Consider the following 72,089-nt stretch of genomic DNA (forward strand, 5'->3'; position numbering starts at 1 on the left):
TTGTTTCTGCATGACAACTTTATCTGGACCCAAGGTTTTACTGTTTGCTCTTAAGAAAGATACTGTCCTAAAGATACTTTTAGAAATAAGCACAGCAATCTTGATTCCGAAAATAGAATGTCTAATTCCACATCAATAAACAAAACTCCAAATTCCTCACACCTACAGCTGGGCAGAGAGAAATGGAGTCAGTGCAGTTCTTATTTAATTAGGAAATTCCCTAAGCTATCTTTGCTGTGTTGGAATCTAACAGTTGCTTATATATAACCCTTTCTCCCCAGGAAACTTCTGTAAGTTTCTGCCTTATCTTGGCTCTAGCAGGGTGTCTGACTTCTCTCTACTACAATTGTCTTGACTTGGGTGGAAGCATCCTTATTCCAAATGGTGGTTCATGAATCCTTCTTTAGCCCTGGTATCTAGTGATGCACCTCTGGCCTCTTTCTGTTCATATTTCCTTGCCCCTCTAGATCCCAAGAAAACCATGCACACTGTCTTTTTACAAGGCAAAAGGCCTGCATCTGGTTCAGGGGAACACCCATGCATGTTTAGTTTACTCGAGATCTGAAAAAATGCTCTGTTCCCAACATGCATCATTCTCTGTTCATAGTTACTGAGGCAGTTAGGCACCATTTCTCACTCTATATTACAGTGGTAGGGGTCAGACCTTCTGCCTCAGTCTACTTTACTTTTTGTAGATGCAAGTAAGGTTCCAGTCTCTGTGTCTCTCACCTAAAGAGAACATTTTTAAAACTTGTCAGGTGCTCTTCGTGAAACCTCTTTCAGTAGGTTTGATATTAGACTGTAGCATATTCCTCCCCCTTTCCCAAAGGGTAGATGGAGATTCACACACACCACATGGCAACAGCTCTCTCTTTTCTTTCCCTCTCATCCCATGGTATGTCATCCATCTGAGTTATCAACACATTGTAGAAGAAATTCTTTACCTTCTTGTTTCAATTTTTCTTATAAAGGAGGAGTTTTATCCCACACTCACTTTGGAATTCTATTCTATATGATACTGACACTTCAGTTAACGGAGTCCAGGAGAATCTCATTCCAACAGTGTCTGTTTTTTTCCAGGATGGGAGTTTATAAAACATGAGAGGAATTATCCCAGATAAATTGCTATAGCTGTGATCTTGTAGTTGGGATATTAAAAGTATATATAGAGGATAATTTCTAATCTAAATATTGATGAAGAGATAAATATAAGCCAAAATAAATATGGAAAGAAGAATCTTCCAGATAGAGAGTGCAGAATATAGTTGCAGAATGAGATTGTGAGAGGAAGAGTTTTACATCAGCACCAATGAGAACTCAGTGCAGGAAATAAAATCCACTCAAGTATTTTAAGCAATAAGAATTTTAATACAGGAATTAGGTGTCTCTGAGACAATAGAAAGAGCTGAAGAAACAAATTCTAGATTGATATCTTGGAATTATTTCCAGAACATTCTCAAATTGATTTATTATGGGTGATGCCCCATTTGAAGCCAATTCTGGAGTTAGGTCAGGAACAAGAAGTCATTGCCACTACAATTGTCAGGATATTGGAGAATGGGTGTTGAAGTACTTAACAGGAATATATAGATTATATAATTCTTGTTAAGAATCCAGGAATATATAGAATAAATATTGGAAGAATAAACACCCCAAGAAGACCCACCATATATATGTACTTTCATACAAGAAGAAAACAATCAAAGCCTGCAGGAAGAGGATCACCACCACACTTCTACCTTCAAGATCTCACAGAACTACATCTAACTGGAGGCATGTATCTACTATCTAGAATGTCAGTCCAGATAGGAAATACATGATGTTACAGAATATGGGTCTCTAAGCTTTCAGGTTGAGGCAACTGTACCAAAAAATAGCTATACTTAACAAATCTTTGCACAAGTAATTCTCCATGGCTATGTCCAACATATACCCTGCAGTGAGTTCAGAAATAAAAACTTCAATTTCAGTGATTTAACTATAATGTAGTTTCATATTCATTTTAAAGTTTTCTGAGATGTGCAAGAATGAAAAGTAGCGATATTAATATGTAATAGAGGTATTTGTAATGTATTTAGCTGTGTGTGCAACTATGTAGCTCAACTTGACTTCCAGGCTTATTATATATAGTTCTATATTAAAGCATAATAGCCTCAGCCAGTAAGTATTGCTATATGGGGAAGAATCAGTTAAAATAATGAAATAATCCTTGTAAATAATTTCCTTATCTGATTGTCATTTGCTTGGATGTGCTGAATTTCACTTTCTTTTATCGGAGTCATAAAGTAGTTAATTATTTATAATTTTCCTCTGAAAAATTGTGATTAAGTCATTTTATCTAACTCCATTCCTAAAGAAGCCAATATACAATTAATTGTTCAGTGATGGATAAATCCATTTTGTTTTCCTTTGAGTCCTATCAACTCAGTGGCTGAAATTAAAAAGAACCAGAATAGCACTTAGAGAATGTGAAACATAGATTTAAATATTCCCTTTATATGAAAATGATTCCAAATACTATTATTATGGTATAAATCAAATAATATGTTTTATAATCATGAGACTTGATTGTGGGTGGCTTGCTTGTGTTTCCCCAACTCAAAAATGTTATTGAGTTCACTAAGAAACAAGCCCTGGGGCAGTTATTTGAATGAGGAGAAAATAGGTTTGAGCCACAATGTGGGTTCAAGAATGGAATATCACTCCAGATAGGAAAGATATGATGTTACAGTCCGTGGAACATGGTAGGCATTCACTACATAAAAATGAGTACATAATTAGTTAAATGGTCCAAGCCAAGTATAAGATATAGAATTTTATGCAAAAAGGCAGAGAATATGGAGCAGCTATTAGTAGTATTCAGTTTGACAGTAGAATTTTATTCACAAGATACTCAAGCTCTCAAATAAGTTATTCCTGCAACAAAGGAGATGAGTTATACAATGAGAACCCCATGCTTTGAAACTATGCTATAAGGCAGACATAGAGCAATTGGGGAACTAGGATACAGGATACCAAAGTTAGAAAAGTATCAGGGCAGGATCAGCTTTAAGACCAACTTGATGAGTGCACTGGAATGTCCTTGCTTAGGTTGAGAATTGCTTTCAACAATTAAAGCTATAAATATGAGTACACATTTAATGGAGTATAAATGTTTCCATTAATTTTGGATCAGTTCTAGAGCTAGAACAATGGATTTACTTGACACAAGTTATTTTAATTAATTCTAAATAAGAATTATAGTGAAAAAAGAGTTCATAACATCTTTCTCCCTACAAGATGGACACACAGTGTCCATTCTTGAATACCTTATTTGATTCAAGAAAATCCTCAATAGGCTTCCATCTGGATTTCGATTTTATTTTTTACTCCAAGGCACAAGAGAAACACTAAATGTAGATATATTTCTGAATTCTTCTTCTTTAAGTTCAGGTCTTTCAATAAGTTGCTTTAACCTTTATCTAGAAGTAATATAAATGAGAATTTAGTCTGTACAATGGTTTGGACTAGTGACAGTTTTCTTACATCATCTCCCTTTGCTTTAGAAAGTAATGGTCTTTACACATTTTCCTGCACAGAAGGAAACATTAGAATGAACCATATATACTGTGTTCATATTTCATAATTTCCCTCCTATTTTAGTGGCTGATAGCTTTGAACAGGATATGTGTGATTAACCTCAGTAAAAAAAGTCAATGTACAAGCTTCATGGTTTACTTTAGGGAGTGGCATCTGCTTTGCAACAGCTTTCTGAACACCACAAGTGTGAGTAGTATGTCTACCACTCTCATTCATTGCTGTCTAAAATCTTTCATATGAATTTTCATTTGACCCTCTCAGGAATAGCTAGGGATCCTTCTAAGTGCTTTCATTGCACTACATACCTTTATCACAGTAACTCTTAGACTACAAAAAAATGAGTGACATAGTTCTTTTCCCTCACCTTCTTAAATCATATTAGTTAAAATAAATCCATTGATATCAATACATGCCAAGTTCTGAGAGTAGATTATATACATCATTTCATATAATTTCAAAAAGACTGTAATGTACATACTATTATCATATTTTTAATGATGAGGATATAAAGATTTTAAACAACTTATCCAAGTCACAGGACTCTTTGTAGAAGATGTAACAAATGTAGGAAGTCAGCTGTACCCATGAAATTCCTAGCTACTTTGTCACTTTTCTTTGACAGTAGACAACAAATGTAAGTTGAATGTTAAATAAGTGTTTCATAAATATTAGCAAAATGAAAGAATGAATACCAATTAAGATAAGTCTAGTGTCATTAGTGAGAATAGGTTCACTACCTACCACTACTAATACTTAATAAATCTAGCTTCATTGTATATTTGTCTAAAATATTCAAACCTAAACAAGTTAGGAAATATATTAGAGAGTGTTTTAAGTGAACTATATTCCCAGTGTCAAGACATTTGCCTAACTTGATCTTTTTCATCAGGCAGACATTAGTTCACATCATCACTCCTTTGTAAAGCCTTTTCCTAACCACTCTTACTGCTTTCTAATATTTTCTAATCTATTTATTTTTTACTTATTTATTACTATTTATTTATGATTACCTTCATCAGAATGAAATACCCATGATATTAAAGACCAATTCCACTGGATAAACAACATGTATAACATATTTAATATCTATTAATGAATTAATTAATAGACAGGGGTTTCCTTAATTATATGTTGCTAAAAATATTTGAAATAGAGACTCAGGTATTATTAGTGTTATATTATTATCTACAGTCATCATTTTATAAAAATGCAAATATATTTTATTATATAATTATATTATTATTGATATTTAAGATAATAATGACAGTAATGACAATTTATTGAATGTCTGCTCTATATAGGCTTTAAGATAGACCTGGTTAAAGATGGATATTATGTCTATATAATAATCCTGTAAGTATTAGTTTGCACACTTTAGAATAAGGAAACCAATTTTCAGAGAGTATAATTGACAAGTACAAAGGAACACAACCAATAAGAAGGATATCAGTGATTTATATTCTATCCACCTTGCTACCATCCTACAATATTTTCACTTGCTAAACTAACCCATGGGGAATCTTTTCATTTTCTTTATATATTTTAAGTCTATTTAAGTCTTAATCAGTTTCTTAGTCATGCAATTCTGTTGCCTAATCCCATTGCTTAACTCTATTCTGACTGAAGTTCTATATTTGAATATAGAGGACTGTTTTTCTTGTTCATTTGAGTCAAACATAAGAGCTATAGACAGGAATTCATGTAAGGGTTTCATATTGACTTTTATTCTCTTTTTTTTTTTTTGCGGTACACGGGCCTCTCGCTGTGTGGCCTCTCCCGTTGCGGAGCACAGGCTCCGGACGCGCAGGCTCAGTGGCCTATGGCTCACGGGCCTAGCCACTCCGCGGCATGTGGGATCTTACCGGACCGGGGCACGAACCCGTGTGCCCTGCATCAGCAGGTGGACTCTCAACCACTGCGCCACCAGGGAAGCCCCTCATGTTGACTTTTGTAATGATATCAGTAGTATATATATATATTTTTTACCAGCATATGACCAGGCCATGGGTGGGAATCCATATAATAGGTATTTGGATAAAACCTATTGATACCAGAGAAATAAAATACACAGTGGAGATTTTAGTCATAAAAGAATTAGGACACCAAGTAGAAGTGAAATTGAACAACAGAACAGAATTTGGACAACAGAACAGAATGTGAAGAAGAACAAATCTGGTACTAGATTGGATTGCCTAGTTACCGAAGGACAAAATTGGCCTCAAATTCTGCATTAGAATCAGCTGCATAGGCCCCATTCAGTGTACCCACACTAGGAGTATCAGAGACGTTTGGGAACAGGAGTCATTCAAGATCTCACAAAAATCATACATAGATAACAATTTTGGACATAATTTTTAAAAGTTCTTTATATGTTTCAAGGATGAAAAATTTTTGTTACCATTCATTGATAATCTTGCCTCCAAATGGAAATAATTCCAGCTTATCATAATTAGACATCTTCTCCATTCAATTGAATGGAGTGTGTTAACTCCAAGAGTGATAATTACCTAGCTGGTAAAAACATTATTATAGACTATTCATGTATACGTGGCTGTTTTTATGGAATATCAACATTTTTAATGCACTGGAATTGGAATGTTGTCTTTCTATCTTTGCATGAAAATAACAAATGATATTTACCTGCCTTTACAGATACTATAAAACTATATCTGTGCCAGGATTCCATAAATATATTCACATTAGAAAAATAACACCTGTTGACCCATGACTCAATTTATTTTAAAAAAGATAAATGGGACATTTTAAATTTGTTTTATATCATTATGGTATTTTGCATTGAATCTTGACTCAGTTAACCATGTACAGGAAAATTAGATCCTAATTTTCAGTGTATTGAATTCTAATGGGTATGGGGGAAACCATAACATGGTCTGTAACCTTTTAAATGGGAGCACTGCCCCCTCCGCAGTTCCTTCCCCAGGTAAACACACACCTCTACTTGGCTTGTGTTTCTGTTGGAAGATTGTCTTTATTGAGCATGATCATCTTGAGTTCAACTTATCTAAATCATAACAAAGTGTGAACTCGTTTAATCTTCTTGCCAGAGTTACAAACAGGTTTGTATATATCAGATGCAATTTGTTAACATGTTTGTTGAAAATTTTAAGAGACTTGAGCTGTCTTTCTACACTTTCTGGGAATATATATCATTTTCCAAGTGGAATGGAAGAAATGATACAAAAAGCCAAGAAGTAGAGAAGAGGATGAATACCACTGAGCTTCTGTGGTAGCTCATTTTACAGTAACTCAAAGATAACATTCATAACAAAATAGGGACATTTATATCTTGTACTTCAAGGTGTGTCCACATAGCTATTGGAACCTTATGGAAAATAACCCTCTCAATTGACTCTGTACTCAATCAACATATGTAGAAATTTACATAATCTCTCTGTGCCTTAGTGTCCTCATTAGTAAAATGGAGACATTAATAATATTACTCATTGGACTACTCTGTGGATTAAATGAATTAATATGGTTAAGCTCTTAGAAAAATGCCTGGTGCATAGTAAGTACTATTCAGATTTAAAAATGATTATCTTTATCATGCCAAACTGAGTATTTATTCATCATATCAAAGGTGCTATTTTACTAAGGATCAAATAACAGTTATGAAAGCTGCATTTCATTACAATATGATACATAGTACAGATGGCCATTAGTGATTCAGTAAAATTTATGAATCCTGTGTAAATCTCTTAGAATAGTGTCTTTAACAGTGATATAAGTAAAAGAGGTGTATTATTCTTTGGGAAAGTAGTTTGCAATTATTAAATAGTACAAAGAAAAATTATTAGTTTTCATGAATTTAGTAGTTACCCTTTAACTGTTAATGGTCATTGAATATATAAATGTATTAACTTTAATTAATATTCTGTTGACAGAATTTAAAGTCATGTTTAAAAATATTGTGACCACTCTTAGATAAACATCCTTTTCATGTGTTCTTGTGCAAAGTCTTCTCTATCTTAATGCCTACTCTTTCCGAGAGACATTTTCCAGGGGTTATAGCAATATCAAGATTCAAAAAATAGTGATCTCCCACACCAAAAATTAATAATGTAATTGGCGAGAAAAGATTGGGTAAAGGAGTTACAAGGCAAGCTGTTGGATATAAAGGATATAAGGATGGTGACAATAAGTTATTTAGAGTTCTTGAAGTTTTATAGATTACTTCTGCATAGGCTCTCAAAGAGAAGCTAGAACTTATGCTCAGCTTAGAAGGGTATACACGAAGCATGCCCTTCAGATCTGAAGGTGTTACAATGTTCCACTCTTACTAGCTGATTCAGTTATATATTGATGAATAACAAACAGACCCAAAACTTTGTAATTTAACACAACAACAACCATTCACTTGCCCATGGACCATCAACTGTGTCATGGATTTTCGGACAATTTATTATTGCTCCATGTAGCATTGGCTGGGGTAGTACCTGCAGCAAAATGCAGCTGGGTTTTTAGCTAGGGTAGCAGGAAAGGCTGCAACCCAGATAAGCCTTTCTCTCCAGAAGGTAGCCAGGCTTCTTACATAGTAGCTCAGGGCTCCAAAACAGTGAAAGCAAAAGCTGCCAGACTTCTTCAGAGCTAGTTTAAAAAATGACACAGTATCACTTTGACAACATGCTCTTGGTCAAAACAAGTCATAAGCCAGTCCAAAATCAAAGGAAGATAAAATATACTTCATCTCAATGGGAGGTGTGGTAGGTACACATAGAACTGCAGGAACTGAGGATGACCATCTTTTCAATCTGAAAGCTACCATATTAATCCAAGAATATTGCATTTTTTCTTTATTTTCATAGACTGCTCATTCCTTTGTAATATTTTTTTATCACACTCATCTAGAATTACCCAGTTTAAGTGCTACCTGCTAAGATACTGATTGATACAACAATCAGTACTTAAGAGTGTTCCCAGGAAACAAATTTTCATGATGGGATTCTGGGATTGGATTGCTCATATATTTGAGGGATGCACTTGTAGCTTTCTTGCCAGGGATCACAGATAACCAGTGACATGCAATTGCAATCTATTTTTGGAGGTCATGGACAAGTTAATTGTAAAAACTTCCCAATTTCTATTAGTCAGGCTTGGAAAAGCATGCATAGAAGTGGATTCTAAGGTATTGAGTCAAGAAGGAAAACATAATGCTGTATTGGATTGAAATTATTGACATGGTTTCACAAACCCCAAATTCAAGATGTAATGTATTAGCTTTGGTGTAGCATAAGTACTAAATGAAGCCTACACTCTTTAATGGCTTATAGTCAATGAGCGAGAAATGCCAGAACTATCTAGGCATGCTGTTAGAAAAGAATTCAAGGCATGGGGGAAAGCAAATGTTATTTTTAACCTGTTAAGACATTCCCTTCTTTTACCAACAGAAATAACAAGAGGCTACTACCTAGAAGATATTAAGAAATGCTTTGACGAGAGAGCTATAAACATCTTTGAAATGTTCACTGGTGGCTGTCTTCTGTGTAACAGGGTTGACTGTGGGAATGATGTAATAAAACTGAATTTCCTGATCTCACTAAAATTAAGGAGATAATAAAGTAGTAAAAGCAGGTGACAGCTCTTAACTACCAGAGATAAGGTGAGAGAAATGATCACATTAAATTATAAAGAGGAATTGGTGGTCAGTGTCTGTGCCTACATGTATGGTGTTGCCTATTTCATTACAAGACTGCTAGAAATGAAATAGACCATCAGTTACTAATATGCTGTTTGGCATATAATAGCAAAAATATACTTACATCAAGTGGGCAGCAACCTAACTCAACTCACTGCAGTGAAGATTCATAGCCTCTTACTCAGTTCCTAGGTATAAACCAATTCACAGATTTGGAGTGCCTTGACCCAGGAGAACCTGGGTCTTTTTGAGATAAGACATTGCAACATGGCCTCAGGTAAACATTGTGAATTTTCTCCAACTCTCCCAGGATGACCTGCTGATATTTGCTGGGTGATTGTACAATGGAGAAAGCAATACTCTATCCTTCTGTGGTTTATAAGATTTTGGTTCTTTACCCAAAGTAATTTCCAGAGACTCAGATCTCATCATTTCTAGGTTTCTGTGGGCTATGTCCTTCTCCAAAAGCTCCTTTCCTTTTGTCCTCTTCGACTAGCCCTGGTGTACCAAAATATGCCTTGTTGATTTTTTAAATTCTGCTGACATTAAAAAAAAAATCCCTAAATTAAACTCTCCTCAAACTACTCACTGAGTGTGATATCTAGTTCCTTAATGAACCCTGACTAAATCAATTTATTAGTATACTAAAACTTATTGTCACCAGCAAGGGCTACATAAGCAAAATAAGTGAGAAGATACTCTTACCGAACAGGAATGTGACAGTGAATTGGGTTAAATTTTATACTCGTTATAATTATTATTCTATATAAACATCTTTGGTGTCTGTAGCAATTGAATATATCTTTTGACCTAGGTATTGCTTCCAAGAATTACCCCTCATCCAGTATTTCTTTTGATAGCTAAGATTTTCTTTATATTTTCCTTTCAAATTTTGGAACATGTATTATAGAAGTCTATTGTCCTCAATGTGCAAAACTGGCTTCTTGCATGAAGTCTGTTTACTTGTAATGGTTTCTGGATGTTTTGCTGATTTGGTTTCTAATAGTCAGAATACAACAGAAGAATGTTCCTTTTAACAGCTCTGCTTTCTCAATAGTGTTTCCCCCCCAGGCCAAGATGAAGGCTTGATTGAAAGAATGAGCTGTGTTTTCATTTTGCATAAGAGCTGCTGCTAGAAACTTGATTTGTTCTGATATAATTATTTGGGGTAAAAATAGCTACATGTCAAAATATATTGGAAGAAATATGCCACTTACATTGATATAGTTGTCTTATCTATTTTCATAACCACTAGCTTGGAGAGCTGTATTCTAGTTTGTGTGTGTGTGTATTGTGTACGCCAAACATTTTAGCAGGTTAAGACTACTTTTGATGAATCAGGTAATATATTTCTAAAATTGAGAACATCTTCTCAAAAATATTACAAATTTTAAATATAAAAATATGATACCAGTCTTTCAATTCTGGGTTATTCAATTTTTAACCTTATTCCTGTTGCTATGGCAGGTTCTAGGAATATGAAGGTGGTTACAACACAGTCTCTATCCTTGTGAATTAACAAGATACAGCTACCTCCAGCTTCCACAATTCACAACCTCTGATCATATGTCTTCCTTTTATTTACCATCAGAAAGCTTTCCTACACCTCTAACTGTCTTTGAGTCTCTGCCAAATGCAAATGGTTGTGGCTGACTACCTTGCTGAACAGAGTCAGCTCTGAATAAATAGTGCTTGTTCTAAAAAAAAAAAAAACAAGATATGGGCTCAAAGTTTTCTCTTTCACCAAATTGTACCTTTCCATTTGCCCAACACATATACATACACATGTCCAAACAGAAAAATTAGACTCCGAAGTTCAACATAATTTTTGAAAACTGATTAGAATTTTAAGCTGTGTTTTCTTTGGCAAATTCCTAACTGTTCTGAGTTTCAAATTGCTCATCTGTATCATCAAGATGACAAAACTCATTCATTAGTTTACTCTAAGACTTCAGGAAGAAAGGCAATGAGGATAAAGCACCTAGAACCATGCCAGACATAATAGGAATGAAAAAAAAAGTTTCCTTCTCAAAGTCAATTGAATATAATTTAATTTTAATATACTATATGTTAACCTGATTAGTTTCTAACAACTGTTTTAATATGTTTATCTGATTGTCAAGAGAGATTAAATATTTTAATATTTTAAGTTATTTATTGGTATTTAGATTTTCCCTTTTGTTTATATCCTTGTCTCTTTTTTTTTTTTTTTTTTTGGTCTTTTCATTGATTTTCAGGAATTCCTTATAAGTTTTGGACACAATTTATTATTTTTTTAATTTTTTTAAGATATTTTCCTTTTTTAAGAGCAGTTTTGTTTTAGATTCATAGCAAAATTAAGAGGAAAATGAAGAGATTTCTGTGTATTTCTCCTTCCCACACATGCATAGCCTTCCCCATTATTAACATTCCCCACCAGAGTGGTACATTTGTTACAATTGATGAGCCTACATTGACATATCATAATCACCCCAAATCCATATTTCACATTATGGTCACTTTTGGTGTTGTACATTCTATGGGTTTGGACAAATGTATATGGACATGTACTGATCATTATAGCATCATACTAAGTATTTTCACTGCAAAAAACCCTCTGTACTCCACTTACCCATCCCCAGCAGCCATGAATAAGAGTTCCTGTTGTTCCCATATTCTCACCAGCATTTAGTATTGTCAGGGCTCTGGATTTGAGCCATTCTAATAGATACATGGTAGTATCTCATTGTTTTTATTTGCTTTTTATATTGCTTAAATACATATATATCTTCAGAGATGATAAAAATATTTATAAGATAGTGCAGATCTTTCAGGAATCCAGAGACATATGTTTATAATTATTCTGTACAAAATTGCTATTTGAACTGAGGTTCATTTTCCTCATCTATAAAATGCAGAGTTTGGACCAGATGATTTCCAAAACTCTAAATCATGTGAAGAGAAAACACTGTTTTCTGAAATATTATAGAAATTCAAATTTTTAATTTCAACAGAAATCACCACTTCCTTTACCAGAGTTATGCCTAAGTACATCTGTTTCTACACCATGTATTGGGCCTCTCCCTTTTTCACATTTATAGCATGGGCATGAAAATTAAAGGAGGAATTTAGGATGGACACACTTGTTTCTTTTTTTTTTTTTTTCCATTTTCTCAAATCTATGGTTAGGTATTATTATAACCCATTTTATAAATGAAAAACATTTTTTACACTATCATGCAGTAACAAATGATTTCTGAATTCAGAATTATTGTTACAGTTGCAGTAGAAATCTTTAAAAACAATTAGCTCATTACTGATAAATATTTGTTTGAAGTTAAGGCTATTTAGAGAAAAATTCAAAACAAATCATGACTTTTAATTCTAGTACAATGATTAGTTGGCTGAAAATTTCTATAACATGTATTCTCCTTTAAAGCTGGGGTTTAATCCATTAATTCCCAGAACAGCAGAGGGTATGAAGGGCTTGGGCTCTTCAAAAAACAGATCAAGGATACACATGAATGGTATGTGGGGGAAAAAAATCACATCAAAGTTTAATTTACACCTGGACCTATCCTGGTTACCAGGATTACAAAAAACTTGTTTTAATGTGGTGATGGAGAAGCCACGTGAAAATGAAACTTCTGTTGAACAACTTTTATATTAGACTACTTGTTTGTACTCACCCCCACTACCCAGGTTACATGAATACTTTCCAAAGGATAAATATAGACACATGAATAGCTTTAATGGAATAAATGTGAAGATCCTTAACTTCCCCCAGATATTCTTTCCTAAATTTGATCTGCCCAAGTATACTCATGCACTTGGCTCAAACTTCTTCACCTCCTCTTCTACAGTTACCCTTCTACCACCATTCCTAATCTTCCTATGGGCCGTTGTTTCTCAGTGAGGGCTCTAAATGTTGGTATCAATCTTATGAGAGTGAATGAGCCTAATGACTGGGTAACAAATATTTAACAACTCAAATGTCTGCAATTCTTTGCTTTTGTCAAAATTACAGGAGAACCTAACCAATTTACCAGCTGACAGATCATAATTCTTAATTATAAATCACTATGTAATTTTTGTATTTAACTCAAAAGGAATTCAAAGTCTTTGCCATTTAGCAAGAACCAAATATTTTATTTTATTTCATTTTTTTTATTTCATTTTTTTCCAGGATTCCTCTCTCACAATGGTGATTGATCCAATATTTGAAATTTTATTCTGGAGCCAGATAGCTTGGGTTTGAATTCTAGCCTTACCAATTACTAGATGTCTGACTTTGTGTAAAACTTTGTGTAAAATATTTTACCTCTCTATGCCTTACTTTTCGCTCCTGTGAAATGGCGATAATAATAGTACTCATCTTGTGGATTTTGCTGTGAAAAATAAAGTATACACATCTAAAAATGCAAATTACTCTTTGGGACATACTAAGACCTAAATAAGAGTTAGCTACTTTTATTACCATTGTAATTATTACTATAATTATTTGTATATGTCAGGTTTATAAAGCTCTTTGCTTTGCAGAATTGCTTGAGAAAGATTTTGCTGGTCTTTGCATTAATTTCATTCCCTTGGGGAATTAGATCACCTACATAATAACCTTCTTAAGACACAGTCCTCTAAAAATTTCAGTTATGTGACTTAGAAACACAGGGATTTTTAAGGAGGAAAACAAATTATACATAATAACTACTAAGTCAACTATAAAAAGCCAACAAATATTCAAATAATTTTAATATAATTTTCTTCACTATCTTATTCTTTATTTACTTGAAGTCTTGTCTAGGTGAAAAAGAAGTGTTTTGTCAATAAATTATTTTTTGGACTGAATTTAGTGATGCAAAGGATGATTCTTTAGGAAAGAAACTGTTTTAACAGTTTAACCAATTAAATATACATTGAAGAGTATGATGTATCCAAAGGCTTAGAGATGGAATAATAAAAGGAGTATAATTAAGGAAGAATCTGAAATTAATAAATAATTAGCTGTTCACCAGGTCAGTCATGGCTGTTGGCAGTTGATGAACTATACTATAGAACAGAACAAAGGCTATTTTTGCATTGGTGGTCCACTCAGCCATTATAATCCAACAGAGTCCATATTTATGTGGTCATGAAGTCCCTGAAGGCATTGGGATTGATTACCAGGAGTAACCTGAGCTCACTAAGCAGTACTTAGAAGGTCTTTATGAGTTGTTTCCCTCCTCTTGTCTTTCATGCTGTATGAATGAAGCATCTAATAAATCATCTTTGAATATCTACAATTACATCACACAACAGGTTTAAAACAAATTTAACTTTCAATAAAAATGAATGTGTATACTTTGGTCTTCATTCTGAACCCCATACATCTAAAGGGTTATGCCTGAAAATGTCATCCTTCTAATGTCATTTCTTGTGTCTTAAGACTAAACAGAATGTTCTGTATGTGTCAAACTGTTTGCTGTGTTCAAGAAGCATATCACGCACACATACACAAACACCCCTTATTCCCTGACTATACTTTTCTCATGAACCACAATTTTAATTAAAAATAAAATTGTTTCCTTCAAGTTGGTCAGTTGCTTAGAAAATGTTAATTTTCTGGTGAATATTCACTGAGCACATAATTTCATTTAACTATATGGTAAGGATATCTTACTGTGAATACTTGGATCCCCTTCCTTTAAAATGTCATTTTATTTCATTGAGGAGCATTAGAACCCATAAAACTTTCAGCTTCCCCAGGACTACAAAACAGTATTTGTTTGGATTAGTATCAATTTCACTGCAATATTTGGTAGGCATCAACTGATGAGATTTTTCAATTGTTAGAATTATGAAAACAAAATCTAATGATATGCTGAACAATTACTCCATGATTACTAAGGATTTGTAATGGACCATACTGGATCAATCTGGGCTTGGGTATTAGCAGTAAAATAATTCACCTGCAGAACTCACATACATTAAAAACTGGAGAAGAAACCTGAGTGAAGTCCAGAACCCTTTCACAGGAAATAATATTCAAAGAAGAAAATAAGATCCAATGCTAGAGTTGGTATTTTGTTTGTGAAGCCTGAAACAGAAATATTTAAATGAAACTTTTAACACAGTCAGGAGCTTGCCATTTTTTTCTATTTCTTCTCTTGGTCCAGTCTTCTTTCAATATAGAACAAGGCCCTAGGCTAATATGAGCCTACTTTGCAAAACCACACAAACTTGGAACCAAAACAAAAAGGTTTTCTTCCTATGTCATGAAGCACCTGGAGTGTTTGCTAAAATGATATTCTTAGGAATTACGAGCAGATAATATAACTCATTTGATCTCAGGTGGAACACAGAAATCATCAGTTTTAAATTATTACATCACAGGATTCTGAAAGAGATGGTCCATGGGTCATTTTTGATAAAATATTCTTCCAGACTAATAGTATGATTGTTAAGACACTCATACTACTTAAGGATGTTTACCTTTAGTACTTAATAAAGAGCCTGGTTTAAAATAGTTTCTCAATAAATATTTGTTGATCAAATGAATAAATTCATTCACATCTAATCTTTAAAAATGCTATTGTTTGTTCCCAAGTTAGAGGAGTTAAACTCTAATAATTGTATAAAAACATTTAAGTCAGTTTTGAAGAAAATTATAAACACAAATATCATTTTGTGATTCTTTTTTTTTTTTTTTTTTTGTGGTACGCGGGCCTCCCACCATTGTGGCCTCTCCCATTGTGGAGCACAGGCTCTGGACGTGCAGGCTCAGTGGCCATGGCTCACGGGCCCAGCCGCTCCACAGCATGTGGGATCTTCCCGGACCGGGGCATGAACCCATGTCACCTGCATCGGCAGGTGGACTCTCAACCACTGCACCACCAGGGAAGCCTTGTGATTCTTAATGTGGTATTAAACTTGGGTTTGCTTATAACTTCAGACAGCTTGGCAATATGTACACAGGCTTCAAGTGATGGGCGGCAGGTAAGAAAGATTCCACTATAACAATCTCAAGAATAGAGGCAAAATCAATAAAGTAAAATTAGGAGGCCTATATTTATATAAACTGGGGTGTTTTGTCAACATTTTTGCAGCCAGAGATTTTTAAATGTCAAGTAGCCATTCAAATGTTTGATGAGAAAATCTAGACTACAAATTTTAATATTTGTTATCCTCCAAGTGTGCAGTTTTCCAGCTTATTTTCTCCTACCAATGGCCTGAAAGATTTTAGCAATGAATTCATAACTAGAAAAAATAATTTTGTCTTTGAGAGATTGAATTGTCATAGTAAGAAAGTAAGATATAAAAGGTACTGGGGGCTTCCTTGGTGGCGCAGTGGTTGAGAGTCCGCCTGCCGATGCAGGGGACACGGGTTCGTGCCCCGGTCTAAGAAGATCCCACATGCCGTGGAGCGGCTGGGCCCGTGAGCTATGGCCGCTGGGCCTGCGCTGCGCGTCCCGAGCCTGTGCTCCGCAACGGGGGAGAGGCCACAACAGTGAGAGGCCCGCGTACCGAAACAAAACAAAACAAAACAAAAAGGTACTGGGATAAAAAGACGTTCTGCTCTCCAGGTTCATCCATCTGGAATGCACTTCACATTCCAGTGACTGAATAAAATTGGATTTCTTTAGCCACATCTACACAACTAAAGCTTGAGAAGGATGCCTGCCTGTATCATATGACCTACTCAGTAAAGAGATCATTATGGCCTTAAAGGAAAGCTGTATATCCCATCTTCAACACAAGGGGCTTTAACCATAAGGTAAAAACATTGAGGTTACAACATCATTATAGTAATTACATGAACAGTACTAACTTGTTGGAAAAGAGGAATTATGGAGCCAAATTAATACAATCAGTATTTATTAATTCAAAAATACACCAATAGTGTGTTTTTTGCTTTTTGTCCAGGCAATGGGGGTAAAACACTAAAAACATTTGTCCAAAGCTTTCAGATTATGAATGAAATGTAAGATATTTTACCTGAATAAAACTTAAATTTGTACTACAAAATCAACAATTACAGGAACAAACAACTTCATTTATTTCACTAAGTCTCTAAGATCTCTATAGTTCTTGCACTTACTTTTGTAGCCTACTTCCATCCACTCTGTAACAGAGGTCAGTGCTAAAAAAATCAATATTGTCAATTATCACAATTTGGAAAAATAAATTATCATCATGGCTGTCACATTATTTGTATTTTTTTCCAGGCCTTAGCCAGATAAATAATTGCAAATATGTATATAAAAGCTTCCTGAAACCCAATCACTTAATATGGCTACATATAGATTTAAACTTAGAAATATAGTCCAAATAGAAATAAGCATTCTAATTCTCTAGCATCAGTTAGCATGTTATGTCCTAGACCTATTTATTCTTCTTTGTGTGCCAACTAAAGTATAACAACTCTTAGGACAACGACTAGTTTTTATTTATCCCCTTAGGGACTGTGATTTATTACAACATAGTGTACACTTTATATTTGGGATGGATGAGTTCATTTTCTTATTCTCTTTTAAAATCATATGTTTTAATACTTCAGCTGTGTTTGTGTCACTTTCCAATTAGTAACTTTAAGGAAATTATTATATATCAATTATGGAAAATACCTGGACAAATATGAACTAGCTATATTGTTTGTGTTCAAAAAATCTTTCACAATAAATCAATTCCTATTTCAAGAAATCCCCAACTTTCTAAATGTTGCATTATTCCTAATTAAAATTAATAAGAAGAATCAGCAGCAGGAATATTCCAAACATTGTGCACCTGCTTCCAAACTATGGTGCAAATCACAAAGCAGAAATATTTTATACCATCCCTGTCCTAAAAATGAGAGTTTTACATTACTATATTTTATCTTTTTAGTTGTAATTCTAGCAGAAACTATGGCCTCTGCTGAGTATGGCCTTTGAATTCACCCAGGTTCAGCTGGATTCAATCCTAGTAACCCGGAAGAAACTAGCACTTAAAATAAATAAAAGAAACTAAATTTTCACCTAAACTCACCTGTGTGCACAGAAGCCACTTTTCCCCCTGTTAAACAAAACTTTCTCTGAGTTGACAGGTATATCACCCAGAGCCTCAGAAACTTCAAAGACTGAGCTCACAACTTATAGGACCTTTGAAAAATCTTTATGTTTAAGTATCAGAACATCTGATTTCATCAATGTCTGGTCATATCATTTAATGCGAATATCTTGGAGTATCTGTTCCACTGCTGAAAACAACAAAACTATAAATTATAAAAACTTAAAGCTGAACTATGGAATATATATATGATTTGTCATTCATTTTTAAAATAAACGTAAAAAGAAATTTGGGATAAGAGAAAAACAAACTAAAAGAAAATATAAAAAGTAATATTTAAATGCGTGATTTCACATTATTTCATACAAAATTAAGTTTATATCTAATTTATTAATACACAGATGGTAGGATATTGAAAAGTTGAAGAGCCTATGCAAAAAACTATCTCTAATAGCTGCTCATTAGAATTATCTGGGAAACTTCTACAGCCATTCTATTGATTTTAATAGACATTCTATTCTGAAGCTTCTGATAGACACTCTATTGATGTATGGGCTTTCCTTTCAGAGACTCTGATTTGATTGGTCTTAGTGGTCTGGGTATCTGTGGATTTAAAAACATTCCAGGTCAAACAGTAGAAAGTTTTAGTTATGCAAGAAGAATAAGTTCTGGGGATCTAATATGCAGCAAGGTGACCGTTAACAATACTGTACTATATGCATAAAATCTGCTGAGAGTAGGTCTTAAGTGTTCTCACAGCAACAACAAGAAAAAAAAGGAAATAAAATGGTAACTATGTGAGGCGATAGGTATGTTAATTAGCTTGACTGTGGTGATCATTTCACAATGTATGCAAATATCAAAGCATCAGGTTGTATACATCAAATATATAAAATTCCTGTTTGTCAATTGAACCTCAATAAAGCTTGAAAAAAGGGAGTGAAAATCTCCCTGGTGATTTGAATTTATAGTCAGTGTTGAGAACTATGGTTTAGAAATAAGATCAACTAAAGCAAAACAAATTATTCTAATAACCATTCTTTACAAATGATGTCACATTTCTATTTAATAGAATTATCATGCTGTGTTTTTTGACTGGAAACTTCCATAACATGTATACTGGTTGCTTCATTTAATTTTAATTTTATTACTATTATACTGATTATAAAATTATTTCAGTTTACAAAGAAGAAAAAAAAGAAATTTGATGAATTACTAATATATTTGGGTATACATGGAGCAAAATATTTTTTCCAATTTTTGTACTTATTTAAATTGATCTTCTAAACTTTGTGTGTACTATATTAACATTTTCTTTATCAAAAATAAAAATAATAAAGAAGAACTGAAATTTGCAAATATAATCAATAAACAATAGTCAATCAAAACTGTATTACTAAGCATAACTGTAATGAGAAATGCCAATTTCCCCCTTGAACTGAGTAATTTAACTGTGAAAATAAACTATGTTTACTGGATAACCACAAAGTTCCTACTTCACTCTGTACTATGAAATGCTACCAAAAGGGAGTGTAGTTTTAGATAACAGTCCTTAAAGCTAAGAGGCAAAATGTACTTTTATAACGTGTATTTTTTTGCCAATTACATTTTCAGTTCATTTTCATTCCTAATAGTCGTGGTATTCTGAATATGAAGACTGAACGCCTGTTACTTGAATATATTTAGCTCAGTATCTCATTATGGAGCATTTTACATTGAAATATCTTGATAATTAAAATTTTATGGAAAATTTCTTAAATTTATTAACTACATTATCACTTTATGTACATTTTAATTTACAACCTGAATTAGTAGCTTGCACTACTGTCATTAAGAAAAATAGAAAAAAATAGTAGAAATTATAGACAGTATGAGTCGATGTAAGCATTTTTGTTAGCCCTGAAGCAGTTCTGATAGTTTTATTGTCTTAATCAACTTAGTCAACTCTGTTTATTGCTCTTTGGAGGTGGCAGTTTTGAACACATGCTGAGATGTTGGTTCACTGCTGCCAAATTAAAAATGATAATTCTCATGCATGAAATAACTGTATGGACTAATGATCAAATATCTTTATAATGTGAGCCAATGTTGCAGTAGGTGGCCAAACAATTATACACCATAACAGAATATATACCTAGAGTAAAGAAAATAAGTAAACAAATAAAGACACTCATGGTATAATCAAAGCAAAGACATTAGGAAGAGAGAAAAAAATATGTACATATATATTTTTCTATATGTATCAATAATTATACACACTGAAGATTTAATATTGTATTATAAATAATAAAAATAAAACTGTTGCAGGAAGGGGGACCCCTTCCAGGACCCGAGAGTGGGCTCTTGTCTAACACTTGGAAATGAACTGTCCGAGGAGACACATGTGCTGACAAAGCAAGAAACTTTATTGGGAAAGGGAGCCCGGGAGGAGAGCAGGAGGGTAAGGGAATCCAGGAAGACTGCTCTGCCATGTGGCTCACAGTCTCGGGATTTATGGTGGTGATAGGATTAGTTTCTGGGTTGTCTCTGGCCAATCATTCTGACTCAGGGTCCTTTCTGGTGGCGGCGCAACTGCTCAGCCAAGATGGAGTCTAGCGAGGAGGCTTTTGGGATGTTGGTAGGGCATGTGGACTGGCGTCTCCTCTCTCCTTTTGACCTTTCCTGTATTCTTCTGGTTGCCGGTGGCTTGTTAGTTCCATGTTCCTTACCAGGATCTCCTGTCATAAAATAACTCATGCAAATTGTTACTGCCTTTGCCTCACCAGGGAGAGTGGTTTAGGTCAGTGTTTCCCCTAACAACTCCCCCCTGAGAGACTTCATAATCAAGATACTTCTTGGTTTGGCTTCCCTGGTGGTGTAGTGGTTAAGAATCCACCTGCTAATGCAGAGGACATGGGTTCGAGCCCTGGTCCGGGAAGATCCCACATGCCACGGAGCAACTAAGCCCATGTGCCACCACTACTGAGCCTGTGCTCTAGAGCTGGAGAGGCACAACTACTGAAGCCTGAATGCCTAGAGCATGCACACTGCAACAAGAGAAGCCACCGCAATAAGAAGCCTGTGCCCTGCAACGAAGAGTAACCCCTGCTTGCTGCAACTAGAGAAAGCCCACATGCAGCAATGAAGACCCAACATAGCCAAAAATAAAATAAATAAATTTACATATTTTAAAAAACTTAAAAAAAAAAAGATACTTCTTGGGAATTGGGGCGGAGGTCTCTTTCTTCCATAACTACTTCCTGCTGAGAGTGGGTGTAGTCCTGCCTCATAGAGAAGTCTCTCTCCACTTGATCAAAATTTGGGGTGAGGGCTACAAGATGTGTGAATTTCAGCAATACAAGGACTTGTCTGAAATCACACCCATAGTGTCACCTAGTTATTTCCTTGGATGATTGAACCATATCTACTCCATTTTGACTTTTAATTGTAATTTTCTCCTTAATAGCCAAAGCAGATGTCACCATTAATGATGTTAGTATTTCTCTAGGTATGAGAACATGCAAGAGTTTGGGCTCATAAAATCTTCTCCTGAAAATATCTCACTCTCTGAAGGCCTGTTCTACTGGGTTTTCTCAGAGCACAGGGTGTCTCATTCCTGATCTCCACCCTGAATCCCTTTCAGGAGGTGTTGAAGGTCAGTGGCAGCAGTGGCCATTGACTTAATACTTGCAGAGGCAGATGACAATTTTCAGTTGGCAGAGCCCCTTCAGGGTCATGAATTTGACTATAGTTTTGGGGTGCGTTTCATGACCATTTCATCCCATGGTGCTAGGAATGCTTATTTCCAGGTCTGGCAAAGATTTCACTGACAGGCCACTCAATGTGCTGCTATTATTGGACTAGGCCTTACGAGTAGGCAAAATGTCTCAGGATCACCTGTCTAATCTAGTTTCTTATGGTCCAGGAAAATATTCCCTCTAGTTGCTTCTTCCCATATCTAGACTTACACTAGTACCATCATTAATCTTACATGGAACATATCATCATTTTATCCGAGGCTCAGTCACACATTTGGTAATGCAAGAAACAACAATTTTGTAAAACAGGCAATATAAAAGAACAATATAGCTAGCAGATTAATAAGATCATAAGCAAGAATATAAGTCAAGAACTTCCATTAGGTGCAGCCTAGTATATCCCACGTTGTCTGACTTAGTCTGTTCTGTACCAATCCTTATCTTTAAGAGAAATTATATATTGGCATTTTCCATAAGACACCCAACCCAGTTTCCTAGTATTACTAGACTGACTATCCTTAGTATTATTTAATTGTTCCCAGTATAGAGATGCCTTTAAACTTAAATTACCATAGCCTGGTATTAACTACATAAATCCATCCCATGATTGTGAGAGGTCTTGTTCCTTGGTTAAAACTTTGCTTGTTGCTCTGATTGAGCTTGAGTAATTGAAGAAAACTCATATTTATGGGCAGGGTCAGAGCAGGCATTATTAATTGGCCAGGTGAGGGGATTCTACCTAGTAATATCAATAGCTACCTGAACATGACTATAATTTTTCTTCTAAAGTAAATTTCCTCAGGGCCAAACAATAAGAGCCTTGGAGTGGAGAAATTCACCAAGGTAACCCTGAAGTACTAGACACAGGTAACTGGCCACAAAACCAACAATTGGATTGATTTTAAAACTAGCATAGGATTGTGCTCATGACAGGAAAACATTTGATTTATATGCAAGGGTCCAAGAAGTCAAGAAAACATTATAAATGATCATACAAGTCAGATAGAGGATCTTGGGCAAGCTGTCTACTTCTGATGTTGTCTTCTTCTCATCCTAGTGTGAGTGTAGTTTCTCCTCTGAGCGTTGTTTTAAGGTGAGTTTGAGGTCAGCCGTCCTTTCTACAGGCCAGTCCAGTGCAGGGGCCTTTGTGAGTGGAAATTAATCCAAGAGTCAATTTCCTTCAGTTTCACTGTGCATGAGCTAGTTAAAAGTACCTGACAAGGGTCCTTTGGTCCAAGTTGGAGATAGTTTTTTAAATTATGTCTCTTCTAGTATGCATAATCCCGCGGTTGTAGGTCGTGGGGCATCTGATCTTCATCCAAAGATAGATTACTAAAATAATCTTCAGAAACAAACTTAGAATGTCTTTCAATTAACCTTTACATTAATATAACATAACAAGAAAGAACTATCTGGGAGGTGAGTCTTAATAAATACAGATCTCTGTTAACAAAACTGGGTTTTAACATTCTTTGAAACATAATATTTTTCTCTCTAAAATTACCCTCTTTTCTACCAAAGTAACAAAATTAAGACTAATTTGTTTGCAAAATAAGTCTGGTCTCAATAATTGGCCTGATGATTTATATAACTGTAATTGATCATATAGACGTTTTACTCACTGAAACTCTTTGGACTTTTAAAAGACCTCTCAGGGCTAAGAAAGTCACACCAAGGGCTTCTCACAGATTTTTGCATAACAGATGCAGATGAATTCCTCCCTTTCGATGTCTCCAAAATACCTTGGGATTTCTGTACCTGCTAGTGTGGTAGCCTTCCTAATTTATCTGACAAAGCTCCTGGGAACCTAAGAGTTTCCAATCTCTGGAGGGAGCAGATAGAGAGAAAAAGATAAATGCTTCAATTCTGCTTACAAAAGTATAATTTACCAAATTTCTGTAAGGCGCAATGAGTTTGAGGGGAAGGTTTCCACATACCTGGAAAAAACAGATTTAAACTGGTAATTTTTCAGATAGAAGTCATAAAAATTATAACATATTCACCAGTTCACTCAGTCCTATGTAACTAATCATTTTTGTTAACACCTTTATGAAACCATCAGTTTTTTCATTAGAAATCTTCAGTTTCTTACGCAGTTCAGCATTATGGTCTGAAAGTCAGAAACTTGTATTTATTCTAAAGTCCTTTTTATAAATCTTCTTGAAGAAGAAGCATTTTTGCAAAGGCATTAGAGTGAAACTGTAACTGTCTATAATGAAAAAAGACTTAAGAAGGCACATTTAAATCTGATTACAATGCAATTGACAAAGAAACTTTGTTACTGCTGTTACATACAACACTTTAAGATAATAACTAGAATTATGACTGATAACATTTTACCAGGACATATCAGAATTTCAGAAACTCCATATAATTTCTAGGATATCTATATTAGTAACATTTACCATACTAGATAACCTAAGAAAATGTATTACTCATTTGACAATACTTCCCATGTAATTTAACTACCAAATGAACCTAATTAGTTTAATATTTCTCTTTGAGTTGTTTCAGGGGCTTTTTGAAACATCCCAAAGTTATTTAGAGGTCAAAAGTACTTCATTATAATTTGATTTAGGAAGTTTTGTCAATAAAATATCAAAAAGGCTTTCGAACACTCAGTCAGATAGAATGAGAGGTCACTATGAAATAATAGTTATTCATTTAACCAAAGTAACAATAACTATTTCAAAGGCAAATACAGAACAGATCACTTAAAAGGTAAAGAAACTTGAAATCTGTTATCAAACACAGTTCAACATTTTAAGAAATCTTGTCCCCCTAAGAGAAAGAAAAGCCAAATTCAAGTTTTGCAACTGCTTACTTTTAAAATTCCGTTACTCAATTAAATTTATTGTAAACTTAGTCAATCGTGACCATGCACAGAACTCTTTTCTCGGGGTCCACTTTCCACAAACATTTTTATCACTTTCTGTATCCATCACTTTATTTTTCCATCCAGAAACAGCCACCTGTAAGTAAGACCTACTTCCTTTTCCCTTAATAAAATGCAATTCCATTCCTTACCTTCTTTACTAAAAAATACACATCCTCTTTTCCTTAAGCAACCATGAACTATCCTTTATATCAACACTCTGTAGATTGGTAAACATAAATCCAAATAATTTCTTGAAAAATGTGCTTTCTTATAGAAAATATCTCAGTGTGGCACCAAACATATCTATTAATAGTTCTAAACCTTTTGTTTCTCTGTAAAAGGAAGCCAATGCTCAGTAATTAATGGCTCAGTATGTTATTTATTCCTAAAAAGTTTACCCAAAGCTCTTATCTCATTTGCATTTTCCTTCCTTAAAATTTCTTCACATTGAGTTACTTTCCTTGCTGACAAACTTGTAGCAGATATAATAAGATCTTATTTAACTTCTATTAAACCTAGGTACAATAAAAGTATTATACTTAATGTTGGTGACTCTAAAGATGTCTATATTAATTAGATTAACAAACTTAAACATTTATACCAGGTATTAATTTAATACTGAATATTTCCCAGTTCATTTAGCTTAATTCCTCTTGTATTTAGAATTGTTTGATTTTTAAGCACTTACTTTTCTTTAAGCCTGTTAAATAGAGCTCATTTACAAGTTAACCTCAGCAATATTATCCAAAGACAGAGACATAGACAGAGACATACATATATCTAGACAGACACAATGAGAGATTCAGCTTCATTTTATAAACTTAGTCATGAATCAGATATCACAATATAAAATTCACTAGTTTATAAATAACAATTTGAATAAGTAAAATTTTTAAAGGCTTCTTCCCATTTTTTCCTGAATCTCAGGAATTAGAGATGGCCTAGTTAAGTGTTCCTGAGAGCCCTGGTCTCAAGGCACAAGGAGAGAAAATCTAGTTCTCCTAGTAGGACTTGTTCCATCAGAATCAGAACTGTGAAAAGACCTTTGATCAAGCTTGCTTTTACTAACTGTATATGCAAAAACAACTAGTTTTCAAACCAGTTTTCAAGAGTTTTACCTAAACCAACTTTCTCTGGAGTCTAAACAATATGGTGACCACACAAGGTTATCCCATTTCACAAGGCAGAATGGCCATCACAAATCACAACACAGAACACAGAGTATAAAACACACACAGGTCTGGCCGTCCTAATCAGACACTCCCTTAAATACAAGATTGAAGTCTCTCAGAAAACCTCCTACAGAGACACAGGACTTCAGATCTGAGTAATAACAGAGTAAGTGGTAATATCTCAGGTCTTCAAAGATTTCAAAGGGAGGAAAGGAGGCCAGGTTGAAAGAAGAGGGGAAGGAGAGGGGACAAAACGGGTGGCCTCACAGATGTCTCTTCCACCTGCAGCTGCCCAGGACTTTTCCCTGGGCTTCCAGGAAGGGAGGAAGGGAACTCAGTCTTACCAGAAACCAGAAAGCATATACCAGACCAAAACCAGAATTTGAGTTCTCTGCCCACTGGAGGTGATCAGGCTCCTACACTCAGATCAGGCTGAGGCCCTTCAACCAGACTCCTGCATCCAGGACCAGGACAGAAGAAAAAAAGGAGGGGTTGTATACTGTCCTCCTCCTTGTGAGTGTGAGCTGGCTTTATTGACTGGCTTTTAATTAATAGAATTTGGCTGAAAGGATGGGATGTCAATTATGAGATCATATAATAAAAATACTGTGGCTTCCCTTTTAGGGGCTCTCTCTTGCTCTCTTGCCCATTTACTTCATGGCCATCCACCTGCCATTTTATAAGCAGCTTTTGATTGAAACTGGAAGCAGAATCTAGCTGAGAGAACTCTTGAGATACCTTCAACCTCAGCCAATAGCTTAACTGCAGATTCTTGAGAGATCAGAGACAGAGCCACCCAGCTAAGCTGCACCCAGATTCCTGACCAACAGAAACTATGAAGTATCAAATGTTCTTTTTTTTTTTTTTTTTAAAGAATAAGATCAGGGTGATTTTTATGCAGCCATAGATAACTAATACAGATTTTGGTACCTAGAATTGGGATGCTCCCCTAACCTCTATGTAGAAATGGCATTGGAACCAGGCAATAAATATTGAGGGAGTTTTGTGAAGGCTTACAGGGCATCAAACACACTGCTCACAGAATTTAAGATGTTGAAGGAGCCTGTGGATGAGTAGGGAAAATATTACTAAAAACTGAAGAAAAGGCAATCATTGTTATAGTGGGAGAAATTTAATAAACACTGCCATTTGCACTTATGCAGAAAGCAAAACTTGTGCCTAATGATCTAGACAATCTACTTAAGGAGATTTCAAAGCCCATTGTGGTAGGTGCTGTTTGGTTTATTCTTATTATTTAGGGTAAAACGTGAAAGGAAAGAAATAAGTTGAGAGAATACTGCTAAAAAAAGAATCTAGAACTTGATGGCTTTGAAAAAAAAAAAGTGCTAAAATTCAGTGCTAAAATTTAAAAAAGTCTCCAGCAAAGATCAAATCCAGGGCACTATGAGGAAAATATGGTATAAAGCTGAAGCTAGAGGTGTGACTGTAAAATCTTTTATTAGGATCTCAGAAAGATCAAAGGTGGTGCCTCAGAGTACTGTTCAGTCACATAAAAGGCCCTTTAAAGAGATTAATGGTGTGCTACAAAGATACTCTCAATCAAACAATAGGGACTCTATGAATTCTAAAGGGGTTGCCCTTCAGCCTCTCAACAGGAATCAAAAGTAGAGATAGACTTCTATCTAAGAGATTTGTCTAATAGAGTGAACCCCAAGAAGATTTATAAAAGACCCACAACGTCCTTTAAACACTTATTTATATACAGAAACATCACCACCCAATTGAACTGAAAAAAAGGCATTTGGGACCCCCGAAACTTCTACAGTCAGAATGCAGGCTGGGAAAACTACTCAGTGTCAAATGCATCTTTTTATGAGAAAGAAAAAATGGTTCTGAGAGCAAAACCAATAACTCAGAAAGCAGGGTGAGCTCGGAAGCCAATCTTCACTTAATCCAGCCTGGAGATAAATAAAGCTCTACTGTTGTTAGACTACAGCCTCACAAGATACTCTGAGCAAGAGGCACCTAGTCAAGTCACACTGGATTTCTGAACCACAAAAACCAAGACAATAAAAGTGTGTTGTTATAAGTGGTTAAGTTTTGGAGTGATAAATTATTGGTAGAGATGGGGAGAGATGGACATTTAGCAATACATTTGTGTAGTTATGAGCTTATAGGGGAAGCAAGAGTATTGGTCAGATTGGTCTTGGTTAAGAGATGTGGTATTTGTTTCCTGAGATGAGAGGAATGTAGACTATTATTAATTTGGAGGTTGAGTTTGAGATTATACTTTGTTGATTATATTTTCTTGAGAAAATAGGAGATAAAGCCCTTCTGCTTAAACAATTAATTTGACATTGAGTAAAAGAAATTTGAAGGGAATTTGGGAATGATCAAACTACAGACAAGAGAAATAATTGTCAGGAAGTGCTAATGGTAAGACAGAAATTAGGGCTAATATATTTGCATTGCAGGATGGGTAGGATAGAGGCATCAGGATGAATGATTTAGGTACAGTTTCAGAGAGATAAGATGATTTACTTGACCTATAGTCTGAGTAGAAAGCTCATGAAGAAGAGGGGGCAAAATATTGCCAAACAAATATTGAAGTGGTGCATCATGGGTCTTACTGTAGAAAAGAAAATGCATAAAACCAAAAGGTCTCAGTAGACTATGAGAAAATGGTATGACCTAATATCTGACCTATTTGGATTCAGAGCATAAGAAAAAGAGAATATGACTGAAAAATGCAATTTGGAAGTTCAAGTGTTTTGAGTTTGAGGTACATGGTCTAGCCATCACAGTGCATGATTATGAAGAGAGGAAGCGCACTTCACTGATGCAGTGTTACACAAGGCATAGATTTTTTTTGCGTTAAGGCAGGGATGATTAGAGATTAGAGAGATGTGCCAAAATTCTATGGAGGGATGACTAATCCAGAGTTTAAAAAAATATGTAGATTAATAAATTGAGGGTATTTTATCTTTCCTGTGAATTTACAGAGAAGTATACTCCTAGGACAATAATTATAAGTATGAATAAAAAATAATGAGGCTGGGCTTCCCTGGTGGTGCAGTGATTGAGAATCCACCTGCTGATGCAAGGGACACGGGTTCGTGCCCCGGTCTGGGAAGATCCCACATACCGCAGAGCAGCTGGGCCCGTGAGCCGTGGCCGCTGAGCTTGCGCGTCCGGAGCCTGTGCTCCACAACGGGAGAGGCCACTACAGTGAGAGGCCTGCGTACCGCAAAAACAAAACAAAACAAAAAAAAATGAGGTTGTCGAGATGCTAAACTATCCACATTTCATAATACTTCCTAGGCCTGAAGAAATAATAATAAAATAATTTTGTGTCACACATGACAGTGGTTTGTTATAAAACAAACAAAAAATTATCTCTATGCTGTATCTTTTATTCTAGTATATTTTGAAAAATTGTTTGACACATTTTATCGTAAACGCAATAGAGATATAGAATTGGAAAATTTAAAAAATTACAAAATGAAGAATTTACATACAATGGTATCACCTATTATCTCCTCATTCACAGATAAAATTATCTTGATATTATGAAATATTTTTCTTTTAGCCTTTTATTCATTCACAAACTTAAACCCAGAAGTGCACATATATATACAAATTGTTATTATATCCATAAATGCAGTTTGATATCCTTCTTTAAATGATCATAGTACTGACATTTAAAATATTAAATTAATGATTTAATTAAATTATATCACTGATATTTTCCTACAGTTTAGACACTTCTTTTAATAATTTCTGGGGTTCCCTGGTGGCGCAGTGGTTGAGAGTTCGCCTGCCAATGCAGGGGACACGGGTTCCTGCCCCAGTCCGGGAAGATCCCACATGCCGCGGAGCGGCTGGGCCCGTGAGCCATGGCCACTGAGCCTGCGCGTCCGGAGCCTGTGCTACACAACAGGAGAGGCCACAGCAGTGAGAGGCCTGCATACCGCAAAAAAAAAATTCTAAATATTTTATCATACAGGCTTATCCTAATTTACTTAACTATTTTCTTATTTTATCAGAAATATAGATGTTTCTATTTTTTTTTTAATTGAGGGTAATGTAACGAACGTTCTAAATCACACATCTTTAGGTGCATTACTATCCTTTTAGGTTAAATAGTGGAAATGTGTTAGATTTTAGGATACAGTTTTTTTAAGACTGAAGATAAGATATATGCTGCCAAATTGGTGTTATAAAAGTTTTTTTTTTCTCAATAAAATTTGTACAATCTTCAGCTTTGTAATAGTGAAGCTTTTTTTTTCCAACTTGACATGACCCTTATTGAGTATTAGAGTATATACAGAAGCTGTGTTATCTGGTGTCATAATGATCAGTGGTTTTCAGTTAAATAGGACAAAAAAACAGTTAAAATGGGAATCATAGGTAAATAAATTGAGTTCGTTATATCATATTTGGAAATACAGTATACCAGTTGTCTTCATGTCTAACTCTGGGACTTGACTTCTTCAAGGCAGGCTGTTGGAAACAGAAGATAAGTGTGAACAATAGGAACCCTACAAGCATATACAGGAATTCGCCTAAGGATTGGAGGCCATGTTCTCACTAAGTTTAACCTTGATGATGTGGGTGTCCTTCAGGAGAAGCTGGCATCCTTCATCTTGGAGCTAACCCCACCCTTGACTCAAGAGTCAGAATCTGAAGGAGGATCAAAGAACATCTGGAACAGCTGTAGGATCAGCAGCAACCCCATGCTGACAAGGTAAGCGTCAAATGACTGACAATTTGAGTCAGCTATAAAAGTACCTGATGACACTGACCCAAACTTCTGAGCATAAAAAAATATATATATATGGCTGCTGCTTTACTTCAATCCTCTAAACCTAGTGCACAAATGTCTCTTGTGGGCTACCTTAACCAGAAACATACTGGAAAGGGAACTCTGAGGAACCAAGTACAGCCTGGCACTCCATTGACACTTTACAAAGCCACCATATACAATCAAGGTCTTTTCTTTGAGATTATTATTATGTTCTTAACATCATTACTTTCTTGAATGAAGCACATTTTCTTTGACTTCCATTTCTGATGTAAGGGAAGTGAGTACTTAAGAACCCTTTAAAAATAATTTGAATGCAGAATCTTGTTAGACTTTTATATATGCATATAATGTATATGCATTATATGTATATATATATATATATATCTCCCCAAATTTTATTTATTTTTGTCTCCTCCCAAAATGAGAGCAATGATTTTTTTTTTAATTTGACATCATTAGATTACATAAAAATACTTAATTTTGTTTTCAGAGAAACAACAATGCTGTTTCTTTTTCATTCACATTTTATAAGCATGTCTGATTGTTAAATAAATGAACCAATTATAAGAAAATGTGCCACCAGTTTAAACAGATTTGGGAACAATAGAATGTTGTTAAGTACCCAACTCTTTTGGTGGGAGGAGAAGTTCATGACCATAATTGAGAGAAACCTACTAATCACTAATTTTCAGGCTGCCTTGGGCAACCACGGTCAATATATTTTATGGATGAAAAGGGGACATCCTAGCGTGTTGTGCCTGTTAAACAGAGATCTGTCAAGAAAACAACTCCAAATTTATACCAACTTCCATAACATATATACAGACTTTTTCTAAAAAATACATATGCATATTTAGACATACATATATAAATACACACAGATATATGCATGTAGATAGATACATAGATACATTCATAGAAAATTAAAAAGACCTGGACTGTATCCATAACTATTTGCAGTAGTATGCTGGAGCTGTCTCATACTGGCTTACAAAAGCCAACTGTGTGCATCTTTTCCCAAATCCCCATAAGTCACATCATGTTGGTAGCTTGAAATAAGGCATAGTGGAAATATATACACTATGAAATTGACAAACACTATAAATAGGGATTTGGGGGGTGGTCATTGCAGGGGAAAAGTCAGTTCTCAAAATTTTAACAGCACACAACTTGTTATACATATATGTGCACACACACCCACATGCATACACACACCCAACTATTTTAGAACAACTGCAAAATACATGAAACAATTCAGTATTTTAAAGTCTCCTCTGATAAACTATATTTAATTGTTTCTAAGATATAGATTTTTTGTGTTTTATATCTCTGAAGTTTATTTATGATCTATAATTGATTTTATTTTATAATTGTAATTGGTTAGAGCTTCTTTTCCCCTTGATGTTATAAATATAATGGTATGACTTATGATCAGCAGTGTCATTTGTTTGATGTCTTCTATGCAATGCGACACAAGTAGTGTATGGTTAATCACTATATTTTTGCTGAATTTTTAGTTTGTTTCCAGTTTTTCACAATTACCAATGATGCTATAAATGATATATCATTAGTACACATTTCTTTTATAGTCTCCAGCCGGGGACCCACCGATAAGGCGCAGATGGTGGCAGCAGCTGCTGTGGTCGACTTGAGCATAAGTAACTCAGGGCCCTGAGACCCCCAACACAGGATTCCATTCAGAGTCAGGTGAGAAAGGAACTTAGAGCTGAAGGAACTCTGAATGGGAGGCTGGAGGCCCCAGGCACCAACATGGTGCTTGAGCCCAAAGAATCCTCTACCCATGGCTGAGCCTGGAGTGTACTTCACCTGCCCACTCACAGGGATCACTGTGAGGAAGGACCAGAGGGATGCCCACATCAAATGGATCATTCTCTCTACACTTTTTCACTGACCCAGTAATTGTGAAACAGGGTGAATCTGGGTATGGACACAATCACCAATACCTGGACAATATCCTTCTGCATCCAGAGGAGAAGTACCAGGAGATCAAGCTATAGAACAAGGTGTTTCAGGAATGCATTTACAGCCTGGAAGGGACCCATAAGTTTTTGAGGCTGGTGGCTTCTAGAAGGCGATGCTTCCAGCTTCCAATCAAGAGTGCCCTGAACAGTTCTGCATGCTGAGCAAGGCCACCCTGTTCCAGCCCTGGAAATTGGAGAGGCACCAGAAGCAGCTGCTGCACCCAGAGCCGGTGTGGAGCACTGACCCACAGTGCCGGACCTTCCCGTGCTCACCCCTGGCCTCTCAGTTCTACCTGCTGGGTCTTCTTCAACCTCACAGCAGAGAAGATCAAGTCAGAGCAGAGGCTCAGGTTTGAGGCTAAGGAGGGGCTGAGCGTGGTGTGCACCAAGGCAGTGCAGAAGGAGGAGCTAGAGAGATGCAAAATACACCTACACACTGCTATGAGTCAGCTCCCCAGACCACTGCCTCCTCCAGTGGACCTTCTAAGATCACGGCACATCAGGGAGCTCACGGTACTGCGTGAATTCATCCTGGAGGCCTTGCAGAGTGACTGGCTGCATTGGAGCTGCTGGCTTCCAGAGCACACAAGTTATCGGAGGACGGGAACCTGGCCTTGAAAGAGTGTTGGCTGATGCCCTCAGCCCTCCTGACTTTCATGTGGGGGTGGCCTTTCTAGAGGACTTCAAGGCTGTGGGCACCGAGCAGAACTCCTGTATCCTTAAACCTGAGCTCCTGTCAGCCATGGAGAAAATCTCTTGAAATAAAAGCAGGGTTGGCTTGACACACCCCCAAAAATTATATATATATATATATATATATATATATATATATTCATTATGAGACCATAACTGAAGGATAGATTTAAGCAAGTAGACAGATTGAAAGAAGTAGAATTAGTAGTTCAAGGGCATTTCCATTTTAAATCTTGTCAAATAATGCCAGTTTTACAGTCTCAAAAACAGATTATCAGACGCTATTGCAACAGTGGGTATTAACATCATATTTAATTTCTACACAAAACTTTATTGTTTTACTGAATATTTATTTCTTACTATAGTAAGCACTGAAAAAGATTGTTGGACAAGGAAGAATCAAGTTTACCTTATTTTAGGCAGTGATGGACAACATACAAGCTAAATAAATAAGAATATATATCATGTACAAAAAGAAAATAATTAAAATAAGGTCTTACAATTTAGAGTGAGATAGTGGCTAACTTAAATTGCTGGGCTCCTAGAAATGAGCCAATGAAGCAAAGATCAGAGGAGGAATATTTTTGGTTTGAACTCACTGAGACAGTATCCATGTTAAAGATGTGATAAGAAGGCCAGTGTGGCTGAAACATAGTGGAAAAGTGGGAGAATAATATAGTGCAACGTGAGATCAGAAAGGTAAATATGAACAAGATCAGGATAACAAGTTTGAATTTTATTCTAAAGGTAAGAAAGCCATTGGAAATGTTTTATACAAAGTATAATATAGGCATTTAAATTATCACCCTGGCTGCTAAGCAAAGGAAAGGTAATAGGAAATCAAAAGTGGAAAAAAGAAAATACAATTAAAATGTATATTAGCTTGGGCTGCCATAACAAAGTGCTGTAGACTGGGTGGCTTAAACAACAGAGATTTATTTCTCAAAGTTCTAGGGGCTGAGAAATGCAAGATTAGTTGCCAGCATGGTCTGGTTCTGGTGAGAGCTCTCTGTGGCTTGCAGACAGCCCTCTTCTAGCTGTTTCTTTATCTGGATGAGAGAGGAGAGAGAGAGAGAGCAACTTCTCTGGTGTCTCTTCTTATAAGGGCACTAATCCCATTATGAGGGCTCCACCCTCATGATATCTTCTAAACCAAATTATCTCCCAAAGACCTCATCACTAAATATCATTACATTGAGGGTTAGGGCTTCAAAATATGACTGGGACAGGATAAGTGTGGGAGTGGGGTGAAGGGACCAAACAGAATTCAGTCCCTTAGCATTGAAAACAATTGAAAGAGTTTAGGTGAGAACAGATGGTGACTCAGACCAAGACCATATGAAAGGCAGAGAGAAGTAGGAATCTCTCTGAAAGTGGTTCTATTCTAATGGTAGCTTTAAGAAGAGTCACTAATGCTAGAGTTAAAAAAGGGACTGTGATGTGAGGAAATTAAATTATTCAAGCATAGCTCCAAGATGTTTGGCTTGAGTGATGGAAAGTGGTGCCATTTACGAATATGGAAGACATAGTAAGAGCAGATTTAGAGAATTATCAATATTTCTGCTATGGCCAAGTTACCTTTAAGCTACTGAAAGGGGTCAAAATTGCAATATCAATTAAGTAGTTGAATTTATGAGTTTATATTTTTCTGGAAAAGATGAGATTGGAGATACAGTCTGAGGAAACAGCATATAGATAGCATTTAATATTAGGCAATTGGATAGAATCACTAAGGAAATGTATAGATAAGTAGAATGTTCAAGACTGAGCCAAGATCAAATAATAATATTCAGAAGTTGAGCAGATGACTAAGTACCAAAATCAGATATTAAGGGAGGCTGATAGAGAAAGAAAAATAAGGCGTCAGGAAGCCAAGAGAAGGAAGTATTTAAAGGATGAAGCTGGGGTCCACAATCTTGACAGTTTAAATGGAGTGCTGTCAGTGGAAGACTTTTGGAATAAATCATAAATCGAATATGGGGTGGGGAAATGAGGATGCCAAATATGGACAATTATTTAAATAATTTCAGCTAAGAAGTAGAGTGGAAAAAATAGGGTCAAAGCTGAAGGGAAACATAAGGCCAGAAGATATTTTTATCTTAATTGGAGATTCTAGTACATATTTGTATGCTGATGGAAATTATGGCATGGAGGGGGAGAAATCAAGAATGCATGAGAGAGAATAATCGGAGGGCATAAACTGAGAAGGCAAAAATAGATTTGATCAAGAGTTCAGGCAAAACAGATGTTGTTGACAGGAGCAGGAGCACAAATCTGTAGTAAAAGAGCTGAAAGCAGAGGATATATATATATAGATGAAAGTAAGCTGGTAGATTGGGTGTGAAGATGATGAGAGACTTCCCAAATGATATTCATATAGTACCTTTTCATAATTGCAGAGAGTTTCATTGTACAGCACTAATCTGCACAATTTTTACCATCTTAAAATTACAGAAATATATTCTTCTCTTTCCAGAAATGTACATTTTACATATTTTTCTATTTTAAACCTGAAAAATGTTTTTTATACTTGGTGTACATTAAATATCTAACTTGATTTTTTCCCCCAATAATTAGCCAGTTATCTTTAAGGCGTGTTAAAACCACTTCTTTTCCCCACTACATTAAAATTCAATGTTATTATATACAATGCCACTTTTTTTATATGAGTATTTTGCATTCTATAGCATATATGAAATACATAAATATATTTATATATTAACATCTGCTGTTAGGTTTCAAATCTTTTGCACTTGATTATTCACTTTTCTTTATGTTTATGATATGTTTTTTTATTATTATTTTGGACTTATGGTACAGCATGGCATGTATCCTATCATTCATTCCTTTATTCAAAAAGATATTAACTTTTCTGCTATATTTTTCTTTACTGATGAAAATTTCAAGAAGTTAGCTGTGTTCCAATGTATGTTTCATATATTTTAGAATAATCATGTTTATTGGAATTTAATTATGTTATAAATTAATTTGAAAATATTGCCATTTTGGGTATGATATATTCCTTAATGTATTAGGAAATTCTATATGATTAAAATTTTTATAATAATTCTTTCACTTATAAATCCATCATAGTTCATCCTTAAGTTTTTAAAAGTTGTTATTCCCATAATAAACATTATATTATTCATTAAATTTTTTTATTATGTGTTTGTTTTCTATGCAACCAAAATACTACATGTAGGTGGAGTCAAGATGGTGATGTGGGAAGATGTGGGGTTTACGTCTCCCCACAAATAGTAATGCTGTAGAACAATGGTGGGGGACCTCAAAAACCAAGAGGTCGAGAGGAACCCCCAAGCAAACCAGTAGGATGTGGGGGGACTGAAGGAGGAAGAGAAGTGGAGGTGAACAGGACTGGAGCCCCTGAGGGGTGGCTGAGGGGGCGAGGGGTTCTTATGCCTGGAGGGACCCTCAGGGGCTCAGATCAGGGGGGAGCATGCCCAGCATATCCTCTGCCAAGTTGGCCGGGGAAGTCTGCCCAGCTCTGGGCCATGTCCTATGCCCTCAGAGACCCGGTCTGGGCTGTGTTGGTCCTGGGAGCATAGGAGGGAGGGCAGGGCAGAACAGAAGAAGCAGGTGGGAGAGGGCCTCCAGGATCAGAGGAGCAGGAGAAGGAGCAGAGGGCGTTTGACTTACCCACTCGAGCCCGGGTACCTACTGAGCTCTCAGCCTGGTCACCCACTGTCCAAAGCCCCATCCAGGCCACGTGGTTCTGGGAGCATAGGAGGGAGGCTGGGGGAGAGCAGGAGAAGCAGGTGGAGGGGCCCTCCAGGATGGGAGGAGCAGACGAGGAGCGGAGGACATTTGCAGGGAAGTCTGCTGAGCTCCCAGGCTGGGTCCCCCTGCCCTCCAAACCCCCCTCCAGACCACATAGGTCCTGGGGACATAGGAGGGAGGCTGGAGGAGAGCAGGAGAGGCAGGAAGGAGGGGCCCTCTGGGACCAGAGGAACAGGAGAGGAGCAGAAGGCATTTGCCCAACTCACTCAGCTAGAGAAGCCTGCTGGGCCCCCAGGTGGGGTCTCCTACTCTCTGAGACCAGAGGCAGGAGGCACACCTGGACCCCTTCTGTTCCACTGATCCTAAGCCCAATGCCCCCACACCCCCCAGGGCCTTTTCCAGCCCTGTGGGTCCTAAGCATAGGTCCTGTCCACCACCCAAACATCATCCTGCTTAGGCCCTGCCCTTCACAGCCAAGGCCTTTTCCACCTTTCTTTTTTTTTTCTCCTCCTCTTTTTTTACTATTGTGATTCTGTTTTACCTTCTGATTGTTGTTTCATCTATATTTTTATTTGTATATTCTTTCTAAAATATCTGTTAGTTTCCTAGTCTAATTTTATTTTTTACTTTGTTATTGTTCTCCTTTATTTATTTATTTATTTTTTGCCTCCCACATGGCTTGTGGGATCTTGGTTCATGAGCTAGAGGTTAAGCTGAAGACCCTGTGGTGGGAGCTCTGAGTCCAAACCACTGGACTAACAGAGAAACTCAGACCCCAGGGAATATTCATCGGAATGAGGTCTCCCAACGGTCCTCATCTCGGCACCAAGACTCTGCTCTACCTAACAGCCTACAAACTCCAGTGTTGGAAGCCTCAGGCCAAACAACTAGTAAAACAGGAACACAATCCCACTCATCAAAAAAAAAAAAAAAAAAAAAAAGATGGCAAAAAATATGTCACAGATGAAGGGGAAAGGTAAAAACCTACAAAACCAAATAAATGAAGAAGAAATAAACAATCTACCTGAAAAAGAATTCAGAGTAATGATAGTAAAGATGATCCAAATCTCTGAAATAGAATGGAGGCATGGATTGAGAAAATACAAGAAATGTTTAACAAAGATCTAGAAGAACTAAAGAACAAAGAAGTAGAGATGAACAACACAATAACTGAAATGAAAAATACACTAGAAGGAATCAATAAAAGAATAACTGAGGCAGAAGAGCAAATAAGTGAGCTGGAAGACAAACTGGTAGAAATAACTGCCGAAGAGTAGAATAAAGAAAAAAGAATGAAAAGAATAGAAGAAAATCTCAAAGATCACTGGGACAACACTAAGTGCATTGACATGCAAATTATAGGGGTCCCAGAAGAAGAAGAGAAAAAGAAAGGGTCTGAGAAAATATTTGAAGAGAGTATAGTTGAACAATTCCTTAACATGGGAAAGGAAATAACCATCCAAATCCAGGAAGCACAGAGAGTCCAATACAGGATAAACCCAAGGAGAAAATAGACACATATTAATCAAACTAACAAATTAACTTCAAAGAAAAAATATTAAAAGCAGCAAGGGTAAAACAAAAAATAACACACAAAGGAATCCCCATAAGGTTATCAGCTGATTTTTCAGCAGAAACTCTGCAGGACAAAAGGGATTGGCAGGATATACTTAAACTGATGAAAGAGAAAAACCTACAACCAAGATTACTCTACCCAGCAAGAATCTCATTCAGATTTGATGGAGAAATCAAAATCTTTTCAGACAAGGAAAAGCTAAGAGAATTCAGCACCACCAAACCAGCTTTGCAACAAATGCTAAAAAAAACTTCTCTAGGCGGGAAACACAAGAGAAGAAAAATACTAACAATTAGGAAAATTGTAATAGGAACATACATATCAATAATAACCTTGAATGTAAATGGATTAAATGCCCCAACAAAAACACAGACTGGCTGAATGGATACACAAACAAGACCCATATATATGCTGTCTACAAGAGACCCACTTCAGACCTAGGGACACATGCAAACTGAAAATGAAGGGATGGAAAAATATATTGCATGCAAATGGAAATCAAAAGAAAGCTGGAGTAGCAGTATTTGTATCAGATAAAATAGACTTTAAAATAAAGACTGTTGGGCTTCCCTGGTGGTGCAGTGGTTGAGAAGCTACCTGCCAATGCAGGGGACATGGGTTCGAGCCCTGGTTGGGAGGATGCCACATGCCGTGGAGCAACTGGGCCCGTGAGCCACAACTACTGAGCCTGCGCATCTGGAGCCTGTGCTCTGCAACAAGAGAGGCCGCAACAGTAAGAGGCCTGAACACTGTGATGAAGAGTGGCCCCTGCTTGCCACAACTAGAGAAAGCCCTCACACAGAAATGAAGTCCCAACACAGCAATAATTAATTAATTAACTCCTACCCCCAACATCTTCTTTAAAGGACTCTTTAAAAAAAAATAAAATAAAAAAATAAAGACTGTTACAAGGACAAGGAAGGACTCTACATAATGATCAATGGATCAATCCAAGAAGAAGATATAACAACTCTAAATGTTAATGAACCCAACATAGGAGCACCTCAATACATAAGGCAAATGCTAACAACCATGAAAGGGGAAATCAACAGTAGCACAATAATAGTAGGGGACTTTAACTCCCCACTTACACCAATGGACAGATCATCCAAACAGAAAATAAAACAGGAAATGCAAATTTTAAATGACACAATAGACCAGATAGATTTAACTGACATTTATAGAACATTCCACTCAAAAGTGGCAGAATACACTTTCTTCTCAAGTGCACATGGAACATTCTCTAGGATAGATCACATCTGTGTCACAAATCAAGCCTTGGAAAATTTGAGAAAATTGAAATGGTATCAAACATCATTTCTGACAACAACACTTGAGATTGGAAATCAATTACAGCAAAAACACTGTAAAAAACACAAAAACATGGAGGCTAAACAGTGTGCTATTAAATAAGCAAGAGGTCACTGAAGAAATCAAAGAAGAAATAAAAAAATACATAGAAACAAATGACAATGAAAACATGATGACCCAAAACCTATGGGAAACATAAAAGCAGTTCTAAGAGGGAAGTTTATAGCAATAAAATCTCACCTCAAGAAACAAGAAAAATCTCAGATTAACAATCTAACCCTACACCTAAAGCAACTAGAGAAAGAAGAAAAAAGAAAACCCAAAGTCAGTAAAAGGAAAGAAATTATAAAAATCAGAGCAGAAATAAATGAAATAAAAATGAAGAAAACAATAGCAAAGATCAATAAAACTAAAAGCTAGTTCTTTGAGAAGATAAACAAAATTGATAACCCTTAGCCAGACTCATCAAGAAAAAAAGGGAGAGGATGCAAATCAATAAAATTAGAAATGAAAAAGGAGAAGTCACAACTGACACCACAGAAATACAATGGATTATAATAGACTACTACAAACAACTATACACCAATAAAACAAACAACTATGAAGAAATAGACAAATTCTTGGAAAGGTACAGTTTTCTAAGACAGAACCAGGAAGAATTAGAAAATATAAACAGACCTATCACAAGTAACAAAATTGAAACTGTAATTAAAAATCATACAACAAACAAAAGTCCAGAACTAGATGACTTCATAGGCGAAGTTTATCAATCATTTAGAGAAAAGCTAACACCTATTCTTCTCAAACTCTTCCAAAAAATACAGAGGGAGGAACACTCCCAAATTCATTCTAAGAAGACACAATCACCCTGATACCAAAACCAGAAAAAGATGTCACAAGAAAAGAAAATTATAGATCAATATTACTGATGAACATAGATGCAAAAATCCTGAACAAAATACTAGCAAACAGGATCCAACATCACATTAAAAGGATTATACACCATGATCAAGTGGGATTTATCCCAGGGATGCAAGGATTCTTCAATATATGCAAATCAATCCATGTGATACACCATATTAACAAATTAAGGGAAAAATAACACATATGATCATCTCAATAGATGCAGAAAAAGCTTTTGACAAAATTCAACACCCATTTATGATAAAAACTCTCCAGAAAATGGGCATAGAGGGAACCTATCTCAACATAATAAAGGCCGTATATGACAAACCCACAGTAAACATCATACTCAATGGTAAAAAACTGAAAGCATTTTTACTAAGATCAGGAAAAAGACAAGGATGCCCACTCTCACCACACTTATTCAACATAGTTTTGGAAATCCTAGCTATGGCAATCACAGAATAAAAAGAAATAAAAGGAATACCAATTGGAAAGGAAGTAAAGCTGTCACTGTTTGCAGATTACGTGATACTATACATAGAAAATCCTAAAGATGCTACCAGAAAACTAACAGAACTAATGAATTTGGTAATGTTTCAGGATACAAAATTAATACACAGAAATCCCTGCCATTCCTATACACTAGCAACAAAAGATCAGAAAGAGAAATTAAGGAAACAATACCATTTACCATCGCAATTAAAAAAAAAAACACCTAGGAATAAACCTACCTAAGGAGGTGAAAGACTTGTACTCAGAAAACTATAAAATACTGATGAAAGAAATCAAAGATGACATAAAGAGATGGAAAAATATACCAGGTTCTTGGATTAGAAGTATCGATATTGTGAAAATGACTATACTACCCAAAGCAATCTACAGAGTCAATGCAATCCTTATCAAATTACCAATGGTATTCTTCACAGAATTAGAATGAAATATTTTTCAATTCATATGGAAACACAGAAGACCCCGAATAGCCAAAGCAATCTTGAGAAAGAAAAATGGAGCTGGCAGAATCAGACTCCCGGACTTCAAACTATGCTACAAAGCTACAGTAATCAAGACAGTATGGTACTGGCACAAAAAAAGAAATATAGATCAATGGTACAGGATAAAAAGCCCAGAGATAAACTCACTCATATATACTCACCTAATTTATGACAAAGGAGTCAAAACATACAATGGAGAAAAGACAGCCTCTTCAATAAGTGGTGCTGGAAAAGCTAGAGAGCTACATGTAAAAGAATGAAATTAGAACACTCCTTAACACCATATACAAAAATAAACTCAAAATGGATTAAAGACCTAAATGTAAGACCAGACGCTATAAAACTCTTAGAGGAAAACATAGGAAAAACACTCTTTGACATAAACCACAGAAAGATCTTTTTTGATCTACATCCTAGGGTAATGAAAATAAAAACAAAAATAAAGAAATGGGACCTAATTAATCTTAAAAGCTTTTGCACAGCAAAGGAAACCATAAACAAGACGAAAAGACAACCCACAGAATGGGAGAAAATAGTTACAAATGAAACAATGTACAAAGGATTAATCTCAAAAATATACAAAGAGCTCATGGAGCTTAATATCAAAAAAATAAACAATCCAATTAAAAAATGGGCAGGGGACTTCCCTGGTGGTGCAGTGGTTGAGAGTCCGCCTGCCGATGCAGGGGACACGGGTTCATGCCCCAGTCCGGGAAGATCCTACATGCTGTGGAGCGGCTAGACCCGTGAGCCATGGCTGCTGAGCCTGCACGTCTGGAGCCTGTGCTCCACAACAGGAGAAGCCACAACAATGAGAGGCCCACGTACTGCAAAAAAAAAAAAAAAAAAAAAAAAATACTACTGATGAACCTAGTGGCAGGGCAGGAATAAAGATGTAGATATAGAGAATGGACTTGCGGACACGAGAGGGCGAAGTGAGAGTAGCATCAACATATACACACTACCACATATAAAATAGTTAGTGGGAAGCAGCAGCATAGCACAGGCAGATCAGCTTGTGATGACCTAGAGGGGTGGCATAGGGAGGGTGGGAGGGAGGCTCAAGAGGGAGTGGATATGGGAGTATATGTATGCATTTGGCTGATTCACTTTGTTGTACAAAAAAAACTAACACAGTATTGTGAAGAAATTATACCCCGATAAAGATCTGTAAAAACAATACTACATGTATCATCTTATTAATTTTCATGATTATCACCCTGGGTTTTTTAAGATGAATAATTGCATTATCTCCGTAAAAATAACATCCTGATAGTGATAAACACAACTCCTGATAAATATATTATATATATTTTTACCTTTCCCTTGGCTAAGATTTTTATCTTTCTGTTGAGTTAGTGGAGGTATTTATATATTTTCCCCCCCTCACTAAATTTTTATTTTGGACTCTAGTAAATACTGCTTATCAGAGTAGAGAAATTTCTTTTGATAACTAATTATTTGAGTGAATATTGGAAATAAATATTATATTTAATGTATATTTTGAGGGCACCTGGAAAATATATATTTATATTACATGTTGTATAATAATCAAATTTTAATATTATAAATTATACAAAAGTATTTCTTGATGTGAAAACATCATTTAAAAAATATTCCACAACTTTCTCTTTCTTGAATCAATTTTTCATTTTTATTATATCAGAGTTGTGAATAATTCTTTCAGATTACATGGTAAACTTTGGAATCTTTACCTGGATGAATATACATTTTGCCTTTTGACTTGAGTGCTTGGTTTGCTTGACCCTGAATTCTCTGTAAAAGAGTGTCGTCTGGAAAATTGACATTATCTTTTATCACCTGGTCACTAAAAAAAGAGCTGGTACTAATCTAATTATTCATACATTTCAGACAATTTTCTTCTTTCTGAAAACTCTCTGGACTTTTAATTTTTTATTATTATTTTAACTTTTTGTTTTGTTTTGTTTTTTTGCATTTGATGTCTCTAACTTTATCCCTCTAGCCCTTGGCAGTTCTGAGCACGTATTATTATTATTACTATTATTGCTATTTATTCTTACAGTGGATTCCTTTCCATCATTTTTTCTCCTCTCTTGAATTTTCTTTTAGATGTTTATGAAAAAAGCTAGTCTCTTCTCCTTTTCATAACATTTCTCTCACTCTTCACATTTCTTTGCCCTCTTGCACTTGCTTCTTAGAGAATGCCATGGCACAAGCTCTCAGCACACAATATACTCATCAGCTTTGTCTATCATTCTTTTTAATGCATATAGTGGGACTTTGGTATTTTTACTTTGCACCTACCCTGATTTTTTCCTTTACTGAAGTTCAGCTTTACTGTTTGCTTGGATTTGGGTTTTTTACATTGTAATATTTTATACATGCAAAATAAAATATATGTAATGCAGCAATAAGCTATAAATCACAACAATAAAATGAACAAGACAAAAACAGAAACTAATGAAAACAGTCAAAGCTATCTATGTTCTTTGCCCAAATCTCATTCTTATGTCTCCACACTTTGAAGTTTTGTTGTTTATTCCTTTGCATAGTTTTTGAACTAAATTATCATCTATATATGTAATCCTAAATATATTATTTAAGATTAAAAACATAATGATAGTTTCATACATAGTCTGTAGAAACTTATTTTTCACTGAGCTTTATGTTTCTAAGATCCATGTTGTTGTATTCATCTTTTTTTCAAGACTATCAAATTCCATGGTATAAACAGTCTACAATGTTTTACCCACTCCTCAGTTAATAAGTCACTTGTGTTTCTAGTTTTTTGTTTTGTTTTGCTCTTGTTTACTATTTTAATCACTGGAGTGCATGTGCCTTTCAAATATTATTTTATGACTATCAGGAATGTTTCATAGTTCTCAGTAGCTCATTCCCAGATAATTTGTTGATTCATTGTTATTACATATCCAAATTTCTTTCTCACATGGCTCTTTATAAGGGCATTTCTCAGGCTGAATCACTCAAATCCTAGCACAGAATGCTGCATGTAAATTGTTGTTTGCTTATTTGTTTGTTTGAATAATCCAATCTCAACACATCCCTTTAAAGGTTAAAGCTTGCTCTCTGAGCATCCTCCACATCATTCTAACTTTGTGGTAAAAATCCCAAAAGCAGACACAGCACAGGACAGAAACATGGTATTCCCTTGAATCATGCCTTATTTCTCTGGCAGTTCAGATGAGGATCCAAGTCTGAATCAGAGTACAGAGTATGGGTTTAAACTGAAATGCAGATAGGACAACCTAGAATATAAATAATCTTGGGCAATGTTGTACATATTAACCCAGATTTCGGCTGGGGTATCACTGTCAAAAGCAATCATGATAAAATCAATTTGAATATTATTCCATGCACAAACATTATCCTACTTCCTTTCTATAACTTCACTTGGGACTTTTAGAGTTGGGTGCTGGGTAACATCCATCTTCATAGTTACCTCCTGCCTATGACGTGCTGCCCTATTATTTTTTCATTCTCTGTTCAGCCTCATTTGTTTCCTTCTTATTTTTTTATTCTTATATATCTTTAAAAAGATTCCCTTATAGTGATGCAATCAGGAATACAGTATCCTTCTCATACACTGTCTCTAAGGATCAAAAAGAAAAGGTCGTTTGCGAAGGGAGGAGAAGGACACAGTATTTTGCATCTCAGCCAAATTCAAATATTTTACAATATGAGGAACTTTCTATCACCCCATAGTGATGTTTGGATATAGGGTCTCTTCTTTCACATTTCATCCCAAACATGTCCACTCCTAAGAAGTAAGCTCTCCCCCAACCAAATTCTCCCATTTTTGTATGCAGAGATAGTTCCTTGCTGTTTCTAATGGGGTTTTTCTTATATATCACCTAGTAATTTTATTTTCTTTTCTTTCAATATCTGTGTTTAATCCATTGTTGCTTTTAACAGGCTTGACCAAAGGTAAAAAATGAGTAATGAGGAAAGTGTGGCAAGACTCTACCTTCAATTTTGTGTGTAAGAGATTGATTGCACAATAAAGAACTGAATGAAAAATCAGCAACAGGAAAGAATAGAATATGAAGACAAGAAATATTTTCTGTGTTGTCAGAAAACAGCCTTGAGGAATGCTACACATTTTTATTTTATTTCTAGCTATGCTGCATTTATTTACAACAAAATATCACTGAAAGCAAAACAAAAATCTCCTTCAAAATTGAAGCAGGTATACATAGCATGTGGGCCTCTCACTGTTGTGGCCTCTCCCGTTGCGGAGCACAGGCACCGGACATGCAGGCTCAGCGGCCATGGCTCACGGGCCTAGCTGCTCCACAGCATGTGGGATCTTCCCGGACCGGGGCACAAACCCGTGTCCCCTGCATCGGCAGTGGACTCTCAACCACTGCACCACCAGGGAAGTCCCATAGCATGTTTTAAATTAAATTTCTGACTTTGGAGAGGAAGAGTCCCTTTTATTAGATCATGTTTCCTCAAAAGAAACATAAGGAGAGGACTTGAATTGAGGTCAGTGATGTCCCAGGGAGCAGAGATGAGGAATCAGGAGGAGAAATACAAAGCAGCATAAAGGTACATTATATAAGTGGCTGATCTATTGATTCTTTAAACTTAAAAGTAGAAAATTAATAGAATATCCAATTGCAATATAATCTGGAAGAGGAAAAATGTGCCTTAGATATCTCTAAATCAAAGACTTTAACTATAACCTGGGAAAATCCTACTGAGGGAAAAGTTTAATCAAAAAATTCTCTAATTATCTCATGCCAAAAGTGAATAACTCAAGCTCTTGGAAGGTGTTAACACAAGGTTCAATCAAAATCTTCTGAATCTATAAGTATTTTAGAAGTATAATGAGCATTCAGTTTTAGAGTTAATAAGTTTACTTGACTACTTTATATGCATATTAAAGATTCATTTTTCCCAGTTTATCCTTTAGATGGAAATGCAAAGAAACCATTTTAGAATTTAATGTCAAGGGAAAATCTCTAATGACAATGGTAAGTTCCTTGTCATCCTCTTACAAAACAAAGAATGTTGCCCACCATCCAATTCTACAAGAATCAAGTCATTAGCCATTACAGTTGCTGACATGTCGACTTAAAAAATATTCACAACCTAAAAGTTGAGAGTTATGTTTTATTTGGCTAGAATTTTTAGGACTTCAAGACTGGGAGGCAGCATCTAAAGTAACCCTGAGAGACCTGCTGTGAGGAGGTGAGGGGGGAGCCAGGTTATATAGAAGTTTTGCAACAAAGGACAGGTAGTCATAACATCAAAAGATTATTGTTAATTAAAGAAAACCAGATATGTCAAGTTAAGGAATTTAGCGCCTTCCTCTATATGGGAAGATGCAAGAGACTGGGCTCACTGAAATCATTCCTTTGATATGCACCTCAGCTATCTGGGGCCAGGGATATCCTGGGACTAGGGATATCCTGTGTTTTCACATCCTGAGTTTCCTCAGGGCTCACAGGCTCTTGGTGGAGGGCTGCAATCCTTTGTTTACTGATGACTGTGACATCCTTTGTTTACTGATATGGCAGGCAATATTCCATTTATCACATACAACACACCCTGAAGGAATTCAGGGTGAAGATCAGGAAGAGGCACTCTGTGCTCTGGGAAAACAGACAGAACAGGCCTTCAGATAGTTACATATTTTAGGAGAAATTTGAATGAACCTGAATTCTTGCATCCTCCCATACTTAGAAAAGCTCTAAAATCATTACTTGAGATATCTATTCCTCATTACCAGCAGTAACCTTCTACCAAGACGTATGCTTGATAACAAGTACCTCTTTGCCAAAATCATACATATACTGACCTCCCCACCTCTCCCTCTCGCCAACTCTTTGGAACAGTTTCTCAGAGTTCTCTGAAAGGCTGTCTCCTGGGCTATCCTCCTCAGTAAGATACTGAATAAACTCAACTCACAGCTCTTACACTGTGTGTTTTTTCCCAGGTCAACACTCAAATTTGTCTTCAAATTTCAAGTGTAACTCTCCCATTTGAAAATGATCACTTATGAAAGAATTAATAAAGAATACCGCTCAAAAGATTTTCTTCTAACATGTCTCTTGGTCTAAATTTCCTCTGTTGAATTATTTTTAAATGGATTTTGAAAATAATAATAATCATTATTCTAATATGCCCTAGAAGGGATTTACCTACTTTTAGCTTCTACCTTCCACAAATACAGAGTGAAAGTGGTTTACATGTTGTTTTACATTTAAACACCTGGGCTAATGAATTCACATTTTTTATGTGTTATACAAAAACCATGAAATTGAATGCTTTAAGAAATTATTGTTTCTTTTAAAAAAAGATCAGTGCTATTTAGTATACTTTTGCATATATTAAATAGGCAAAGTTACAAGGTGCGGTTAATGATTTTATTCTTTAGTGTGGGGGGAGATGATTTACAATTCTTTAACCACCCCTAACCACCCCTAACTCTCTCTCTCTCTGTCTCTCTCACATACACAGACACACACACACACAATGTTCAGTGTGTATATTCGGTTTAGCTTAATTACTTCGAGCACAGTTATTATTTCATAGTCATGCATTTTTAGTGCCATTTTAAATGTGTATAGCAAAACAACATCTGTTTAATATCCTTATTTTAAACTTTATATAGATAGCTTAAAAATCTTAAACAAATCTGCACAAGATATTTTCAGAGTAACACTGGGCATGTATGACAGAGATATTCAGCTGCTTTCATTTTCACACAAATGTGGGAATGGAAGCCTCAGGCAGTGTGAATAGCAGCTCTTCAAACTTCAAAGTATCTGTGAAGGATTCTTGCTCTGCTCTTGCCATCATGAATTCAGCTATGCTTGGGGAGCAATTAAAATTAAATAGCCTCTGAATCATAAAAAGTGAAAAGCTCTAGTTCTGAGTATGAACATACTCTATCACAGTAGTGGCAAAGGAGAAGTGTTGATAGAGCAAAATAACAGAGCTGACAAGAGGGACATGACATTCTGTGTTCAGAGTATATATTTTCCAGACAACATTTAATTGTAAGCATATTTCTTCAGGTTTCCTACTCTTTTAGAATAAATATATGCATGTGGTATATTTATATGTATATAGGCATACACACATGCACATATGTAATAATCATTATGCACTATTACAAGATAAATGCATCTTTGGAAATCCTTTAAGTGTATTAAGCAATTGTTATACTTCCTAACTTCAGCACTGTAAAGAAATCCCTTAGAATTAGTCATGAAATTATATGATGCCTATTAAAAGTGCAATAAACTTTCCCTTTTCTGAGATTACATACATCTATTAGCATGGATGATTAACATGTTTTTCATCCTCCAAATTATCTTTTTTTATTTTATCCTAAGTTATACACTTTTAATTTTATTTGGCTTAAGCTGAATTATAGGGAAAAGTCAATCTGAAATTCAGAGTTAGCTGTTCACATTGAGAACCAAAAAATCACACACACGCACACACACAAACACACAGACAGGCCTTATTAGTCATATGACTTGATTATTAGCATAATTAGTACCATGATTGTCCTAGTTCACTGTCTTCCTATATGACATTACTATTTTAGGGAACTCTTTACCAGGATAATAACTGATGAAAATAACTTAATTGTTACTTTAAGGAATTCCTGATAAGCCATTTAAGACTGTTCAACTTTTTAAGAGAGAGAATCAAATGACTGTTTACACACCAAGATGCTCCAAATTCCTTGCCCCAAAACTTGCTATAACAATCTATTCTAAACTATTATATCATGATCCTTATCCAAAGCCAATCAAGCCCTTGGACTGAAAGACTCAGTTTAAGCCAAACCACCAACTATCATAAATATGCAGACTGTGCACTTTTCACTCTAGGAAGCTACTAAGCCTCTGAAGTTGTGCTCCCTTTCACCACAATAAGCAGTAAACTCAACTCTGCCTTATCAAGAGTACAAGATGGAGCCAGCATGCAGCATCCAAATGGCTGATGTATATTTAGATAACTGACAGGAAAAGACAGTTGTGAGGGGCCGAGGCAGGAGATATGCTCATAGGTCCATAGTTATTCTCAACCATTTAAGAAAAAAATAGTTGATGTGATGCTCAACCCAACATACGTAGGATCCAATCTAATATACCAATGAAGTATTTATATGACATAATCTATAGTGATGTAGCTTAGATTTTCTCTAAGATGCTATTGATTTTATGTTTTTTTAAATATTGTATTCAAAATTTTCCCTGTTTTCCTCTTAGCTCTAACTTATTCCAAACACACATATTCAAAATAAGGAAGAAGAAGGAAGAGGAAGAGGAGGAGGAGGGCAGGGGAAGGGGGAAAAGGAAAAGGAGGAGAAGAAAAGAAAGAAGAAACCTGTATCTGACTGTCTGTATAGGAAAAAGGAACATGTTAAAATAAGGAAATATACAAACCTAAGGTTTGGATTGCAATTTGGCACTCATTTGAAATCAGAGTCTTTCTGGGAAACAAAACTTTTTGAACAATGCTGGAAATCATGGTTACCAGAAGAATCTTGAATTGAGTGGGAAAGTTATTTTAAATGAGGATTTCAACTGTTTTCATATATAGTGATTATAATTTGTTATATACGATTTTATTATTTTTGCATGATTTCAATTGTTACAGTATTGTCTATAAGATTCTTCTCTCTGTATCCACCCCCCCATCCTCATCCCTGTATGTGTCCCTTTCCCTAGCCCTGAACCTCTCTGGGATAGACTGTGTTGTCTGAAAGAACTGGAACTGAATTGTGGAAATTTGATGAGTTGTATAGAGTGCTTAGTAAAGCATCTGGTACATAATAATCATTCGATAACTACAGGCTGACATTACTGTCAGCTTTGCATTTATTTATTTATAAGCAGGATTTTTTTCCTCTTAAGCAGTTCTCTATTCAATGTAAAATATTGGAAAACACAGAAATATATAATGAAAAGAATCAGTAATTATCCCACAATTCAGTATAAACATTTGGTAAACATTGTTAACATTTGGTATATTTCCTTCTTCTTTTAAATTAATCTTTCCAAATGTATATTTGTATATATTTACATGATTTTAAAATTTAAATATGTTGAATATAAGTTTTTATACTCTGTCATAGTTCATATAATATTATTACATTAGAATTTTTATGGTCAACACTTTTTCAAAAGTATGATCTTATTGTTTATATAGCTTGTGAATGTTTATAAACTACTCATATATTTCTATCACATTCACCTTAAGATATGGTATATTTTTCACTTTATTAAATGTTATAGAATTATGTTAAAAGCATCACAGTCCTACTAAATGACCCTCTTTATGTCAAAATTCTTACATAGTACTCTATTTTTTAGCAAATGTTAGTCTTGTGGGCTCTGAATTCATAGTGCCAGGGCTTGAATCTATCAATTATTAGCTATTTACATTGAATTTTTAAACTTCCTGTTGCTCATGTTTTATCTAGAAAATAGGAAAAAAATACCTCACAAAAATATTGTGGAATTAAATAATATAATTCATTCAAAGTACTGAATCACATAATTATTCAATAAAATTCATCAATTTACCTCATAATCAAATTAACTAATTAATAAAACAATAATAAAATTTTGAAATGTATTCTTTGGTTAATAAAGTCACTAATTTTAGAATAAAATACATTTTAAAGTTTTATTTATATTTATCTATTTGCAACCTTTCTGAAACTTTCTGTATATATCCTCTGCTAACCATCCCCCATGTGCTATAACAGCTCTCTAAATTTTTTGGTAATTCAGCCATGACACCTTATTTGAAAACTGTCATTTTCTCTTTCTATTACTTCACTACTTCTCTATGTGTAATATGATATCAGTGAACATTCTCAAATTACTAAGAATATACTTAAAATTCAGCTTGGGTTCCTACTTCACAAATTTAGTTGGTAGTCACTGTAAGTGGAGAGGTTTATAAAATGTTTTCATTCATTCTGTTTCCAAAGTAATCTCTACAGTTAAACAGAGAAGAGTATTAAACTACAGACATGCGTGCACACACTTGCACACACACGCATGCACACGCACCATCAGAGCTACTGAAATTCTCATAAGGTAGATAAATGCAGGCAATCATGAGTGATGCAAAGTCACCATCTCTGGAGCAAAATGAGCATCAGAAGATGTGAAGTCAGTTACCCTAATGAACAATGAAACTGTAATTAGCCTCAAATATTTAAATTAAATCACATTCTAATATGCAATATACTCTCTGAGAGAAATAATTAAAGAGGAATTAGCTTTTTCAGTCCTCTAGGATACCATTTATTATGTACTTGAATTAAACAAAAACATATTTATGGGATTATATATCTGTACACACATAGGTATGCATGTAAGTGCAGCTGTTTTAGTTTGCTATTATTGTTGGAACAAATTACCACAAATTTAGTGGTTTAAAAAAACATAAATTTATTATTTCACTGTTTTATAAGTCAGAAGTACAGTAGTAACCTTAATTTTGTCTACAAGGTCTCTTTTCCAGTGGAAGATATATTCACATGCATAACATCTGGCAGTGAAGGCCATGGGAGACAAAATCTCATCTACCACAGCAGAAGAATCTTCACCTTTTATATACATTTTCAAAACATATTCTTTGAAGTGTAAATTCTACGACAGGAAACATGCTAAGGATTTTATCTTAAATTATTTTGTTTAATCCTCACAATGTGTTTTCTAAATAAGTATTACTAGAGACATTTCATAGATGAGGATGCATCTATTCAAACTTATTAACTAGCTTGTCCAGTAAAACAAAATGAGTTTAAGATCAGCCTGAATTTGTACCTAGAGCTACCTGACACTAAAACTCAGACTTCTAACTACTCTGCTTTTTATTAGTGACAGCAAACAGACACTCACATGAAGATTCTTATAAGTTAGCTCAGGTCTAAATATGAAGTAATAAATCAATTGTTGAATTAACTTTTGAATATGTCAATAGATTTAACAATAAGTTATATGTCGGGTGCCATGATTACAATTACACACAAACACGCACGCGCGCACACACACACACATTATTGTGGCATGAAGGTTTTATTTTAGAAAAAAAATTACTATTTTCAAAGCGCTATATCAATTCACCAATGAATTATTGCAATTAAATCTAGTTTTTAAAACTTTTACAAAGCACTCAAGCATTCTTCTTGAACTTTATTTCTAAAGAAGTGTAAAATTCAAAGAATCTTTATGGCTTTCTACTTTCTAAAATTTTCTCATTCTCTCTACCTCTATTTTGTACCTCTATTTTTGCACCAGCACATGAAAACAGTAAATTTAATGTAGAAAATAGTACACTTGTGTAACTTAGGGAAACTGATCTCCTAATTCATGTTTAGTGCAATTATATATCTTCCTTATGTCTCCAGGAACAAATCATTCTCTAATCATTTAATATTGCCTATGCATTTTAGATAATGTTCATGATTATGGAAGTTTGTGCATCGGCACAAGGAAAAGAGTTTTAAATAACTATTCCCCAGTAACTTATCATGCTATTTGTCTTATTTGATTTTACTCACTTTTATCCATGAAAGTGTCTGGGCAAATATATTATCAAGCTTGTCTACCTTTGCCCCACACTTCAAATATATAGTGTTCATATGCTGTCAGTTACACATTTGTGTCCTTTCAAAACACATAGCAGACGCTACAGCCTCATGTGTCTGTGAATACAGTCAATGTCTGTCATTCTTGTTACTCACAAGACAATGATATTGCTCAAGGGAGGCGGTAACATTGCTATTCCTTGGTTGTTATCTCTCTGGAAGTAAGCCACTCACAGAGAAGAATTACATTGTATTCCACTTGCTTGTCAGCTTTGTCACATCTTTTTCCTGTGGCTATATACTTTGTGATTATGTTTTCATCATTTTCTGCTGATTATATTACTGAGGGTTCTTTCTACAGTGACAGTTCCTGTTTAACATTAATTTTAACCAGATCTGAGTTTGGGAACAAATAACGACAATTTGGAGGACTGTACTATTCTCATGTTACACTTCTTACAAATCAGAAGTCCATTGTATAGTTCAGAACGACTCCAAATTGTATACTGTGTTTATTTTGGGGAGGTTACAAAATTTGCATGTGATTTTCAGTGAATTAGTGTTAGACAGATTTTATGAATGTATTTTTCCAATCAACTTTGGTATACACAGCTAACTTTTGGTCGGCTTGTTCTAGGTATACGATAGAGTACAATAACAGAGTCAGCTATATGAGAGGTCAGATTGCTGAACCTGGCATTCCCATCCTTTATGGTAATAATATTATACACTCCAGATTATCTAATTCTTAGATATTCTATCAAAATTTAAAGAGAAGATGTCAGGATTGTCCAGTTAAGAGCTTCTAAAAACCAAATCATTATTAGATGATTAAGGATTGACTCTGAATAAAGTAGAAATTATTTTAGAAAGTTTATACCATGTCATAATTTTTGAATATGGTGCTAAGTAGTTGCACTGCTATTTTATAGGCATTTAATATAAAGAGATGTTTTATCATCTACGTAAATCCTAAAATTACTATGTTCAAAAATAATAAAAGAATGGCAGAAGGAAAAGGCCATTTCATGTGTCACTAAGCACCTATAATTCTTCTCCAGACATAATACTAATGTCTGACTTTTTTACTTACTTATTTACTAACTTACTTGGCTTCTTTTCTTCATGACCCTCTCTTATTCAAATTGTAGGTATATTAAGCAGTAGGGTTTCATAGAAAGATTACACCTTATTATCTTTGCCTCAGAGCTGGATCCCTTTTTTAAATGAATACATTTTAGTGGATCTTATGGTTTACAACTATTACAGTATTCTTTCTTGCTATTATATGCAAAGAGACCCTTAAGACTGGAAAACCTGAGACCTTAAAATTCTGCACTCTATTTCCTTTCAGTCTTTTCTAGCAAAGTGAATGATTGCCATATAAGTTGATCTATTCCATGTAATAACTTGTTATCAGCAGTAAAGACCAAACAATGAACACTAACATGTTGGCTTTCCCATCACCACTAGAGAGAGACAGTCTCAGTAGGTACCAGTTTTGCCTTCCAAGGTAATGGAGGCAATAGGTCTACATCATCTCAGGCAGGACCACCTATTTCTGGTTGCCTGCCTCCCAGCTACCTAGCCAATGACAATGCCACTTACTTTAGGTTATTTTTTTTTTAGAGACCTTTCCTTTAAATAATCAACTGCTGTGTTAGTGTAGCCCTAGCTTCTGCAGTGAAGAAAATATCAATGGAAGGTTATTTATCTCTGATGTTCCTGGCCAGCAGTTACTTTTATCCCACAAGGCAATTGGGGGAAACAGATTCCTTCCATGTCATAGCTCCTCCACCACTGTCAAAATAAGCAATCTGACAAAAAAGAGAACAAGGTGAAAGCACACATACACATTAAGTGCCTTAGCCTAGAAATGTTTCATTTCACAACATCTTGCATCTTATTAGCAATAACTTATCATCTGACCCACCAATATGCACAGGCTGAGAAATGTAGGATCTGACTGAGCAGCTGTTTCATGGTCATATTGCTACACTGTGGATGGAGGGGCAAAATGTTAATAAATATGTAATCTTGTCTAGGAGATATGTGTGGGAGTGCAGATGTAGGTGTGAAAGAAGTGTATTTTGTGTTGGTCCAGGAAGAATTGAGAGTGTATTACATATACTACTTGAAAAAAAGAAAAAAATTGAATGAGAATATTATTGTTCCATATAGACAAAAATATTTAAGCAAGGGAAACAATAGTACTGACTTCATAGGGTTGTTCTGAAAATTAAATGGATTTATGAAGCAATTTTATATGTATATATAAACTATGGTTCTTTGCTAGTACTTCTTTTTCTTATTACTATCAATAAAAGTTGAGGCTTTATCATATATATGTATTCAGAAAGATTGATCATAAAAATATTCTGAATATTGTTATATAATAATATTAGATCAAACTGCATAAAATTGCCATTTTTATAGGTTAAAAGAAGTTCAGGGCTTCCCTGGTGGCGCAGTGGTTGAGAGTCTGCCTGCCGATGCAGAGGACATGGGTTCGTGCCCCGGTCCAGGAAGATCCCGCATGCCGTGGAGCGGCTGGGCCCGTGAGCCATGGTCGCTGAGCCTGTGCGTCTGGAGCCTGTACTGCACAAGGGGAGAGGCCACAACAGTGAGAGGCCCGTGTACCGCAAAAAAAAAAAAAAAAAAAAAAGAAGAAGAAGTTCAAATATCTGCAAGTAGTTGCCAGTCAGATCGAATGTGATAGACAGGACATTTTGGCTCCATGACCTTTACCCATTGGTGTTACTACTATAAATATTTAAATGAGTTACTTTACACAGCAAAAGGACTTTTAAGATGGAATTAAAGTTGTTTATCAGTGAACCTTAAAATGAGACTATCTTGGATTATCTTTGGCTCAATATAAGCTATAGGCCCTTAAAACCAGAGGAGAAAGGCACAAGTGTCAGAGAGAGATATGTGGCAAAAGTGAAAGGAGAACAGAAAGGCATGAGAAGAACTCAACCCATCTTTGCTGGCTTTGAAGACAAAGGGAGCTAGGCCCAGAAATGTGCAGGGTGTCTCTAGCAGCTAAGAACAATGCCTGGCAGACAGACAGCAAGAAAATCAGGATCTGAGTCCTACACCCACAATGAATTGAATTCTGCCAATAATCTGCCTGGGCATGGAAGTAGATTCTAGAGTCTCCAGTAACGAACTCACCTCTGCTGACATATTGATTTTAGCCCAATGAGACTCATGTCAAACATCTGACCCACACCTGTGAGATTATAGATTTGTGTTGTTTTAAATCACTGTCTGCAATTTTTTAAAGCAGTAATAGAAAACTAACACCTTAACTTTTAAATATATTTTTAGACTAACCACTTATTCTACCCTTTCTTTCTATAAGTCATGTAACTGTTCTCTTTGCTTGCACTGTTACCCAGTCAAAGCTATTTTCCATAAGATAGGCTGAAGAATCCCTTAAAAATATGAATCAAATGTTGTCATTGTCTTGTCTCAGCCTCTCCACTGGCTTTCCATAATGGTTTACTGAAATCCAAAATTCTTTTTGATATCTATAGAGTCCCACATTTTCCACCAACTAAGCTCTTTCTATAAAATGACTCAAACACTATAGCCTTCTTTCTGTTTCTTAAGCATACCAAACTCATGTCCATTTCAAGAAATTTTTATGTACTCTTCTCTTCAACCTGCAGAGTTCTCTCTCCAATATTGGCATGTTTTCTCCATATTTATTTCTTCAGGTCTGTAGAAGGTAACTTTCACATGATTGATATAATTGGCACCTCTTTCCCATTATTCTGTACCTATTCATCCTGCTTTATTTTCATGTATAGAACTTAGCACTCCCCCAAATAATTTACATTTTGTTTATAATGTATTTACTAAACTCCATGAGAGCAAAACTTTTGTTTATTTCATGTAGCATTGTATCCATAGAGCCTAGAAAAGTTCCTGAAAACACAGTAGTAGGTATTCAATAATTATGTGGCAAACCAATGTTGGTTTATGAAACTATAATTTGGGTGAAGGATTCTGTATCACATTCATCTTAGAGTACAGAAGAATCAGTGTGACTAAATATTGAAGAGATAGTAAGATAGTATCCTCAAAGCTGGAAAACAACAGCAGAACTATTAGAAAGATCTGTTCTCAGATATCACTGGTTAAATCTTCAACTCTTCCTGTAAGCCCCTAGATTTACATTTTGAGTCTTTGAGTCCTTTCCTCTACTCATACTATGCTCTTGCTTTGAATGATCTCATCTGCAACCCATTTGTAACTTTCTCAAAGCCAAATTTCTTCTTTTTGTTCCAGAACATTGGACCCAGCCTTTCTTTATCACTGTGAGTCTACCATAGAAAAAATATATTGCTTCTTATTTCATGAAAGAAAGTAGTCTAAAAGATTCAACACTAACAATATCCTCAACACTCCCTCTAAAAAATGGCTACTTATGTTCCCTACCTCAGTGGCTGCCCAAGAATCCATTTAGAATCCCAACTACAAATTAAGCACTATCCTTCATTGCTCCATTACTCATACTGCTCCGCATCAGCTTCCCCATCAATCATTACTATTTGTCCAATCCAACTATTTATAATGTCTAAAATCTGTCCACTTATTTTCACTACTAATATTTTAGTACAAATTTTCATCATTTTTTATAGGTTATAGCAACAGCTGTGCAACCATCTTCATTCACGACCTAACTCTAAGCCATTCTCCACAAGCAGCCAGATTGATATTCTAAGAGTGAAGCTGATCATCTCCCTGTTCCACTCTTTCTTAAAAGCCTTGTAATGTCTCACCATATATGTCTTAGAAACTATACAAAAATGTGTTAGCTTAAAATAAGAACCATATTATTTCCTCACAAATCTGTGGGTCAGCAATTTGGGCCAGACTTCTCTGGATTGTTCTTTTATTGGTCTCTCCTAGTCATGCATATGGCTACAGTTCTCTGGTGGCTTCAGTGGAACTGGGTGATCTAAGATGGCCTCATGCACATATCTTGCATTTGGTTCTGACTTTTGGTTGCATTTCTCTGTCCAGTAGCCAATTAGCTTACAATTCGATAGATAAGGCTTCTTTAGGTGGCAACCTCAGGACAGTAGGAGAAGGAAAGCAAAAGGTTCAAGGCTTCTTGAGGTCTGGACCTGGCAGCCACACTAAATCACCTCTGCCATATTCTGTTGATCAGAGCAATTTACAAGGCCGTACCAGATTCACGGAAAATAAATATCACATTTTGATGGGATGTATGGCAATGTCAGTTTACAAAATGTCATGCAGAGATGGAAAGATTTTTTTCTGGCCATCTTTGTAATAATTTACCACAGTCTCCCACAAGATATAATTTTAAAATTACACTAATCCCACTCCATACTTGGGCATTAGGTTTCATCTCCTACCAATCCCCATTTCATAATCTGTACTCCACTTGTTTGCTACTAGCAACAAAAACGCCAGCTCTCTGACCAAACCATGCTCTCTTACAACTTTGAGTTTTAATCTCAGCACCTTATTTCCAGATTTTCTACTTGCAAGATCTCTTCTCCAGCAAAATTAACTTTTATGATCTTAGCAATATATAACTTGCTAATTCACACCTACAAAATTGAACCAACACTTGGTGATTGTAAGACCTAGGGCTAGACAGTCTCTTCCTTGCATCTTCAACTGCCTTAGTCCCCATCTCCCTCTAAAACTCTAAAAAGCAATTACTTCTTTCAGAAAACATTCTGTAACACTTGCTCACTTTCCACCTAATATTTGTTTAGGTGCTTCTTATATAGTTACTCCCAATAGTATTTTTTTTTAACATCTTTATCAGAATATAATTGCTTTACAATGGTGTGTTAGTTTCTGCTTTATAACAAAGTGAATCAGTTATACATATATATATGTCCCTATATCTCTTCCCTCTAGTATCTCCCTGCCTCCCACCCTCCCTATCCAACCCTCCTAGGTGGTCAAAAATTACCGAGCTGATCTCCCTGTGCTATGCAGCTGCTTCCCACTAGCTATCTATTTTATGTTTGGTACTGTATATATGTCCATGCTACTCTCTCACTTTGTCCCAGCTTACACTTCCCCTCCCCGTGTCCTCAAGTCCATTCTGCAGTAGTTCTGAATCTTTATCCCCATCATGCCCCTAGGGTCTTCTGCCCTTTGTTTTTTTCATTTTTTAGATTCCATATATATGTGTTAGCATATGATATTTGTTTTTCTCTTTCTGACTTACTTCACTCTGTATGACCATCTCTAGGTCCATCCACCTCACACAAATAACTCAGTTTTGTTCCTTTTTTGGCTGAGTAATATTCCATTGTATATATGGGCCACATCTTCTTTATCCATTCATCTGCTGATAGACACTTAGGTTGCTTCCATGTCCTGGCTATTGTAAATAGAGCTGCAATGAAAATTTTGGTATATGACTCTTCTTGAATTATGGTTTTCTCAGGGTATATGCCCAGTAGTGGGAGTGCTGGGTCATATGGTAGTTCTATTTTTAGTTTTATAAGGAACCTCCATACTGTTCTCCATAGTGGCTGTATTAATTTACATTCCCACCAACAGTGCAAGAGAGTTCCGTTTTCTCCACACCCTCTCCAGCATTTATTGTTTCTAGATTTTTTGATAATGGCCATTCTGACCAGTGTGAGATGATATCTCATTGTAATTTTGATTTGCATTTCTCTAATGATTAATGATGTTGAGCATTCTTTCATGTGTTTGTGGGCAATCTGTATATCTTCTTTGGAGAAATGTCTATTTAGGTCTTGTGCCCATTTTTGGATTGGGTTGTTTGTTTTTTTGATATTGAGCTGCATGTGTTGCTTGTATGTTTTGGAGATTATCCTTTGTCAGTTGTTTCATTTGCAAATATTTTCTCCCATTCTGAGTGTTATCTTTTCATCTTGTTTCCTTTGCTGTGCAAAAACTTTTAAGTTTCCTTAGGTCCCATTTGTTTATTTTTGTTTTTATTTCCATTTCTCTAGGAGGTGGGTTCAGAAAAGGTCTTGCTGTGATTTATGTCATAGAGTGTTCTGCCTTTGTTTTCCTCTAAGAGTTTGATGGTGTCTGGCCTTACATTTAGGTTTTTAATCCATTTTGAGTTTATTTTGGTGTATAGTGTTAGGGAGTGTTCTAATTTCATTCTTTTACATGTAGCTATCAAGTTTTCCCAGCACCACTTATTGAAGAGGCTGTCTTTTCTCCACTGTATATTCTTGCCTCCTTTACCAAATATGAGGTGAACATATGTGCATGGGTTTATCTCTGGACTTTCTATCCTGTTCCATTGATCTATATTTCTCTTTCTGTGCCAGTACCATACTGTCTTCATTACTGTAGCTTTGTAGCATAATCTGAAGTCAGGGAGCCTGATTCCTCCAGCTCCATTTTTCTTTCTCAAGATTTCTTTAGCTATTCAGCATCTTTTGTGTTTCCATACAAATTGTGAAATTTTTTGCTCTAGTTCTGTGAAAAATGCCAGTGGTAGTTTCATAGGGATTGCATTGAATCTGTAGATTGCTTTGGGTAGTAGAGTCATTTTCACGATGTTGATTCTTCCAATCCAAGAACATGGTATATCTCTCCATCTATTTATATCATCTTTAATTTCTTTCATCAGTGTCTTATAATTTTCTGCATACAGGTCTTTTGTCTCCTTCAGTAGGTTTATTCCTAGATATTTTATTCTTTTTGTTGCAATGGGAAATAGGAGTGTTTTCTTAAATTCACTTTCTGAATTTTCATCTTTAGTGTATAGGAATGCAAGAGATTTCTGTGCATTAATTTTGTATCCTGCTACTTTGCCAAATTCATTAATTAGCTCTAGTAGTTTTCTGGTAGCATCTTGAGGATTCTCTATGTATAATATCATGTCATCTGCAAACAGTGACAGCTTAACTTCTTCTTTTCCAATTTGGAGTCCTTTTATTTCTTTCTTTTCTCTGATTGCTGTGGCGAAAACTTCCAAAACTATGTTGAATAATAGTGGTGAGAGTGGACAACCTTGTATTGTTCCTGATTTTAGTGGAAATGGTTTCAGTTTTTCACCATTGAGGATGATGTTGGCTGTAGGTTTGTCATATATGGCCTTTTTTATGTTGAGGAAAGTTCCCGCTATGCACACTTTCTGGAGGGTTTTTATCATAAATGGGTGTTGAATTTTGTTGAAAGCTTTCTCTGCATCTATTGAGATGATCATATGTTTTTTCTCCTTCAACTTGTTAATATGGTGTATCACATTTATTGATTTGCATATATTGAAGAATCCTTGCATTCCTGGGATAAACACCACTTGATCATAGTGTATGATCCTTTTAATGTGCTGTCGGATTCTGTTTGCTACTATTTTGTTGAGGATTTTTGTATCTATGTTCATCAGTGATATTGGCTTGTAGTTTTCTTTCTTTGTGACATCGTTGTCTGGTTTTGGTATCAGAGTGATGGTGGCCTCGTAGCATGAGTTTGGGAGTGTTCCTCCCTCTGCTATACTTTGGAAGAGTTTGAGAAGGATAGTGTTAGCTCTTCTATAAATGTTTCATAGAATTCGCCTGTGAAGCCATCTGGTCCTGGGATATTCTTTTTTGGAAGATTTTGAATCCCAGTTTCAATTTCAGTGCTTGTGATTGGTCTGTTCAAATTTTCTATTTCTTCCTGGTTCAGTCTTGGAAAGCTGTGCATTTCTAAGAATTTGTCCATTTCTTCCAGTTTGTCCATTTTATTGGCATATAGTTGCTTTTAGTAATCTCTCATGATCCTTTGTATTTCTGCAGTGTCAGTTGTTACTTCTTTTTCATTTCTAATTCTGTTGATTTGAGTCTTCTCTCTTTTTTTCTTGATAAGTCTGCTAATTGTTTATCAATTTTACCTTCTCAAAGAACCAGCTTTTAGTTTTATTGATCTTTGTTATCATTTCCTTCATTTCTTTTTCATTCATTTCTGATCTGATCTTTATGATTTCTTTCCTTCTGCTAACTTTGGGGTTTTTTGTTCTTCTTTCTCTAATTGCTGTACCTATAAGGTGAGGTTGTTTATTTGAGATGTTTCTTGTTTCTTAAGGTAGGATTGTGTTGCTATAAACTTCCCTCTTAGAACAGCTTTGGCTGCATCCCATAGGTTTTGGGTCATCATGTTTTCATTGTCATTTTTTTCTAGGTATTTTTTGATTTCCTCTTTGATTTCTTCGGTGATCTCTTGGTTATTAAGTAATGTGTTGTTTAGCCTCCATGTGTTTGTATTTCTTACAGATTTTTTCCCTGTAATTGATATCTAGTCTCATAGCATTGTGGTTGGAAAAGATACTCGATACTATTTCAATTTTCTTAAATTTACCAAGACTTGGCTTGTGACCTAAGATATGATCTATCCTGAAGAATGTTCCATGAGCACTTGAGAAGAATGTGTATTCTGTTGTTTTTGGATGCAATGTCTTATAAATATCAATTAAGTCCATCTTGCTTAATGTATCATTTAAAGCTTGTGTTTCCTTATTTATTTTCATTTTGGATGATTTGTCCATTGGTGAAAGTGTGGTGCTAAAGTGCCCTACTATGATTGTGTTACTGTCGATTTCCCCTTTCATGGCTGGCTGTTAGTGTTTGCCTTATGTATTGAAGTACTCCTATGTTGGGGGCATAAATATTTACAAATGTTATATCTTCTTCTTGGATTGATCCTTTGATCATTATGTAGTGTTCTTTTTTGTCTCTTGTAAGTCTTTGTTTTAAAGTCTATTTTGTCTGATATGAGAATTGCTACTCCAGCTTTCTTTTGATTTCCATGTGCATGGAATATCTTTTTCCATCCCCTCACTTTCAGTCTGTATGTGTCCCTAGGTCTGAAGTGGGTCTCTTGTGGACAGCATATATGTGGGCCTTGTTTTTGTTACCATTCAGCCAGTCTATGTCTTTTGGTTGGAACACTTAATCCATTTGCACTTAACGTAATTATCAATATGTATGTTCCTATTACCATTTCCTTAATTGTTTTGGGTTTATTATTGTAGCTCTTTTCCTTCTCTTGTGTTTCCTGCCTAGAGAAATTCCTTTAGCATTTGTTGTAAAGCTGGTTTGGTGGTGCTGAATTCTCTTAGCTTTTGCTTGTCTGTAAATGTTTTAGTTTCTCCATTGAATCTGAATGAGATCCTTGTTGGGTAGAGTAATCTTGATTGTGGGTTTTTGTCCTTCATAACTTTAAATATGTCCTACCACTCCCTTCTGCCTTGCAGAGTTTCTGCTGAAAGATCAACTGTTAACTTTATGGGGATTCCCTTATGTGTTATTTGTTGTTTTTCCCTTGCTGCTTTTAATATTTGTTCTTTGTATTTAATTTTTGGTAGTTTGATTAATACGTGTCTTGATGTGTTTCTCCTTGGATTTATCCTGTATGGGACTCTCTGTGCTTCCTCGACTTGATTAACTATTTCATTTCCCATATTAGGGAAGTTTTCAGCTATAATCTCTTCAAATATTCTTTCAGTTCCTTTCTTTTTCTCTTATTCTTCTGGAACTCCTATAGTTCGAATGTTGGTGCGTTTAATGTTGTCCCAGAGGTCTCTGAGACTGTCCTCGATTCTTTTCATTCTTTTTTCTTTATTCTGCTCTGCAGTAGTTACTTCCACTATTTTATCTTCCAGGTCACTTATCCATTCTTCTGCTTCAGTTATTCTGCTATTGGTCCCTTCTAGAGAATTTTTTTTTTTTCCAGTACATGGGCCTCTCACTGTTGTGGCCTCTCCCGTTGTGCAGCACAGGCTCTGGATGCACAGGCTCAGTGGCCATGGCTCATGGGCCTAGCCACTCCATGGCATGTGGGATTTTCCTGGACTGGGGCATGAACCTGTGTCCCCTGCATCGGCAGGCGGACTCTCAACCACTGCACCACCAGGGAAGCCCGAGAATTTTTAATTTCATTTATTGTGTTGTTCATCACTGTTTGTTTGTTCTTTAGTTCTTCTAGGTCCTTGTTAAATGTTTCTTGTATTTTCTCCACTCTATTTCCAAGATTTTTGATCATCTTTACTATCATTATTCTGAATTCTTTTTCTGCTAGACTGCCTATTTCCTCTTCATTTTTTAGGCCTGGTGGGTTTTTGCCTTCCTCCTTCATCTGCTGTGTGTTTCTCTGTCTTCTCATTTTGCTTAACTTACTGTGTTTGGTGTCTCCTTTTCACAGGCCGCATGTTGGTATTTTCCATTGCTTTTGGTGTCTGTCCCCAGTGGCTAAGGTTGGTTCAGTGGATTGTGTAGGCTTCCTGGTGGAGGGGACTTGTGCCTGTGTTCTGGTCAATGAGGCTGGATCTTGTCTTTCTTGTGGGGAGGTCCACGTCTGGTGGCGTTTTGGGGTGTCTGTGGCCTTATTATGATTTTAGGCAGCCTCTGTGCTAATGGATGGTGTTGTGTTCCTGTCTTGCTAGTTGTTGGCATAGGGTGTCCTGCACTGTAGCTCGCTGGTCGTTGAGTGGAGCTGGGTCTTGGCATTGAGATGGAGATCTCTGGGAGATTTTCACTGTCTGATATTACGTGGAACTGGGAGGTCTCTTGTGGACCAGTGTCCTGAACTTGGCCCTCCCACCTCAGTGACACAGCTCTGACGCCTGGAGCACCAAGAACCTGTCCTCCACACAGCTCAGAATAAAAGGGAGAAAAAAGAGAAAGAAAGAAAGAAACAAAGAAAGAAAGAAGATAAAATAAAATAAATAAAATAGTTATTAAAATAAAATATAATTATTAAGAAAAAAATTTTTAAGTAATTAAAAAACAAACAAGAAAAAGAAAAAGGACAGACAGAACCCTAGGACAAGTGGTAAAAGCAAAGCTATACAGACAAAATCACACACAGAAGCATGTACATACACACTCACAAGAAGAGAAAAATGGAAAAAAAATATATATATCATTGCTCCCAAAGTCCAACCCCTCAATTTGGGATGATTTGTTGTCTATTCAGGTATTCCACAGATGCAGCATACATCAAGTTGACTGTGGAGATTTAATCCACTGCTCCTAAGGCTGCTGGGAGAGATTTCCCTTTCTCTTCTTTGTTCGCACAGCTCCCGGGGTTCAGCTTTGGATTTGGACCCGCCTCTGTGTGTACGTCACCTAGGACGTCTGTTCTTTGTTCAGACAGGACAGGGTTAAATGAGCAGCTGATTCGGGGGCTCTGGCTCCCTCAGGCCGGGGGGAGGGAGGGGTACAGAATGCGGGGTGAGCCTGCAGCAGCAGAGGCCAGTGTGACGTTGCACCAGCCTGAGGTGTGCCATGCATTCTCCTGGGGAAGTTGTCCCTGGATCATGGGACCCTGGCAGTGGCGGGCTTCACAGGTTCCCTGGAGTGGAGGTGGGGATAGTGACCTGTGCTTTCACACAGGCTTCTTGGTGGCGGCAGCAGCAGCCTTAGCATCCCATGCCTGTCTCTGGGGTCCGTGCTGATAGCCGCAGTTCACACCCGTCTCTGGAGCTCTTTTAAGCGGAGCTCTTAATCCCATCTCCTCGTGCACCAGGAGACAAAGTGGCAAGAAAAAGTCTCTTGTCTCTTCAGTAGCTCCAGACTTTTTCCCAGACTCCCTCCTGGCTAGCTGTGATGCACTAGGCCCCTTCAGGCTGTGTTCATGCAGCCGACACCAGTCCTCTCCCTGGGATCCTACCTCCACAGACCGAGCCTCAGCTCCCAGCCCCCGCCCACCCTGGTGGGTGAGCAGACAAGCCTCTTGGGCTGGTGAGTGCTGGTTGGCACCAATCCTCTTTGTGGGAATCTTTCTGCTTTGCCCTCTGCACTCCTGTTGCTGCACTCTCCTCCGTGACTCTGAAGCTTCCACCCTCCACCACCCGCAGTCTCCACCCAGGAAGGGGCTTCTAGTGTGTGGAAACCTTTCCTCCTTCACAGCTCCCTCCCACTGGTGCAGGTCCTGTCCCTATTCTTTGGTCTCTGTTTTTTCCTTTTTTTTTTTTTTTTTTTTTTGCCCTACCCAGGTACTTGGGGAGTTTCTTGCCTTTTGGGAGGTCTGAGGTCTTCTGCCAGTGTTCAGTAGGTGTTCTGTAGGAGTTGTTCCACGTGTAGATATATTTCTGATGTATCTGTGGGGAGGAAGGTGATCTCCATGTCTTACTCTTCTGCCATCTTGAAGTTCCTCCCCTGAACGGTATTTTGCATTGACCTCTGTTTAATATGTCTAGCTCTGTAGATTTTAAGTTCCTTGAGGGAAGTCACTGTATCTTACTCACCTTTGAGTCCACAGGATCTAGCATGATACCAGGGACATAATGTAAGTTTAGTCAATGTTTGTCAAAAGTTGATTCAAATCACATTCAAACTGAAAAACCATTACTTAGCTCTGGCCATTGCAGAATTCAGCTGCTGAATTTGTTTGACTAATATACACAGAGACATAAAATTCCTCTGAAAAACTTACTATCCTGTTGGCTTAAAGTTTAGCTCTAACATACAAAGAGTTAAAGTCTTACTGGCCACTATTTGTTGACTACATACTCTAGCAGTTATTTGATCACTGATTCTAATATAAAACTAAAAATCGTGAGTTGTGATTTTGAGACAATCAAGTGCTCTGTGAAATATATACATATATTAGGCATTTTAATAGATATTAAACATTTCATTTAATTTTGCCATTAACTCAGTAAATAGTGTCATTAATTGATTCTGCAACATTGTTATTTTATAAATTATTCAGTTACTCTTTTAATACTCATGACTTCTTACTACTCTGTCATCACTATAATATCAGTGTCTATAAACATTAACTTAGATTAATTTAAAGTTTTTTAAAATAAAATCCTTTTAGAAGGACAGATTTGATGATACCTTTAAAATTTTAAAGGCCACTTCTTTTAAACAACTAATTTCACTTCTTAGAATTAGTCCATGGAAAAACTTATCAGAATTTATATTTACCTATTTTGTTAGATGCTACTTTTTGTTTGCTTGTCTCTTACTATAGCACATTCATCTAGCAGCTATTCTGATTAGTAGGCTCTTTTTTTTTTATTGGAGTAAAATTGCTTTACAATGTTGTGTTAGTTTCTACTGTACAATGAAATGAATCAGCTATATGTATACATATATCCCCTTCATCTTGGGCCTCTCTCCCACCCCCACCTCATCCCAGCCATCTAGGTTGTCACAGAACACTGAGCTGAGCTCCCTGTGCTATAAAAGCAGGTTCCAACCAGCTATCTATTTTACACATGGTGATGAGTTGGTTCTTGCACTGCTTGGTTAACAGTTTTTACTATCATATGTATACTAAGTTGTTTGCAAAAGAATACCCTTTGCAACATTGTTCATAATAGAAAAAAAAAAGAAAATATCCTAAATACTAGCTGAAGTAAACTGATTAAATAAATCATTGTACATGAACATTATGAATTACTGAGTAGATATTTGAAGCTATTTTAAGTTTTATTGCTAACACGGAATGTTCAGGCATACCATCATGATGTATGAAAAGAATACAGAACTAAACACAGAGGATGACCTCAATTTAAAGGTTAAATAAACATGCATAAACACATATTTTCAGGTAAATTCACAATAAAAGTATACAAAGAAAATAAAACTCTTCTCCACTCTGGAAAGGAGAATGAGGCGATTCTATATGAGTAAAGAGTAAATTTTGTGTTTTAATTTATATTTTAGGTATTACTTGAATCTTATCTAATAGCAACAGTATCAACAGCAATAATAGCTAACATTTAAGGGTGGATTACTAATTGACAAGCATTTCCAAATTCCAAATGTTAACTCATTTAATTTTCATAAAAATACTATCAGACATCTGCAATTACCTCCCTTTAATATGTAAAGGAACTGAGGGGCAGAGAGGTTAAGTAATGCATCTGATGTCCAAAAAGCTAGTATTTCAAAAGGATATGAACACAACAGGTATGGGCCTGAATTTTCTTAATCACTACATTTCATGTAGCACTTGTGTAATTATTTTAATGCTTGAATACATTACAGAAATAGGAAAACAGAATTAATCTTACATTTTTTTAAATAACACCATATAATAGGGTTACACTCATGTGATTATTGTTTGTCCTACTTGGTTTAAATGTAACTTTTTGCCCATTCTTGACAATGATAGCAGCTAATTGGAATTATTTTTAATTCAACTTCTTTTGCACCTGTTAGCTAGCCTACTACCTATGCAAATACCTTTCTAATGCAAGTATAAAATTGTTGTTATCTGGTTTCATAGTACTTTTCCATCAAAAGTACAATATTTTAGGTGTAGATTACCACAAGAATCACTACTTTCAAGACATCTAAAACTATTTGAAATAGTACTTTTATCATATTCCAAATTTGATTCTGTAATAACACAAAATGCATACAGATCTTTCTAAGATTTTGGAATTGACTCCAAATTCCCTCACCTTTCCTTTTAATTTTTGTTTTCCCATTGTAGACTCCCTGCTCCAGCCAGATTCACTTGACTGATTTTGCCTACTTATCACTTGCTCATTGCCACCTGAGACTAATTCAACAAACAGATGGTATTTGTGAGACAGTGCTAGACACCACTGTGCATGTGACTTTTGCCCACTTGATATTCTTCTGTCTCTTTCTTTAAGAGCCATCTCCCTTTCAAATTTATCCAAGATTTTTTTTTAATCAGATGTTTCTAACTATCACACTCTCTTTCTTGTTGCCCCTGGCCTACATGAGTGTGGTTTTCACCTTGTATATTTGCACTTGTTCACACTCTGCTTTGTGAGCATGTGGAGAAAGCTGAAAAGCCCATGATCTTTATGTACAACTATGTTCATATGTTTATAAAAATTGAAGACTTTATCTTACATATTTCAAACATGACCCTAGCCCATGGTTCCAGGTACTGGACAATCAGTAAATTGTAGCTACCTCATGATGTGAGACTGAAATGGGGTAAATAAAAAAGAAGAAAAAATACAATAAACAATAGAGGAAAATATGCAGAAACTCAAGAGGAGAAAAAAAGAATAGAACTCAAAACAGAAAAGGAGATTAAATAAAGGGCATGATGACACAATCATGAAAATGAACTGTCCATACCCTTAGGTAAGTAAGATTAAACATGAATTTTGAAGAGAATTCCACCCTGCATGATTATTAGTCACAAAATTTTTAGAAATACTGCCTCTTATTTTACATAGCTAACAAGTCAGTTAAACTTAAGTGGATATCGATTTCCAAGTTCTAAAAAAACAGAGATGTAATCCTATATATAAATTTATTATCCTCAAAGACATATCATACCATTTAAAATGTACTTGAATGTACTTCTGAGCTAAATAAACTTATGTGGTGCCAAAGACAAGCTAAGATATACTCAAAATTTAATTTAGAGGCAAATTTAATAACTCAGCATGTCATCCCGAGTCTTACAGATTACTTCATTATCAAAACCCCATAGGACACTTTATAATCAAATAAACAAATTTTAGGAATTACTTAAAACATCTAAGATGACTAGAAGAATCTGTCATATCTAGATCAGTTCATTTTTGCTACAGTGTTTATATAAGCTTTGCTATGGCATGTTTTATTAATAAAGCAACAGTTATAAAGCAAGTTGAGGATAGTTTTATAGTAAAACAATTCGAATTTACATTGAAATAACTGAGAGTAACTGTATAACGTACAAAAAATAGTTTATTGAAAAACTAAGAACAGAAAACAGTTGGCTAAAATAAGCATTACACATTTAAATGAATTTTATTTTCTATACCTTCCTAATACCAGATATTACATAGGAAGAATCAGCTTCTTATTCAAATTACCCCCTGGATATGCCTTAATAACATCAAAATTAACATTTTGAAAACTAATGATTGTCTCTTTAATCTAACTCTTGACCTTTCCATGGATTTTCTATTTTAATTAATTAAATGATCATTCTTCCTGGCAGCCAAGCCATAAATCTAGAATTCATGAAAACATTTATCATTTTTATTTATTATAATTATTTTTCCTGATTTTCTTTAGAGATTTTTAAAGATTTTTTTTTTTTTTTAGATTTGGTTCACATTGAGAATTAAATCAGAAATTACTCTTTGCAAAAAAGGACTGCACTCTCAAAACCACTCTCAAAAAACTCTCAAAACTATATCAAACTAAACCATGATATCACAGACTATCTGAGGTCAAATTCCTTTTAGACCAGTTTGTTCAGAAATATATTTATAAGGTTAGACCACAAACAACCTGAATTAATAGTAATTCAATATGGACTTACATATTTTAATGTAAGCATTGATTTTTCCAGCAACTTGCCTTGTTCGTAAATTCTGACTAATCCTTGTTAAGACTAAAACACCCAAATCTAAAATCCCTGGTGCATTTTCCCCAACTTTCCTCTTTGGAGAAGATTTACAGTTCTTTTTGATTATAATAACCTTTGCTGAGGCAAATTGAAAGATGTTTTTTCTTAATCACAAGTATGTTTGCTGTAGTCTTTGATTAGTACTGTTCCAGTACTGGCATTTCTTTTTAATTCTTTTTACAAATCTATTTTTCTGATTAAATTATTTATCTGATCATATATTTTTGAACCTATTAATCACAATTATTTTCATCTTAAACTCTATGTCTGATACTTTCAAAACCTGATTTATCTGTGGATATGTTTTTATTTTCTATATTTTATATTTAGATCTTGGTTCTTGGGATCCTTGGTAATTTTTGATTAGATGTAATGGATTTTGCAGAAAAATCTCTACAATCTCTGAAGCGGGAGTTCAACAAGAAAGATACAGTGAGAAGATAATGTCAACCTAATTAGCTACCTGGATTTTTGTTTGAAGATTTTGAAAGACTCTATCTACTTCTGTTTTATTCTTACTCTTAGAATGCATCCTTCCAGGCTTTCAACTGAGAACCTGGAGTGTTTAACAATACCTCTCCTCTTTAGCAGGTCCTTACCTCAAATTTTTTGTCTGAAACTACCCAGAATTTTGCCCTGTTTCAAAGACATCTTTCTTAACATCCTTCTCTGAAGAGCTTCAGAAATCAGCAAATACCTGAGAAAGTCACTGGAACCAACACTGAAGATCTCACCATGAAGCACTGAAGCAGGCTGTTTTCAAAAGCTCACCAGAAAGCTGCAGCAATTCTCAGTTATATTAAATGTCTTGATTAGAAAACCACATCCTTGAAGAAGAGAGAGAGGAGTGAAGAAGTGAGAACAATGATACAACCTACAAGAGAAATAGGTATGTAACTACTTTTAGTAATGCCATTCAAGATTACAGAATATTATCAGAGAAAATATATGCTATTTCCTCATGTATCCATAGGGTAAGTGGCTTCAGTTTTTCTAGTCTCTGTTCCAAATGCAGTCTCTTAATTTGGTCCTCCAGAAATGAGGAGGACTATATACTTTTATTGACAAGAACCTGAAATTAACCTGCTCTGTATTCACTTTTTGGTGGAATAGATGTGTTAAATGTCAACTCACACAATAAGAGGTTCAGCTTCATGTAGTCTTGGATGTTTGTCCTTACACTAAGCTGATGACCAAA

General features: G+C 35.6%; 1 pseudogene; it reads left to right on the forward strand.

The window, feature by feature from the left end:
- Positions 1-16,175: 16,175 nt before the first annotated feature.
- Positions 16,176-33,532, forward strand: LOC137222997 (UBX domain-containing protein 6-like; annotated as a pseudogene).
- The last annotated feature ends 38,557 nt before the right edge of the window (positions 33,533-72,089 follow it).

The sequence above is a fragment of the Pseudorca crassidens genome, chromosome 4 (genome assembly GCF_039906515.1).
Source record: "Pseudorca crassidens isolate mPseCra1 chromosome 4, mPseCra1.hap1, whole genome shotgun sequence".
In the NCBI taxonomy this organism is placed as follows: Eukaryota; Metazoa; Chordata; class Mammalia; order Artiodactyla; family Delphinidae; genus Pseudorca; species Pseudorca crassidens.